The sequence below is a fragment of the Apodemus sylvaticus genome, chromosome 17 (assembly GCF_947179515.1).
Source record: "Apodemus sylvaticus chromosome 17, mApoSyl1.1, whole genome shotgun sequence".
NCBI lineage: Eukaryota > Metazoa > Chordata > Mammalia > Rodentia > Muridae > Apodemus > Apodemus sylvaticus.
Genome location: NC_067488.1, coordinates 4,651,715 through 4,723,331, shown reverse-complemented (window position 1 = coordinate 4,723,331; position 71,617 = coordinate 4,651,715). Strand labels below are relative to the sequence as shown.

Genomic DNA, 71,617 nt, shown 5'->3' with positions numbered 1-71,617 from the left:
GCATACGAAAATGTTCTTTCTGGAGTCCTGTCAGATGTCACTTCAACTCTGTCAATGTCAGCTCCAGATAAAGGTCAAGCACAAAAACAGATTTGAATCCTAAAGTGAAGACCTGACTCCCTTTCTCCCGTGGCTTGCAGCAGGAAACTGTCTTTAAAGTCTTCAGGACCGGGAGCACAGAGGAATGAGGCCACCACTGTGATCCTTGAAATCAGGGCACTAAGTGGAACAGGGCTGGTAAACTGGTAATCCTATCTACTGTGGAGGCTAAGGCAGGGGGATTATTAGAGCCCAAGTGTTCAAGCCTGTCAGACTACAGTCTCATAAAAAATGGCCACTTGTTCATGGTTACCTATAACACCATGATAACAAATACACAAGGGAAACAAGCTAAGAGAAAAGGTTTATTGGGCTCATAGTCTCAGAAGTTTCTGCCCAATGTTCCATAGATCTATGGGAAAAGACAATTATGACCATGGAAGACTGTGTGTTGGAGGAAACTGTTTACCTCCTGAAGTCAGCAGGGAGGCAGAGAGACAGAAGAAGACACTGATGCTTCTTCTCTGCCCCGCCCATGTCCTCAGCCTATTGGATGGTGCCAGTCTCATACAGGACAGGTTCTGAAAACACTTTCTCAGATAGCCCCAGAAATGGGCTTTAGGAATCATCTAGCCCAGTCAAGTTGACATCACAGGTTTTCTTCTGAGAACACTCTCAGGAGAAGATCGAATCTTCTCTACCATCGTGCTAGTCAGAGTTTTAATAGCTGGAATTCTTTTCATTTGAGGACGTTTGCTGTGATGTGGTGGGCTTTTGTCATCTTGTCTCCTTCTGGGATCTCTCAGCACTCTGGAGCTCTCCTGTGTGGAGGGGGAGCACACACCTGGGTGCTAGAGGAGGAAAGTTTGAAACCATCTCTGTGCTGGTAACAATCCCTGGCAACTCACAATGTCTTTTCTCTTCACCCTCCTCACACACATTGGTGGCTGTTATCTGCAATCTCTAATACCTTCTACTCTCTATGAAACAGGCTGGCCAAAACCTCACTGGGTGTTGGTAGTATATAAACCATGAATCCCAAGGACTGAGGATATAGCTCAATGGTAGAACCTTACCTCTCACACTCAGGGTCCTGTGTTCAGTCCCCAGTTTCACAAACAAAACAGGGACTACCTGTCCATTCATCTACAGCATCTTTGAAAGATGAGGCTTCAGAGACCACTGCTGGAGAAGGCTCCTTTCCCTGAGCACATGCTCTAATCATAGGAGAGACTCCCTCAAAATATGTCTACACATAGCAAGGAGGGGTGGGGCATACTTTGCTGAACTTAGTAATTAAAATGCTACTTTGTATTCCAGCAGCGAACACCTTTCACCCCAGCACTGGAGAGGCAGAGGCTGGAGGATCTCTGTGAATTTAAGACCAGCCTGGTCTACAGAGTTCCAGGACAGCCAGCCTACCCAGAGAAACCCTCTTTAAAAACAAACAAACCACAATAAATTAAATAAACACTTATCCCCAGGGTTCATTTTGGGTTATTAACCATAAGCATCTCAAAAAGACAGAGTGTTCTGATAGTTATCCACTTCCCATCCTCTGTGGCAGCAAAGAAATGTGGGAGAATTTTGCTTTCATAGCTTCAAGTATTTGGTTTCTTGAGGCCAATGACTAGAAAATAAAGTCGGCAAACAACAGAAGTCCTGGGTCAGGGTCACATGGAAGGGACCTGTGACATCTGTACATCTGTACAGATGTGACAGCAGCACATCTGTATTAATGTTATTATTAATCTTATATTAGTTAAATTAGTTATATTATTAATCTTATATTAATCTTATATATTAGTAGTTATAACTGCATTACAGTGATTTTATTTCTGCTGAAGTCACAAGTGAGATGCTTTGTGCATTTCAAACCTTACTAACATTCAGGTTACGGTTGTGCATTCAAAACCTTATTATTTATATTTATTTATATTTATTATGTTAAAAATCTACCAACACAAAATTCTTTTTTAATTGGGGAACTATGTCATCAGTATTAGAAAAATGGAGAAAGCCACCCTAAATATCCACACACACCTCATCCACAGTCCTCACCCTCCCAGTGCCCCAGAGTCATCCTGTGTGAGGGCTCGCTGGAAACAGGTGCAGAGGGAAGAGTATAAACAGAGGGTTAGAATCCAGCAAAGTTCCCACAGGACTAAGTTACTTTACAACACTATGTCCCGTCTATTCCTGGAGTGTCTGTGAGAATCAAAGAAAGAAAATTCTGCTTCTACTGGAATATGTCACAGCTGACAGTAAGAGGTCTGGTCTCCGACTCTCCAGACACTGATGGCCCTAAAGCGTACAGGTCACTCCTTCAGACGTGAGTTCAGGTCTTCATGAGGGAAGGGGAGCACTCAGGGGGGAGGACTGCTTGGCATTCAGAGTGGATCCCGGGAGGTCTTGTCATCACATGCTCAAAGTCACCTTTCCCCAGTCAGGCTGTCCCTGGCCATCCTGTTGCATTAGTCATTTGCTGTCCCTTTGCCTCTTCTAGTAGTCAAAGAGGACGTGGATTTGGTGCCACCATCCAGAGACAGACAAGGATCCTTGACCTTTAAGGGGTACGCTGAACAAATTCCAGTTTTCACACAGTGATCTTCAGAAGGAGTTCACATTCCTGGCTTTTAACTCTGTGCTTTTGAGGGATATTTGTGTGTGTGAATGAATACAGTTGGAAACTACTAAAAGTTTTCCTTGCTTCTGCCTGGCCTCTGCTGCTAACTTCAATGTGAGGTGACCTGTTTGGAAAGCACTACCATGAGCCCAAGGGTCTTTCTTGCTCCTTCTGTGGCTTAGATTTTAAAAACTTTAATAAGGATTCTTAAGCGCTTGACCCCCTTTCTACCCCACCCTCCAAAGGTAGGGGAGGAAAGGTGGTGGATAGGACAAGGGGGTGTGGACCAGTTGAGAAGTAATTCTTTGGGGGCATTTCCAATCTTCATTGTCAATGAACCAACCATCCAGTTCAGTCAGGATATCAAACACGAATCAGCAGTGGCAGGCATGATCCAGCAGAAACAGCCAGGCCTCTGCTGAATTAGAACAAGTCAGCGGAGGTGGGGTGGGGCGGAGAGGAGGCTGTGTGTGAGGGGGTGTGGGATGGCCAGAAACAACTGGAATGCTAGGAGAAGCTCTCTGCCATGTCTCTCTCAACGAAGTGAAGATCAGCAAAGACCAAGAAGTGTGGTAAGGCTCGCTATGCAAGCGCCTGTCGCTGTCTGTGGGGTCTTACTTATACTCTCTCCAAACATCACGTGTCCTTCAGCAAAACATCACAGGAGTCTGCTTCACCTGACACAACCAGAAATGTCCACATCACCCTTCTGTCACATAAAAGGTTTAACTGAACAGCTGTGGTGATGCATACCTGTAATCCCAGCATTCCAGAGGCTGGAGCTAGAAGACCCTGTCTCACACAAACAACAGCCTAGTTTGGTGGTATACACCATCTACTCAGGAGGGTGAGGCAGGAGGATTGAAAGGCCATGCTGTCAGGATACACAGTGACTCACAAGCTGCTTGGAGCAGCTTGGCTAGGCCCTGTTCCAGAAGAAAAAGTAGAGAGAGTGGGTGTGGGGGCCAGAGTGCAGCCCAGGGGTACATGTGTGAGATGCTGGGCTTGTCTCCCGTCTGCTCCTGCAGGGCAGCGTCCTCTGATGGGAAAGTCTGTGAAGATGAATAAGAACAGATGTCCTCCTGACTCTCAGAGCTACTACCCACTAGGATTCTCCTACTTGGCTTCAGTTCTGTGTCCTCCTGTTCTGGGACATCCCTATTCCCATAATCCCGTTCCACAGTCCTCTCTGTCTGATGGTCCTCGACTCCATGGTCCTCCTGCAGCTCTTGAAGCCTTGGTTTCCTGTGCTCACCCCAGGTTGCAGGCCGCAGGCCGTTCCCTTTCGGTCCTTCTGAGGTCCTTCCTTGATCCCTCCCACTGCTTCCTCCTGTCCACTTTTCTGACATGAATATTATTTCTGACCTCCTAATTTCCCCCTCTCATCTCTTCCAAAAAAGGGATAAGTCTCACCATTGCTGACCAAGACGATCTATTTTTTGCTCACACAGGCTCACACAGCCTCTCCACTCAAAACTGCCACTGTGCACCAGGTTCTGATAAGGACGTAGAGAGTAGAAAGCCCGCCCTGAAAATAAACACGCACTTCCTCCTGAGAACGGCCATTTAATAGTACAGAGAACTCTTCTTTTAAAAAGCAAACTATTTCTACACAAGTGAGCCCAAAGAAAGTGGTCTGAGGTTGGCCAATGAACGCTGTGGGCTGTTCTGGGGCTGGCGGTGTGGAAGGCGCTGAGTTGAAGAAACTCTCACAGGCTTGGTCATGGAGAAGACAGGAAAGCGAAGACACAGAGTCAAGACACAAACAAGCAAACAAACAAACCCTCAGTGGCTTACCTCCCCCTCTTGCCTCCTTGGCTGGCTATATTTTCCTTTATACCACTTGTTGCTCTCTGATATGCCCTATATTTTATCCTTTGATTTATTACTAGTATGTGTGTTGCTAAGCAGAAGAAATGTCATAGTCTCCACCTCTAAAGATTTCGGAATAGGTGTAGTGGCTCACCTACAACCCCAGCACTAGGGAGACTGAGACAAAGGAGGCGGCCTGGGCTGCTCAGTGAATCCCAAGCCAGTCAAGACCTTGCCTCAACAGAGCACCCAGCCATGGAGACGGCTCAGTATGTAAAGCACTGTGGCCATGTGTAATGACTTCAATTTGATGCCTCAGACCCGCACGGCAGATGGAAAGAACTGACTACCAGAAGCTGTCCTCTGACATCCACACCCGTGCTGTCTGTAATCATGTGTACTCACACACATACACACAATAAATAAAATACACCACACTTTAAAAAAACTGAAACAAAATCTTATCACATTACTTGTCTTGGAGTTGATGTAGGAATGCTGCCTTTCATCTGAAAGGGGAAGGGACGCGCATTCTCCCCGGGCCTCAGAACAGAAAAGGAAGCCTCAGTCTAGACAGAGGTGAGCAGGAAGGCCTTACGGGTTTAGTGTGGGTGTGGGATCTGGGCTTCTTCTCAGACTCTACTGGATGACCTTGAACATGTGATCTTCCTTTTCTGAGCCCTGCTTCTTCAAAAGATCTTAGGGATTGTCTAAAAGTTGACATGAGAAAGCGAGGCAATGACCTGCACAGTTCATCTCCTCAGCCTAGGAGAGCAAAACAGTGCATAGTAGGGCACAAGGACAAACATCAGACCTTGTACTTCTGTCCATCCCAAGTGCTGAGGACAGGGGCCTCCTACAGCTCCACAGCTAAGTATGTGTGTGCACTTAGTTACCAGGTCAGTTTCCCCCAAAGCCTACACAAACCAATCCTGAATTTAACACAAATTAGATGCCAGGAACTACTACCCCTTATTCCCAGCTGCCCCATACCTGGCAGGGACGTAGAAAGTGAGACCACGTCCGCACTCCTCCTCCCGCTGTAGGAGTCCATTTCCTCCCACAGAGTGCAGTGACCTACATGACTAAGTCACTGGCTTGCTCCCCCACCCCCACTCATCACCAGCCCTCCATGACTTCTGAGAAAGCTCTTAGAAACACTTAGACAATTTTACAAGCTACTACAGCCATCTACTTAATGTGTCTCTTTCTTCTTTGCCCCACAAATGTATTTTCAAGGATATGAACCAAGCACCTTTTCTCTAGGAAAGAGGAAAAGAACAAAAAAGACACAGCAGAACAGAAAGAAAAAAGGAGCCAGTCAGTAGAACCCTGGCAGGGTTTGCTGGGCATGGACGGACTTCCTGGGGCCTGTGTGAAGATGGGTGTGAAGACTGGCCAAGGGAGGGAGTGGGCTTCCAAGGTCCCTGTGCCTCCAGGTCTTCCTGTTTGGTCAGCTTGAGCCCTAGGCAACCTTTGAGGTTAGTCCTGGGACTCTAGCTGGGTTTTTTGGGGAGACAAGGGGGGGGGAGGCGTGCTTTTATTTGAGTCATTGATCTGTTACTGCTCTAGGGCGAGGCAGTGAGACCTGGAAGAAAAGAGGGCACGAATGAGAGAGATGGGCTCTCAGGCAAGGGCCGCCTGGCTTCACTCAGAGCCCCACTCTGAAGCTTAGGAGGAGTAAAGGGCACAGTGACAAGAGCAAGCCTCAGGCGCCTCCAAAGCTGCACCTGACAGGCCAGCTGCACGTTACAAAGATGCGGTTCATCTTAGAGGTGTATGAACGAATCACAATGGCCAATTGTAATGAATAATCTGAAGTAAACTCGCTCCTATCTGCTACACCCCTGAGGAGGGTGAAAACACATTCCAAGAACAATTCTGAGTTTGAAGAAACTGGGGTCACAAGTCATGTTCTCTCAGAGTTTTCTCCCCAGCATTCAGAATCTTCCTCACAAGACTGTTTGTTCTCTGACTGTGTTCGGACAAACTGCTGTTACCACAGGTTAGCCTGGAACTGGTGCTGCTCTTCCCGTTAAGAATTACATATGCTGGGCCTGCAAGATGGATCAGCAGGTAAAGGAGCTTGCTATCCAGCCTGAGTTTAGTACCTCCACATGTCTGTGTGCATGCACACACACACACACACACACACACACACACGATAGATATAGGTAGGTAGGTAGATAGATAGATAGATAGATAGATAGATAGATAGATAGACAAATAAAAAGACAGACAGACGGGTAAAATAATTTTTAAAAATAATTGTGTATGTAACTTACTATTGAGTTTGGGAACGTACACCTCTGGATACAGCCACAACCCAGATGAGGCTATGATTTTCCCCCATGCAGTGTTGAGGATCCTACTCAGAACCTCAACCCAGCAGGCAAGGGTCCAACTGCTGAGCTTCAATCCCCAGCCCTATACACCAAACATTTTTAATTTATCAGAAGCTCCTTCTCAAAGCACAGCTAAGCCCTCCTAAGTCACACACATCCCCACCCTGGAAACCACCATTAGTGCATTCGCCGACCCTTGACCTTTGCCTACATGGACCATACAGAAGGTGCTCTTCTTCACGAGGCTCTCCCCTCCCCCCCTCTCTCTCCCTCTCCCCCTCTCTCCCTCCCTCCCTCTCTCTCTCTACCTCCTCTGGCTATGCCTGTGAGAGCCACTCCAGTCACTTCACATAAAGAAGCCTGTTCTCTCGGCCACTATATGGTATCCCACAGTTTGGATGGCTTACCTACTCCAAGTTGTTGACATTTGGGTGGACTCCGGCCTGAGATAGTTATGAACGTGTTAACCTTCTCTGGATAGACGTACCCACGTATGTCTTTTGGTACTGGGGTGGGGGGAATTCCTCATTTATAAATAAGACCTACATTTAGCATTTTCAGGTTACTGATGAACACGTTTCCCAAGTGTTTGCACCTCTCTTTAGAACTTCCTGTCTCCAGGACAGGGCTAAGCTTGTTGTAAAAGCTTGTTCTTCTTGTCAAAGTATTCTTCCGGTCACTCTGCACACAAGCCAAGGCTCCACCCACTACTGGGGATAAGTGGAACCTGAGGGTCTGTCTGTCTGGACCAGTCTGTCGCTGTTTATTCCCAAGGTCGGCTTCTTCAGATCTCATCAGGGTGTCCCTGACCATCTTAATTAGCTTAGCTCTATCTTCTGTCACAGACACCTCACTCCTTCTAGAACTTGCCTTGATTGTGTGTTTAGCTGTTGTTCGGCTGTCCCCCATTACGAAAGGGCCTGATCCTTATATTTTTATAGAATTTACTACTAAATCTTGAACAGTATGTAGATGCCCTGGGGCAGTGTGGTAGCCAGGCTATAGCCAGGCCTCGAGAATCCCCCATGATTCCTCAGCTTCTTCTACCCACCCCATACTCTATAGAGCTGCCCTGTAATCAGTGAATCTCTGCAGAAGTGACAGGGTACGACATTCAAGATGCAGCAATGAAAACAGGCTCAGGTGCTGGAGAGTTGGGAGCATTTGTTGCTCTTACAGGAGACTGGGATTGGATGCCCAGAACCTACACAGGGGCTCATGACTGTCTGTAACCCAGACCCAGGGGCTCTGACGTCCTCTTCTGACCTCCACATGCCCCAAGCAGTACAAACACACATCCAAGCAAAGCACTCATACACATAAGATAAGATAAATCTTTAAAAAAAAAATAGCCAGATTCACCAAGCGGTGGTGGCACACGCCTTTAATCCCAGCACTTGGGAGGCAGAGGCAGGCGAATTTCTGAGTTCAAGACCAGCCTGGTCTACAGAGTGAGTTCCAGGACAGCAAGGACTACACAGAGAAACCCTGTCTCAAAAAAACAAAAAACAAAAACAAAAACAAAAGTCAGGTTCACCTTGCTTTCTTGTGGTTCATCTGCTGTGAGAAAAGCCATGTGGTGCAAACTTCCAAGCTTAGGAAGAAATTTTCATGTGACAAGGAGCTGTGGTCTTCTACCAATAACGGTCTTCACTCCCCTGCTGCTTGGCAGCACCCAGAGCCCAGCCCTACGCCAGGCTTCAGATGGCTGACAGCATCCTTACTAACATTCAACAACTACAGCCTCGTGACTCATAACCAGCTGAACTACGTCCAAATTCCTGCCCCGTAGAAACTATGGAGAAAGTTCATTCTGACTTTGGTCTTGAACTGGCGAGTACTTACATATTTATACACAGTCACATTTTAAAAATATTAACGTTGAAGCTGGGCAAGGTGCAGTGTCCCTTTAATCGCAGCACTCGGGAGGCAGAGGCACAGGCAGAGGCAGGCAGATCTCTGTGAGTTTGAGGACAGCTTGGTCTCCAACGGAGTCCTAGGACAGTCAGGACTACACAGAGAAACACCAAAAACCAAAACCAAAAAAGTAACACTTAGAAAATACTAGTTAAACAAGTAGGTGAGAGAGCGCGTGAATCAACTTAGGAAGAATTTAAATACAGCGTCCTCACTGAAGGCTTAGCCTGCTTGGGCTACAAGGCCTCTGCTCTGCCCCTGAGCTCCTGTTAAGGCAGGGTCAGGTCAGGCAGGTTCTCAGTCATGGCGCTGCTGTTATCCTTGAGAAGGGTGTCGAGCGCCCCACCTTCCACACTCACATCCCCCCTCGTCCCTCTCCATCCCCTGGGTGTCAGGAGCAGCCCCTCCCCCTCAGCAAAGTCGGCCTCTGGCACATTGCTTCTGGACAGTGTCACCTTATCTGAAAGAGCACTAAATTACCTTTGCTTAAGACAGTTAGGTTATATTCAGCGTCTCTTCAGTCTTTAAAAGTATTTCAGGACATATGTCCCAGCCCTACACACACCGTGTGCATCTTACTTTTTGTGGTTTCAGTTATGTGTAGTCAACAGAGAACTGAACATGTGAAGTGGAAAACTCCAGACGCACACAGTTGGGCACTTTGGCATCAGGTGTCATTCTGAGCAGCATGGATCCTGGCCTTGGAGTGCGAGTTGTCTCTGTCCTTACCTGTCACTTAGAAACCTTCTCAGTCATCAGGTGGCCTGTCGTGGTGTCCATTGTGTGTCCGCACCTGTCACCCATCTTGCCTCACACCTTCTGTTGACAGTACATCATCTTACGTCATCACTAGAAGACAAAGGGCGTCTACAGCATCATCATTTAAAAGAGCGGAGCCCAGGTCATGTACCTACTGCCATAGCTCATTGTTAAATTATTATATTGTAGTAGTTGTTTTTGCTAATCTCTTACCACACCTACTTTATTAATTAAGCTTTCTTGTAGGTATATGTGTGTAGGAAAACACAGTATATAAGGGTGTCGGTCATACAGGCGTACATGGGAGGTTTGGTGTCGCACCCTTCTTGGATAAGGGGAGCCCTGCAGCGTGAGAGCAGGTAGGCAGAGCTGTGATCTATGATTGTGCACAACAACGTGTTTTGGAAACAGAGCCTAGGTAGCCTGAGCTGTTTTTGAAATTGCTATGCAACTAAAGGTGACCTTGAATACGGAACAAGTACTTTTAGGACACAGTTTGTCTATTTAATTCTATGGCTAAATATATGATAATAATGCTATTATATAATTTATATTTATATAATAAATGCATCGTGGAGAAGTGGCAAGGTGAATGCTTGTATTTCAGTTTAAAAGAAGTCGCTGCAAAGCAGGTGATTGCCGCTTATTCTACTCCGCCCTGCCCTGATCTTCCTCACGTTAGACACAAGCCTCACGTCTGGCCTCCTGAGGTGGAGGCCCACCGGGGAGAGACTGGGTGGATTAGGGAAGCGCACAGCAAGGCTGCTCTGGGACTAACAGAGAGAGAATCCACTTCCGGTCGTCCGTCTTTTTGGAGCTGTGCAGAAGAAGGCTCAGTGACGCAGAAAAAAAGTGTTAAGGGAAGAATTCCTGTAGGCTCCTTTCAGTATCCTGACAGACTTTTAGAATGCAACGAAAACGTAGCAAACAATGAACTTTCCATAACTAGAAATGTGTCCACTGCTCAGGAAAAACAGCCAAGAGCGTGCAGAAGCCAGCTGAATCTCGCCTAGCAGCTGTGTGTGGTGAAACAGGCCTGTAAACCTCAGTACTTGGGAGGCTGAGGCAGGAGGATCAGGGCTTCCAAACCAGATCTGCTCAAGCTACATAAGGAAAACCGGGCTGGGAAAAATAAAACGAAGCCAGCTGCTGTAAGGATACTTTTTAGAGGCCACCGCTTTTTTTTTTTTTTTTTTTTTTTTTGCCACTTTTATAAGAAAAAAAAGAATTGACATTGTTTTCAAATTTACAGGACATTGTCCTAAAGGAAGTGACACTCCAGGTTCCCACAGAAGGTAAAAGAGTCGATTTCAAGAATGTGCTGGGGAGCAAACCACGCTCGCCGCTCGCTCATCTGCCAACCCCTGTGCTTCCAGAGCTACCGCTGTCTGGACAGCTCAGGGGCGCGGAGAGAATGCAGAAGGCAGCTTCGCATCCCCTGCACTGGAGCAAGGCCCTCAAGTGCAGCTGAGGAGGGTGGTTAATCCCTCACCCGAGAGGCTCAAGCCATGCCAACTTGCTGAAGCTGATGGGGCTGCTTTCGGTAAAGGCGGCAGTGGGTGTGGTAGGCGCATGCTCAGTCTCGGCCAGGCTGCCCTGGCTGACTCGGTTCTCTCAGTTCAAGACCACGTTACAATCTGCCCCATCTCCAGGACTTGTCGAGACGCCTCAAAGCTGGCTCACCTGTTCTCTTTCTCCCTCTCGGGGCAGATACAGACAAGCCTCGCTCGGAGGCTTCTTCAGGGCCTGCCTTGCTCCTCAGTTGCAGGAGCGTGGTTGGCAACCGCCTGCCGCTGTCGGCTTCCTTCAGGTCCTCCTCGACTGCCAGGCCGGAAGCTACGGTCACTGTCTTGGTCAGGTTTTTTCTGCTATAACTTAACTCTACAGGCTGGTAATGTATAAACAATAAAGGTTTGCTCCACTAGTGGTTGACTTGACTTCTGGGAGCTAAGGAGCCACACCCTACGAGAGCCTCCTTGCTGATGAGGTGGGGCCAGGCCACAGGAGGCAACAGAGGCGCACACCAGAAGACATGGAGCTAAACTACAGCACCCCACTCTGGTGATGAACCCAGAATCCAAACCTCATAATCTAATCGTTCCTTAAGGCTCCACCAACCCCATTTAAGACTCAGAATATGAACCTGGACCCGGGCGGGACAGTCAAGTTGTAACAGTCACACTCTTCTTAGGCACATCACGGTGACTGAACAGGACAAAGTACCAAGTCCAGCCATCTGCTCTTACCGCAGGACACAGATAACATCACTTGTATGAGCAGAGCACCTCAGATAGAAACCTGTCAGGTCTGCTGTGGCCTGTGAGGTCAGTCGGCTGAAGGGGTGGCCTTCAGAGGCCCCACCTGCCAATCTGTTCCCTTTGCTTAAGTTTCCTCCCCAGAAAACACTCCCACCCTCTTCTCAGCTCCTGACATTGGGAACCTAACCCCTGCCCCGCCCTTTCCCAAGGGAGCTGTCAGAGACCCTAGGAAAACTGACATCCTTTGGAAGTCTCCTCAGCCAGGCCCAGCAGCTCACACCTGTAACACAGCACCTAGGTGGCTGATGAGTGCAAGCTTAAGGCCTGCTTGGACTGCATGGCAAGTTCCAGGCCACCCTTGGCTGTAAACTCTGTTTCAAATGCCTACAGAAAAGAAGAAAGGAAGGAGGGAAAAGGGAGGGAGGGAGGGAGGGAGGGAGGGATAGAAGGAGGAAGGGAGGGAAGGAAGGGGAAAGTGGAGGAAAGGGGAGGGAGGGAAAGGAGGGAAGGAAGGAAAGAAATGCTATCCTGAACCATGCTTTCTTTCTCTGTGCTGTGTGTCCCCAATGGACGCTGTGCCGTGTGACCCCGATGGACGCTGTGCCGTGTGACCCCGCTGGACGCTGTGCCGTGTGTCCCCGATGGATGCTGTGCTGTGTCCCCGATGGACACTGTGCCGTGTGTCCCCTGCTGACTCTCTCCTAGGAAGGCCAGCTAGCGGGGACAACATACAGTTTTCAGAACAGGAGTCATCAAGAAGAAAGTGAAGGCTCGCAGACCTTAGATCGAAGCCCGCCTTAGGCTTTTCCCCTCCTTTTCTTTTTATATTCTCTTCTTGTCCCATTTCTTCTTACTTTTTACGACAGGGTCAAGGCCAACCCTAGTGTAGGGCCCCCCCTCCGTAGTGCTCAGTGCTGGGGTTGGTTGCAGGTCTGTGACATCACACAAATCCTTTCTTTGTGTTACTGTTGACCTTTGTTTTATTTTTGGACACTCTGTGTAATACTGGGTGACCTGAAGCTATGAAGACCATGCTCTCTATCCTCAAGTTTGTAGCAGAGCTCCTGACCCATTTCCAGGTCCTGGGACTATAGGCATGTGCTGCTGTACCTTTCTGAAAAAAACTTTTTATTGATTCTTTGTGAATTTCAAATAATGTACCCCAATCCCAATCATCTCCCCATCTCTTTGTACCCACCCTCTGTACTTGTAACCTCCCCCACTAAAGGGAAAACAAACAAACAAACAAACAAACGGTCTCCCTGTGGAAGATGCCGTGTGTCCCAGTGTGTCCCAGTGTGTCCCAGTGTGTCCCAGTGTGTCCCAGTGTGTCCCCAGTGTACCCCAGTGTGCCCCAGTGTGTCCCAGTGTGTCCCAGTGTGTCCCAGTGTGTCCCAGTGTGTCCCCAGTGTATCCCAGTGTGTCCCAGTGTGTCCCAGTGTGTCCCAGTGTGTCCCAGTGTGTCCCAGTGTGTCCCCAGTGTATCCCAGTGTGTCCCAGTGTGTCCCAGTGTGTCCCAGTGTGTCCCAGTGTGTCCCAGTGTATCCCAGTGTGTCCCCAGTGTACCCCAGTGTGTCCCAGTGTGTCCCCAGTGTATCCCAGTGTGTCCCAGTGTGTCCCAGTGTATCCCAGTGTGTCCCAGTGTGTCCCAGTGTGTCCCCAGTGTATCCCAGTGTGTCCCAGTGTGTCCCAGTGTGTCCCAGTGTGTCCCAGTGTGTCCCAGTGTATCCCAGTGTGTCCCAGTGTGTCCCCAGTGTATCCCAGTGTGTCCCAGTATATCCCAGTGTGTCCCAGTGTGTCCCAGTGTGTCCCAGTGTGTCCCAGTGTGCCCCAGTGTGACCCGTGGTACACCCATTCGTCCACACTTTTTACTTGCAAGTGTCCATTACAATGAGTCCTTGGTCTGATTGGAGACCTCTAATTTCTGCTACACTATCAATACTGGATGCTCACTGGGCCTCCTCTCTGATATCCCACTGCTGCCCTGGGTCATGGAGACCCTGCAGCTTTGGATCTGCAGGACCGGCCCCTTCGTGTGTTACAGCAACTCATAGATGGAGTAGGTGTTGGTGTGGACCAATTAAAAGCCCTGGATCTCTGGAGTCTAACTTCTTGAGTTCCTTATATATATTGGATATTAGCCCTCTATCTGATGTAGGATTGGTGAAGATCTTTTCCCAATTTGTTGGTTGCCGATTTGTCCTCTTGATGGTGTCCTTTGCCTTACAGAAGCTTTGTAATTTTATGAGGTCCCATTTGTCAATTCTTGATCTTAGAGCATATGCTATTGGTGTTCTGTTCATAAACTTTCTCCCTGTACCGATGTCCTCAAGGGTCTTCCCCAGTTTCTTTTCTATTAGCTTCAGAGTGTCTGGCTTTATGTGGAGGTCCTTGATCCACCAAACAACCCTATTAAAAAATGGGGTACAGAGTTAAACAAAGAATTCTCACCTGAAGAACTTCGGATGGCGGAGAAGCATCTTAAAAAATGCTCAACTTCATTAGTCATTAGGGAAATGCAAATCAAAACAACCCTGAGATTTCACCTTACACCAGTCAGAATGGCTAAGATTAAAAATTCAGGAGACAGCAGGTGTTGGAGAGGGTGTGGAGAAAGAGGAACACTCCTCCACTGCTGGTGGGGTTGCAAATTGGTACAACCACTCTGGAAATCAGTCTGGCGGTTCCTCTGAAAACTGGGCACCTCACTTCCAGAAGATCCTGCTATACCACTCCTGGGCATATACCCAGAGGATTCCCCACCATGTAATAAGGATACATGCTCTACTATGTTCATAGCAGCCCTATTTATAATTGCCAGATGCTGGAAAGAACCCAGGTATCCCTCAACAGAAGAGTGGATGCAAAAAATGTGGTATATCTACACAATGGAGTACTATTCAGCCATTAGAAACAATGAATACATGAAATTCTTAGGCAAATGGATGGAGCTAGAGAGCATCATACTAAGTGAGGTAACCCAGACTCAAAAGGTGAATCATGGTATGCACTCACTAATAAGTGGATATTAACCTAGAAAACTGGAATACCCAAAACATAACCCACACATCAAATGAGGTACAAGAAGAAAGGAGGAGTGGCCCCTTGTTCTGGAAAGACTCAGTGAAGCAGTATTCGGCAAAACCAGAACGGGGAAGTAGGAAGGGGTGGGTGGGAGGACAGGGGAAGAGAAAGGGGCTTATGGGACTTTCGGGGAGTGGGGGGCTAGAAAAGGGAAAATCATTTGAAATGTAAATAAAAATTATATCGAATAAAAAAAAAAAGCTGAGTGTTTAGTTACTATCACCTACCTTGCAATGTTTCTTTGATGTGTTAGAGAAACAGCTGGGCTGGAGAGATGAGTCAGGTGTTAGGAGCACTGACTGCTCTCCCAAAGGTCCTGAGTTCAATTCCCAGCAACCACATGGTGGCTCACACCCATCTGTAATGGAATCTGATGCCCTCTTCTGGTGTGACCAAAGACAAAGACAGTGTACTCATATAAATAAAAACTTTAAAAAGAAAAAAAACTTAAAACAACAACAACAACACAGCTAATGAGACAAAGAACCCAACTAAAATCCAGGGAAACTGAGATTGACCCTGACACTTTAGGTGCCTGGCTGTTTGTGAGTTTGAGGCCAGCATAGTCTGCAGGGTTAGGTTTGGGGCAGCCAGGGAAACAGATGCACCCTGTTTCGGACACAGATGCACCCTGTTTCAAAATGAATAAATAAATAAATAAATAAGGAATGGAAATTGCAATAAACACTCCTAACAATGCCCAACATCATTATTTGTTGGAGAATTATATTATGAAATCACAGTTATGTGACTACTACACACACACATAACAACACATACAAGGTTAGATGCTGGCAAAGATGAAAGATTCTCCGCATTGTTTGTGAGACTGAAAAATGATACCACCACACTGGAGAAGAGTTTGACAGTTACTTAAGGCATAATGTATAGTTGTCACATAATCCTAAAGTCCAGTCCCAGATATGAAATAAAAGATATATCTTTGTAAAAGCAAGTGTGCACATTTGTAGACCCTTCGTAGCAGCGAGAGCTAAAATCGGCAGCACGTCTGTGCAGACGATGCACGGCAGTGTTTCCCTGCGAGGCCAGATTTGGTTCTCCAGCCCATCTCTTCACAAACAACCCCGGGGAACCAAACCTTCAACCCAGGAGCCTTGAGAGACATTTTATATCCAAACCAAACAAGAATATACAAAAAATTTCTCAAATGTCAACAGTTTAAAAGAATTCATTTTACAACAGACATTTCTCCAGATACAGGTCAAGTGGACAAATAACACATAAGAAAATGTTTAACATTGTTAACCAATAGAAAACCCAACTTAAAACCGTGAGGAGCTATTACTACCTAAAAGATGGCTGAAATACAAAAAGAGAGAAAGAGAGAGAGAGAGAGAGAAGGAGGAAGGGAGGGAGGGAGGGAGGGAGGGAAGGAGGGAGGGAGGGAGGGAGGGAGGGAGGGAGGGAGGAAGGAAGGAAGGAAGAAAGAAAGAAAGAAAGAAAAAGAAAGAAAGAAAGAAAGAAAGAAAGAAAGAAAGAAAGAAGAAAGAAAGAAAGAAAGAAAGAAAAAGAGAGAAGAAATAGTGATAGCACCGACTAAAGAACTGGATGGCGCTTTGCTGGTAACAATGGCATCACTTGGGAAACTCGGTGCGCACACCTTCACCACAGGACCCACCAATCACACTCTGGGGCATTTTATTTGTTCTGGCTCACAGTTCTAGGGCAAGCGGTCCATTGCGGTGGCTGGAGCAGCACCATGCACAGCTGCAGGGCCTGCGACTGCAGCCCTTCACATAACGGTGATTTAGGAACAGAGCTTGGGCAGGAACTCCCAGCAATTCCACCCCTGCTAATAAGGCCACAGACCCAAAGTGTCCACAGTCTCCCAAAAGGCTGCCACTAGTGTGGACACAGCACTCAGACACACGAGTCAGTGGGAAACATTCTCTGCACATTCAAATCCTAGCAGAAATTTACCTTAAAGAAAAAAGATCCTATCTAAACTGGTTGGTTTTGTGTCAACTTGACACAAGCTTGAATCATCAGAAAGGGAGGGAGCCTAAGTTGGGGAAATGCCTCCATGTGATCCAGCTATAGGGCATTTTCTTAATTAGTAATCAATGAGAGAAAGGCCCAGCCCATTGCGGGTGGTGCCATTTCTGGGCTGGTCATCCTGGGTCCTGTGGAAAAGCAGGCTGAGCAGGCCACATAGAGCAAATCAACCAGCAGCACCTCCACGGCCTCAGCACCAGAACCCACCTCCAGGTTCCAGCTCTGCTGGAGTTCCTGTTCTGATGTGCTTTGGTGATGAACAGCAGTGTGGGAAGTGTATGCTAAAGAAACCCTTTCCTCCCCAACTTGTTTTTTTTGGTCAGGGTATTTCATCCCAGCACGAAAAACAACACACACATATTCATAGCAGCCTTGTTTTGTAATCTCTTCGAATTGGAAGCAATCCATGACCTTCAATTTGTGAATGGTTACATAAACTGTGATAGAGTCATGCCATGGACTACTGTTCAGAATACAAACTGTGTGTGCAGCGACACAAGTAGGAAGCGTGTCATCCCCCCAAAGGATTCCATTCATAAAACATTCTTCAAATGATAAAATAGAAATGAGGGACAGATTGGTGTCTGGGAAGAGTTAAAAGATAGCAGCTGGGCCTGGAAGCCCAGGATAACTCCCAGCACAAGGGAGGACTTCGGAAAACCCACAGTCCAAGGTCTGTCTACACCGAGAGTTCCAAGTAGGCCTAAGCTACAGGATGAGACCCTGTCTCAAAAACCAAACCAAACCAAACCAAACAAAATGAGACTGGAAAGATGGCTCCGTGGTTAAAAGTACGGTCTGCTCTTCCAGAGGACCTGAGTACAATTCCCATACCCACATGCTGATTCACACATGTGTGCACACTTACATTAACAAGTACATGCAGCACACACACATGCGACTCAGCACATATCCACAGACACAAAGCCAAAGTCTGGAGAGAAAGATCACAGGGTTAAAGCACTTGCCACTAAAGTCTAGCACTTGAGTTTGATCCCTCGAAGCCACACAAAGGCTGAAGGAGAGAATCAGCTTCACAGAACTGACCTCTGACCTCCACATGTATGCGCCCATATACACAACAACCATATATACAGTAATAAGAAGTTTAAATTTTTTGCTGGGTGTAGTAAAAACACCAGCTCCTAATCCTTGCTTGCCTTTTTTTTTTCTAAGCCCAAGTAAGAATTGACTCTGTTTTATAAGCTTCTGCTTATTAACAAAGAGACAAGCCAGGAGCCACAGCCCTGGACTTGTGTGGTGACTCCAGGTTGTAAGAGTCTAGTCCCCTTCACCTTAAGCCTCCACATCCTCACATGCTGACTTGAATCAGGGTAGCATACCAGGCTCTGTACTGTGTCTTCCTTCTGGTCAGCTAAGAGGGGAAAAGACAAATGAGGTCCATCCCTGACTGCTGGGGACGACCTCCCAGACGCTTCCTAAGCTATGTTCTTGTGTTTCTGGCTATCTCTTATGTGGAGGACCCAAGAGGACGGGGCTGAGAAATGTGGTCTTTATTCCAGAGAGCCAGAGACTATCAGCGAGTCTATTAATACAAGAGGGAAGGAAGGGGAGGCTTGGAAGAGCTCGCTGACTCACCCACAGCCTGAACTGGCTGTTGTTTCTATTTCTTCATGAATTTGAATTAGAAATATGACTTTTCTTTTAAAAATCCCACGTTTACTAGTTTACTCATACTTATTCAGTAATCATGAAATGTTTTTGCAAGAAACTGGGGTGGTGCTAAATTATTAAGACAAAGACATGCTGTGGATAGAACAAAATGCTTTATGAATAATTTAAAACCTTACTATTGATCTGCAATCTTGAAAATACACCTTCTGAAAACGTTCAAAGTCAATGATGCATGCAGTGGGATTGACTTTAAGGTTTAAAAATAATAGCTTTTCGGAGCTGGGAGGCAGAGGTGGGAAGGTCTGCTGCAGGGTCAAGGATAGCCCTTCGGTGCCAGAGAGGCCTTCTCAGAATGCGTAAATGTAGGCTTTGATTTCATAGACAACGCTTTATCTGAGTATCTTTCAGAAATATACTGGAAGATGACTTTTGAATTTTAATAGCCCGTTACATTTATCATTTCAGTCCAGCCCCTGAATTGGGCACTCTTTTTTTAAGACAGTGTCCTATTTACTGCACGTATTCACACACAATTGGATTCTTCAGGTCTTACTTCTTTTATAACTGCTGATCTCCTTTTATGCCTAACCAAATTCAGGCTCTTTTCCAAAGAATCAAAAATAAAACTTGTACCTAAAATATTTGTTTTGAGGCAGGGTCTTAGGCTAGGCTGGTCTCGCACTCCCCGTGGAACAGAAGGCAACCTCGAACTTCTATCTGCCTCTCAAATCCCCAAACGAGTTGCCATGCCTAGTTTCACAGACTTTCATAGTAAGAAGTACTTCTCATTTCTGGTTTAAATATTTGAAGTGTATAGATCTATTTGTTGCTATCCACATATAATAGTACTTACCACTGACAAAATGCTTTTGTTTTTAATGCACTTGTTTTATTCATTATTATTCCATTCAACCAACTTTAACCAGGATTTTTATATTTTATTTTCCTCCTAGTATGTGGCTTTGTGGGGATTTGGAGATGGGGGGGTCTGCTGGGGATCAAATCCAGGCTCTGCGTGTTCTAGGTCAAGCACCCCATCACTGAACTTCGTCCCGTCCCTGGAAGTATCACTTTTTCCTTCATCCTCACAACCTCAGCACCTGAAATATCCATTACATATAAACAACTACTCAATAAACATGTAAGAATAAAGAATGAATCTGCCAGGCAGTGGTGGTGCACGCCTTTAATCCCAGCACTTGGGAGGCATAGGTGGGCAGATTTCTGAGTTCAAGGTCAGCCTGGTCTACAGAGTGAGTTCCAGGACAGCCAGGGCTACACAGAAAACCCTGTCTCGTAAAACCAAAAAAAAAAAAAAAAAAAAAAAAAAAGAAGCCTTTGGCATTCAGATACAATTACAATAATTCATGGTAGTGCTGGGAATTAAACTGGCATTCCAAAGTCCCTTGGTCCTGATACTAGTTACCTTCTCTGAGCGGTGTCTCTAAAGAGCAGGAGGACAAAACAGCCACTGTCCCCTCTCACCACCTGCTCTCCACTCCACCCAGGCAGCAGCCATTGGGACTGTCTCTGGGTTTGTTTCTGTCTTGATTCTGTCAGTTTCTCCTCCCTGCCCTGACTTAATGAGTCTTCTTAGTCAACATCTGGCCCTACTCTCTGAGCTCTACAGAGGCCACCTGCCTTTACTTTTGTCTCAAGCATTTTAAAATAAACTGTGCTAGGACAGTGACAACAGAAAGGGGACCTCTTCTTGCAAACAGCTTACGTTGGTCTTTTCACAGTAGAGGAGCCCTTTACCCTCTACTGTGTCTCCTCCTCCACCGGTCACTCAGCAACAAATGAATCGCTCTCTACAGGTTTCTCATAGTTCAAGTATGAAGTTTACCAATATTATTAGCCTGACTTAAAAAAAGATGTTCAGCCAACAAGGGAGACACGAGTTGTGTGAGAGTGAATCATGGAAAGAGAAATGCTCGTGTAAGTTGCCCAGAATAACCATCCCGTGTCCTATATAATAGGTTTTGTTTATACTTCCTATCTGGGTGCTGAAATATTGAAATAGTCCAGAAATTTTGAGGAATTCATGGTTAAGAAAGAATGGGAACTCCTCAAGACATCCCCAAGTTGAGAGAAATTTCTCTGAGGAAGACAAGAAAGAAGACAGTAGCAAGTCTGTTCTCTGGGGAAACTGTCAGGTCCAGGACACCTACCACAAAGTCCCTGACACGCACTTCCTTTCCAGACACCTGTTTTGCTAAAAAGGTAAGAAATAAAACGATTTTTCTTCTGCTGTACAACGTATGTGTGCATGTATGTATGTGCATGTGTGTATGTTGTGTGTATATGTGTGTATGGATGTGTTGCAGGAAATAATAAAAAGGCCAGCAGGCTTCTGGTGCTACTGCCACAGCCTGGCTGACCATGTACCGATGGGCAATGGCTGACCTGTTTTTATCTCCTGGAGACTCTGACTCAGAACTCCATGATCTCTCCACCCAGATCACCAGGTTCCCATTGGTGGGTAGCTACCATGCCAACCCAATGTTTCAAATCCCCCATGGCCTTTGTGTGGTGCACATCAGGCAAACCCACAATTTGCCCCTCTACCTTTCTCTCTTGAACCCAGGCAAGCCACCAAGTGAAGGAAAACACCACACAAACCTAGTTCAGTAAGAATGGTAACTCAACCACTGGATACAACAGCTAAAATCCTAATCTCATAAACCTTATTAAATCTAAATCCTCTGTCCTGACAGATCCACCACTGAAACTGGAAGACACTAGTAGCTACATCTTGTCATCATGCTATCCCCATCCAAAAAGGCCTAACTCTCTCCTGCTTCCTCTCTTCCCCTCTCTAACCCAGAAATCCGGCCTACTTGCCCAGTGATTGGCTCCTTTATTCATTAGGGACTGGTTCACAAGAAGTCACCTGAGTATATAACTCACTGTTTGTCCACAGCCCCTCCCAGGAGAGTGGAATTAGCATCAACATACAAACAGCACCAGGCCCATCCACAACACTTCCCTCTTTCTGTTCTAATATTAAAAAAAAAAAACCTTTCTATCAAATATAAATAGAGCACAACTATCACCATTTTGTAATTTATAAAGTATAAGATAGACCTAACACCCAGTCCATCATTTATGTCATGAAGATAGAGTCATCTATCATAAATTATGATTCTATCTTGACTTGTGTCCTGGCTTTAGATTGTATGCCATCTGAAAACCATCCTCTCAAATCTAGTCTCTCAAAGTAAATAGCCGAGCTTGGCTACAAGACTATAAGTAGTTTTTCAACCCTATCAGAAATCTGGAATGACCAACATATTGAAGATATAGGAAGTTTAACACAGCTTCCAGAACTGAGATAATTGTAGAGACAGCTGCCTACCTGTACAGCCCCAGTAAGTCAGGAAGTTGGAGTATCCACCTGTCTTCAGCCTGCTGGCCCAGAATCATCTGACAGACCTAGAGAAACAGAGAAACAGGAAATTAAAGACTAGCCAGCCTATTATGTCTTGGCAGAACTAAGCTGTCCTAACCTGTAAATTGTGTCCTTTTCTGGACAGTATTTTGTCTTTAGATGAAATGAGACAATTCTTGCCTAGTGATTGTCTTGTCACAACTGGAGCAACTCTACTGATGCTCAATTTCTTCTTCGAATCCAAAACAGGGAATGGTGTCAGGAGCAGACTTATCTCAACAACAAGTGAATAAATAACATTAAATGTCACATTCTGTGGATTTCTGATGTTTCTGAAAACTGACTATCTATGTAAAGTAATCTGGACTGTTGGCCGTTAACTACTGTCAGCTATTTCTAATTAAAATATCTTAAAACACTCTAACAATAAACTCAGAGCCATGAATTTGCTATTTGGCCCTTAATTCATATGTTTAATCATCTCAGATTAGTTTATAATAAAAGTAATAGAAGGACTGAGTCTAAGCCCTGAACTTTTAAATTCCTCTATCAATAGAAGAAATTTATACCAATGATTATGGTATATCAAAATAAATTCTGTACCAAAATAAGAAATTATGATTTCAACTTTAAATTTCTACCAAATGAAGAGTATGGCTGTGCAATCAATTCTGGATTCTCCTCCCTGTTCCCATTCTGAGCACTTCTCCATCCTCTAGAAAGACAATTTATAATAACCACCTGCAGCCCCAAAGCCCAGGGAACTGGATCGATGATTCTTCATAACTTCTTCAAACTGAATATGGGTGTTGAGATATTTTGAAGGGGGGGAAGGTAGGGAAAATAGGGGAGTTTGTTGGCTTTAAGAAGGCCACACCAGTGACTGATTTAGTCTCTGACATCTGTGTCCTGATCTGGCTGAAAGTCTAACACATCCGGGGTTCAAGCGGAGACTCACCAAGGCTAGATATTCTGTAATATACAAATCTCAAAACAAAATGTTAGTATCGTCAAGATAACCTTTTTGTTAGATTCTCTGGAATCTAGCTCTCTAGGGATCTTCCTCTGTCAAATCTGATCCATATTACTCTGGGAAGTGTATAGACATTAATCACCTTTTCTAAAAATGAAAAGACAAAACCTTTCTCCAAAATCAGCATACCCTTGAGCCAGTAACCAGAAAAACCTTTATATTGACCTCTCTCCCATAGGAATAACATAACCACAAAACTCAAAATCATACCCATTTAGAAAGTTAAAACAATCCAAAACAAATGAAGTAAACTAAAATACTGTATGTGCCTATTCTTAGGCCTTTTCTATTTTGCCATGCAGGATAATAACCCAAAATTCCCGTGGAGCCCATATTAGACAGAATTTGAGTATCCTGCAAGACGTATTAGAGCAACATATCTTTATACCATCTTTAAAGCAATTAAGTCAAACTTTCCCTAACATCTGCCTGCAGGAAGCAGGTGGTTTTTCCTTGTTAAGCTCTCTGCCTAGAGCTGCCATGCTGTTTTACCATCTATCTGTTCAGCTCTGTGCCTGGAGCCACAGACATTTGTTTTATTAATATCTGTTCACTGCCCTCTCTACTTGAAGTCAGTGACTAATTTTCCCTATCCTAGTTCCGAACCGCAGGCAAAATTCCCCATGTGATTTGGACAACATCTGTATATAAATCTATCCTAAAAGCAAATAATCCCAATATTATAAGTTTACGTGTATGTGTGTATATGTGCATGTGTGTATGTATGTATGTGTATGTGTGTATATATGTGTGTGTGTATGTGAATGCGTATATGCATGTGTGTATGTGTGCATGTGTGTACATATGTGTGTATGTGTATATGTATGTGTGTATGTATGTATGTGTATATATGTGTGTACATATGTGTGAATGTGTGTATGTATGTATGTATGTATTCATGTACATGTGTGTATGTGTATACATATATATGTGTGCATATATATGTGTATATGTATGCATGTACGTGAGTGAATATGTGTATGTATGTGTATGTATTCATGTAGTATATGTGTATGTGTGTGTATATATATGTGTGTATGTGTGTGTGAATATGTATATGTATGTGTGTATGTATTCATGTATGTATATGTGTATGTATGTGTGTGTGTGTATATATGTGTGTGCTTGTGTGTATGTATGTGTGTATGTATGCCTTATACATTTAAACCTTTAATGAACTCCAAACACTCCCTCACTGATCCTTGGATACTTAGGGCTGAACTGTAGACTGCGGAGTAACTCAGTCTTCTTCTCTCCAGCATGGTCTTTTGAATGTTGACTTGATGGCTTCTGAACTACAAATAACTGTGTTTTTGAAGCTAGGGCTCCTGCCTACTGTTGCCTACTTCAAGGGTCCAACAGTCAAGGTGATACTTGTATTTCCTCCCCTTGTCCCCTCTCCCGTTCCTCTTTTTCCTTTCTTTGGTATTTTTTACATGGATTAGCAGCCCACCATAGAAATGATTCCTGCATTAAGACAAATCTCTATTACAAACCGGTATCTTCCTTTCAGACCCAAAGGGAACAGAGAAAACCTGACCCTATGAACTGTGGCTGTAGCTCAGCTGGGAAGGCATTTGCCTATTACATACAAAGTCAAGGGTTCTGTGCCCATTCGGAATAAACCAGGATGGTGGCCCATGACAATAATCCTAGTACAGAGATGAAGGCATGGGGATTCAGAATTCTGGGTCATTCTATGTTACACAGTGACTTTCCAGCCAGTTCTCTCTCTCTCTCTCTCTCTCTCTCTCTCTCTCTCTCTCTCTCTGTGTGTGTGTGTGTGTGTGTGTGTGTGTCTGTCTGTCTCTGTCTCTCTGTTTCTCTGTCTCTCCTTTTCCTTTTTTGTTTTTCCTTGGGAGGGGGATGTCCTCAAGCCTCTAGGCTTGGGATTAAAGTTGTTTCCTAACATGCCTATTGGAATGTTAATGCCTTAAAACACACACACACACACACACACACACACGCACGCACGCACGCACGCACGCACGAACAATACACACATACATACACACACACACACATGCACACATATATATAAAGAAACAGAGACACAGAGACAGAGAGATAGAGAATTTAAAATTTTATTGACTGAATCAGCACTTGCAAATCTCAGGCAAAGTCACCACAGAAACACCAGTGCTGGATGACAGCTGATTGCGAATTGTGACGAGTAGATTACCCAGGAGAAGATAATGCTAAGAGAGAGCCCCGGCAGCTAAAGCATTCAAGTTCACTCTTTCCATTTATCAGAGCTGGTTAAAGAACCACAGATCGCCACTGATTCTTGGCAACATTGATCCCCTTCATTGAAAACAAGTGGGCAATTTGGAGAGGCAAAGATCTTGAAACGGAGGCCACCTAGTAGGTGATGAATGCAGGCAGCTGCGGGATCCCAGGACTGAGTAAAGGAGTCTGGGCTTAGCCCCTCCTCTATCTGTAGGTCAGTTGGTCTCCAGATGGGCAAGACATCTCACCATCTGGACTAAGTTCCCTCACTGACATAGAAAAGGTAAACAGGAACTGAATAACTGTCAGAAGACTCCAAGGAAGAGCATGCTTCCCTCACAATGGGATAAGAAGACAATTGTAGGCTAGGGGTTTAGCTCAGCAACAGAGTGTCTACCTAACAAGGGCAAGGTTCTGGGTTTAGTTCCCACATGGGGTTGGGGGTTAGACAGATGAGGTGTTTTAGAAAACATCTGTGTTCTCAATAGGATGCAAGAGATATACCCTACTAATCAAGTAACCCCAAAATTAAGAACCTAAGGAAACAACTGGTGTGGTGGCCTATACATGTACTTCTAGTTCCCAGAAGGTGGAGGTAGGAGGATTAAGAGTTCAAGGCCAACCTAGGCTACAAATGGATATGCTAATTAATGAATAAATGAAAATGTGTATTAATTCATTCTGCTGCTGCTACTCAGAGTTTAGTGAAGGGGAGTTAAGTCAGTGCATACCCTTGAAGGATATTGTGACTCTGAGCTGTTTTCCTCCTTGTTTCCCAGTTGAGTGTAAACAGGCCTCCTATGCCAGCCCAAAGCAACAAGGCCAACTCTTGATGGGCTGAAACCTTTGAAACCGTGAATCAAAATCAGTGATTTCTTCCTTTTTTCGAGTAATTTGCCATAGTTATGTAAAATGAACATGCCTGGTGTGTGTGTGTGTGTGTGTGTGTGTGTGTGTGTGTGTATGCATGGGTGGAGATATACAGGGATATCTTTGTGAGTGGCTCTGCTATGTAGGAGTTTCCTACTGGAGTGAAACATTGCATCCTTCCTTAAACAGAAGGTGGACAATTCAAAATATCTCAGGAACTCCCTGAAACTGACCAGATTTACCATCCCCCTCTCTCCCTAAGAGTAAACAGCACACTGCAAGGAAGACAGACAAGCCAAGCTGCCTGCCAGAGGCTGAGGCAGGCCTGAGAGGAGCGGTGAGACTGTCTCGGAGAGCTTTAGATTAGCTTTGTTCCCTGGAAAGGACGCTTTCCCACCCATCGAGCTGTGCAGGGGTCTTCAGGTCCCCATGCTTGGGGGGCGGGCTTTGGAGCTGCAGCTGTCTTTGAGTCATTTCTGTACTATAAGTCTGCCCTCACACATACTTTGTAAGGAATCCCAGCAGAACTCAGATTCACCAAGTTGGACTTCGGTGGCCCTCATTCTTGAGTCTGTTGTAAGCCCCCTCCCTACCTCAGTGAGTTATGTGCTGGGTCTCTCTAGAAATCCTGTCACAACACTCTCCACATAGCTTTGTTAGTAATATTTTTTATTTATTTTTTTAAATTTTCATACATTTGACTCCCTCTAGTGCTTCCCCTCTTTATCCCAACTTCATATCTGGTTTTGTTGTTATTGTTAATCCCACTGAGTGAGACTAAAACCAGGACCACAATTTTTGTGCCAAGTTTGAAGCAAGGTAGGAAAATGGACACTGGCCAGGTCCACACCTGGGATTCCCAGAACATAGCCATAAATTACATTAGTTGGGTGTTTATTTTTTAAATGTTTATTTATGTACATGAGTACCCCATTGCTCTCTTCAGAAACCACAGAAGAGGGCATCGGATCTCATTACAAATGGTTGTGAGCCACCATGTGGTTTCTGGGATTTGAACTCAGGACCTCTGGAAGAGCAGTCAGTGCTCTTAACTGCTGAGCCATCTCTCCAGCCCCTAGTTGGGTGTTTATAAAGACAAAACCCTCAAGGCTACATATTTGCTGCCTTTGTCCAATCAGAGGCAAGCACATATCCTGATCTACTTCTTGACTACACACCTCTTGCCTGCCCACGTGGGATCGAGCACATCTTGTGCTTATTTATAGAACTGAAAACATGGAGCTTGTATCTTACATGTACCTGCGCCTCCAGCATTCCAGAAGTGATCTGTCTTTGGGCAAGTGGGGCTTGCAAGTTTATCTGTCCTTAGGCAAGGGGCCTCAGAGGTTAGAGGCATTTTTTTGTTTTACAAATCTCTTAAGCACAGTAATTAAAACTTAAAACATAACTTTAGCCTTCTCTTCATTAATAACCTCCTGACTCTAAGTGCTGCTCATATGGCTGTAAACCAGGGCATGGGAAACCCATCAATGGCAGTATCAGAGGAGAATGACTCTCCTCTCTTAGCACCCATCAGCTACCAACAGTTCTTCTCTCAAGGGAGAGGCTTCAGAAAGCCCTCCTCATCCAAGCCGGAACCTTGGCTAGCTTGATGGTTCCTAAGTCATGCGCAAGCGACCACAGCTGCTATGGACAGTTTGATGGATGCAATGGCCCCATCTTGTCCAGAAGACGGCGTTTCACAGCTCCCCTGGCTATCCACCAGCTCTTACAGTCCTTCCACATCCTCATCCTCAGGAGTCCCTAGCCTGGGATGGGAGGGAGGTTGGTGTAGGTGGTTCATCCATAGGAGACACACTTATTCTCAGCACGTTGACCAACTGTGAGCATGCATGCATCTCTAGCCACTGCAAAGAGAAACTAAGTAACTTTGTCTAACCAAAGTCGAGAGCGACACAACTTGACAGCCCCTGGAAGTGAGATCCCAGGGTGCTAAGCAGCCAACCTCCGCCTGGCTTATGGAGACAGGGTCTCTTGCTGAACCTGGGTGAGCAGCACACTCAAGGAAGTCTCCTATCTGGATCTCGCCAGTCTGTTGGCCCAGCTAAGGGGACCTGAACTCAATGGAGTCATCTCTCCAACTCCTAACATACCTGTTTATAACAACTACCATCATAATTTCTAACCAGTGAACACTGAGTAGGTCCTTCATGAACCTGAAAAGAGCTACGAGTCAGTTTGGCTTTCTTGGTTTTTTTGTTTTAAACACGGATGTTGGGGATTTACTCATGGATGTGCATGTCCTAGAAATGTTCTGTTCACTAAGCTGTCTCTCCGGCCTCTCTGCCTTGTTGATGTTTTAAATCAATGTATAGAGAAAAAAATCATTACTCAAAGTTTCAAAGAACATAGGGCTAGCAACTGACATGTAGAATCGAATCAAAAGGTACAGAATGAATGAAACACTCAAAAGGGCAAGACCAAGGGAGTGCGCAAAAGAATGGAAGCGGTATCAAGTAAACAGCAAAGCAAAGAAAGTGTGAGCATCAGAACAGCCTGCAGTGGGGACAGTGAGAACATCAGAACAGACTGCAGTGGGGACAGTGTGAGCATCAGAACAGCCTGCACTGGGGACAGTGAGAACATCAGAACAGCCTGTGTGGGGACAGTGTGAGCATCAGAACAGCCTGCACTGGGGACAGTGAGAACATCAGAACAGCCTGCAGTGGGGACAGTGAGAGCATCAGAACAGCCTGCAGTGTGGAACAGTGAGAACATCAGAACAGCCTGCAGTGGGGACAGTGTGAGCATCAGAACAGCCTGCACTGGGGACAGTGAGAACATCAGAACAGACTGCAGTGGGGACAGTGTGAGCATCAGAACAGCCTGCACTGGGGACAGTGAGAACATCAGAACAGCCTGTGTGGGGACAGTGTGAGCATCAGAACAGCCTGCACTGGGGACAGTGAGAACATCAGAACAGCCTGCAGTGGGGACAGTGAGAGCATCAGAACAGCCTGCAGTGTGGAACAGTGAGAACATCAGAACAGCCTGCAGTGGGGACAGTGTGAGCATCAGAACAGCCTGCACTGGGGAACAGTGAGAACATCAGAACAGCCTGTGTGGGGACAGTGTGAGCATCAGAACAGCCTGCACTGGGGACAGTGAGAACATCAGAACAGCCTGCAGTGGGGACAGTGAGAGCATCAGAACAGCCTGCAGTGTGGAACAGTGAGAGCATCAGAACAGCCTGCACTGGGGACAGTGAGAGCATCAGAACAGCCTGCAGTGGGGACAGTGAGAACATCAGAACATCCTGCAGTGGGGAACAGTGAGAACATCAGAACAGCCTGCACTGGGGAACAGTGTGAGCATCAGAACAGCCTGCAGTGGGGAACAGTGAGAGCATCAGAACAGCCTGCACTGGGGAACAGTATGAGCATCGGAACAGCCTGCAGTGGGGACAGTGAGAACATCAGAACAGCCTGCAGTGGGGACAGTGAGAGCATCAGAACAGCCTGCAGTGGGGACAGTGAGATCATCAGAACAGCCTGCAGTGGGGACAGTGAGAACATCAGAACAGCCTGCACTGGGGAACAGTGTGAGCATCAGATCAGCCTGCACTGGGAACAGTGAGAGCATCAGAACAGCCTGCAGTGGGGAACAGTGAGAACATCAGAACAGCCTGCAGTGGGGAACAGTGTGAGCATCAGAACAGCCTGCAGTGGGGAACAGTGAGAGCATCAGAACAGCCTGCAGTGGGGAACAGTGAGAACATCAGAACAGCCTGTACTGGGGAACAGTGAGAACATCAGAACAGCCTGCAGTGGGGAACAGTGTGAGCATCAGAACAGCCTGCAGTGGGGAACAGTGAGAGCATCAGAACAGCCTGCACTGGGGACAGTGAGAGCATCAGAACAGCCTGCAGTGGGGACAGTGAGAACATCAGAACAGCCTGCACTGGGGAACAGTGAGAACATCAGAACAGCCTGCAGTGGGGAACAGTGTGAGCATCAGAACAGCCTGCACTGGGGAACAGTGAGAACATCAGAACAGCCTGCACTGGGGAACAGTGAGAACATCAGAACAGCCTGCAGTGGGGAACAGTGTGAGCATCAGAACAGCCTGCAGTGGGGAACAGTGAGAGCATCAGAACAGCCTGCACTGGGGAACAGTATGAGCATCAGAACAGCCTGCACTGGGGAACAGTATGAGCATCGGAACAGCCTGCAGTGGGGACAGTGAGAGCATCAGAACAGCCTGCACTGGGGGACAGTGAGAACATCCGAACAGCCTGCAGTGGGGACAGTGAGAACATCAGAACAGCCTGCACTGGGGGACAGTGTGAGCATCAGAACAGCCTGCACTGGGGAACAGTGTGAGCATCAGATCAGCCTGCACTGGGAACAGTGAGAGCATCAGAACAGCCTGCACTGGGGACAGTGAGAACATCAGAACAGCCTGCACTGGGGAACAGTGAGAACATCAGAACAGCCTGCAGTGGGGAACAGTGTGAGCATCAGAACAGCCTGCACTGGGGAACAGTGAGAACATCAGAACAGCCTGCACTGGGGAACAGTGAGAACATCAGAACAGCCTGCAGTGGGGAACAGTGAGAGCATCAGAACAGCCTGCACTGGGGAACAGTATGAGCATCGGAACAGCCTGCAGTGGGGACAGTGAGAGCATCAGAACAGCCTGCAGTGAGGACAGTGTGAGCATCAGAACAGCCTGCAGTGGGGACAGTGAGAGCATCAGAACAGCCTGCACTGGGGGACAGTGAGAACATCCGAACAGCCTGCAGTGGGGACAGTGAGAACATCAGAACAGCCTGCACTGGGGGACAGTGTGAGCATCAGATCAGCCCTCACTGGGAACAGTGAGAGCATCAGAACAGCCTGCAGTGGGGACAGTGAGATCATCAGAACAGCCTGCAGTGGGGACAGTGAGAACATCAGAACAGCCTGCAGTGGGGAACAGTGTGAGCATCAGAACATCCTGCAGTGGGGAACAGTGGGAGCATCAGAACATCCTGCAGTGGGGAACAGTGAGAGCATCAGAACAGCCTGCAGTGGGGAACAGTGGGAGCATCAGAACAGCCTGCAGTGGGGACAGTGAGAACATCAGAACAGCCTGCAGTGGGGACAGTGAGAACATCAGAACAGCCTGCACTGGGGGACAGTGTGAGCATCAGAACAGCCTGCAGTGGGGAACAGTGTGAGCATCAGAACAGCCTGCAGTGGGGAACAGTGAGAACATCAGAACAGCCTGCAGTGGGGAACAGTGTGAGCATCAGAACAGCCTGCACTGGGGAACAGTGAGAACATCAGAACAGCCTGCACTGGGGAACAGTGAGAACATCAGAACAGCCTGCAGTGGGGAACAGTGAGAGCATCAGAACAGCCTGCACTGGGGAACAGTATGAGCATCGGAACAGCCTGCAGTGGGGACAGTGAGAGCATCAGAACAGCCTGCACTGGGGGACAGTGTGAGCATCAGATCAGCCTGCACTGGGAACAGTGAGAGCATCAGAACAGCCTGCAGTGGGGACAGTGAGATCATCAGAACAGCCTGCAGTGGGGACAGTGGGAGCATCAGAACAGCCTGCAGTGGGGACAGTGAGAACATCAGAACAGCCTGCAGTGGGGACAGTGAGAGCATCAGAACAGCCTGCAGTGGGGAACAGTGTGAGCATCAGAACATCCTGCAGTGGGGAACAGTGGGAGCATCAGAACAGCCTGCAGTGGGGAACAGTGGGAGCATCAGAACATCCTGCAGTGGGGAACAGTGAGAGCATCAGAACAGCCTGCACTGGGGACAGTGAGAGCATCAGAACAGCCTGCACTGGGGACAGTGAGAACATCAGAACAGCCTGCACTGGGGAACAATGGAACATCAGAACAGCCTGCAGTGGGGAAATATCCCTGTTCTGAAGTCACTGGATAGCTGTTCTCATCAAAATAAGGTATGTTGCCCTACTCCCCCCTTTGAGACAGAGTCTCTTTATGTATCCCTGATTGACCTAGAACTCAGTATATAGACCAGGCTGGCCTCAGACTCACAGAGAACTGCCTGCCTCTGCCTCCTGAGTGCTGGGATACAGGGCTTTGACCACTATGACTAGTTATTTCCTTTTCCTTCCACTGTTTTTGTCTTTTAACCTATTGACTCTGTGAGTTTCACATCATGCACCCCAATCTGGCTTGTCTCCCTGTCCCCTCACGCTGGCTCTTCGCTCTGGTAACCTCCTCCTCAAAATAACCACCCCACACACACCCCCCAAACAGAAGCAAAGCTTAGAAAAGATCTCACAGTAAAAGCTAGAGTGTCACAGTGCATCCCTCTATTTAAACATCACCACTTTCAAATGTTCATTGTAATGAGTCACTGGCCTGGTTTGAGGTCTCTGGGCACCATCAATACTGTCCCCATTGGGACTTCTCCAGTTATCCTGGTGTTGCCCTGTATCCTGGAGAACCTTCAGTTTTGGATCAGCAGAACTAGCCCTTCCCTGCATCCTAATCAACCACGGATGATATAGATTTTGGGGAGGGCTAACTCAGAGCCCTCCATGTGGGACTGAGTGGCAGCTGAGCTGATGAGTTCTCCCTTATCTGCACCTCCAGGGCGAGTCTCCCTGCACTGCTCAGGCTAGGCCTCCCATGCTGCTATTGGCAGGAGGCAGGGTCAGCTCCCCTGCCCTCAGGTCAGCTCACCGGGACCCACCTCTCCAGAGCCAGCGGTACCCCGCTAACTCTCACCTTCATGATTGGCTCCTCTGTGCCCTTTCAATCAGGGCTGGTGCTACTGTGCTGCCCAGGCAAGCTGCAGGGCTAGCTCTCCTCAGAGACACAGTAGGTGAGGGGCAGGGCTAGCTCCTTTCTGCTCATGATTCTGTGGGCAGCTTTCCCTACCCTCCCACACTCAGACCTTCAGAGCCGGCTCGCCAGGGCCAGCTCCACTGTGCTGCCTGGGCAAGGAGCAGGCCCCATCTCCTGAGTGCTGCCCCAGGTAAGAAGCGTGGCAGCTCTCCCGAGCGACCCAGCGACTGAGGGGTGGGGCAGGCTCTGCAAGGCCCTCCGACATCCATGTGATCTGAACCCTGCTGCTGAGTAGCCACAGACCCAAACATGGCCCACAGCTTGAGCTGGGACCTGACCATGGCCCATGACCATGGGTGGCGGGGCTGGTCACTCGCCACAGGCTTCTCCTGTCCACCCTGGAGTCTCCAGTTCCTTCTCTCCACAGTGCTCAAGCTGCTCCCTCCTCTTTCTCTCCCATCTGTGTGACAATAGTCATGCATTGTGGTGGCTCCCACTACAGGCTGGGCACCTGACTGACGAGCCCCTGCGAGATATCTTTTGTGTGCACAGTGTGGTGTGGTGGCAAGCAGGTGCCTACGGCCTGTGCTAGAGGTCTGTGGGTGGCATGCTGGATTGTGGGTTACTGCAGGCCTGTAGACGGGCTCTGTGTGTCTATGGCCTTCCTTTGCCAATGAAGGGCAGTTTGTGGGTCTTTTCTCATTTGCACTGGGTGGCATGAAGAAAATTCAGGTCTGTCTTCCTCCTCCTGCTCTGCCAGGCATCAAGCTAGGATGAACTAGGACCACCACCACCGAGGACTCAGGCATGGGGAGGGGTCTGTAATTCAGGATCTCATGGAGCTAGGCATGACCTTGAGCTTGTGACTCTCTTCTCCACCCAATTTGTCTTCCCAAGCACTGTTCTGTAGTACTGGGGATCAGATCCAGGGCTTCGGGCCTGGTAAGCAAACACTCCAGCCGAGCTCAACTACAGGATCTTCCATATTATGAACTTAGCCTCCTCAGTAGTAGCCTTGGTTACTATTTGGTTGGCAGATCTGGGGTTCAACCATGATCCTAGTAGGGAAGACTTAAGGTTCAGGCCCACAAACAGAGGGCATCACTTTGTGCCCCATGGGTCAGTGGGCCACACCTAGCTCCAAGAGGCTGGGCAGTGGGATCTAGACTACGGCAGCTGGAGAAGAGGACACAGTGATCAGTTGTCTGTGTCTACGTCTACTTCCAGGTTCTCAGGTATGGATCACTAGAATCTCCAGCACAACATGGGCCACTCTTTACTCTCTCAATCATGGTGTTTAGAGGACTGGGAATTAGCATGTCCAATTTAGTAACCTAGAGAACAGACCTCTAGATGACAAAGCAACATCGCCCCTCTTCTGACTGCAAAGCCCTGCCCCATGGTTCTTCCACGCAGTTAAACATTGCAGAGCTGAGATTATAGCCTGCCGGAATGTTTATGACGGAAAGGCTCACCCTTGGCATGTGTTTCCAGTTGGAATGACAGACTGATGCTAGTTTACTTATCTCCTTACTTTACTGTGTAACATGGGACAGGAATAGATTGACATACTGAGCACAGCTGTGTAGAAATGTCTGGTGTTGGGCTAACACATGTTCATCTCTGAACTTTAGACCTACCACCTTTAACAGGTTCACTTCACCTTCACTAGTTTTTGAACACCAGAGACATTGTTCCCAAAATGTAAGTATAGTAAACTACACGGAGTAAGCACATGCACTCCTCAGCCACAGACGGCATTTTTATTCCTGATACATTACTGTGCCTATCAATGTACAGAGGAGACAATCAACCGCATGAAGTAAGACCTGAGTAGACAGTAAGTCAAGCAGACTGATCAGTTACTGCTGACTCGCCAGGAATCCCCCAGACTTCAGGCCCATAGGCTCTGTTTTCTGGCTTTGCTGCATGATACTTATTCTTCAAAATACTTTTTCAGTTGGGCCTTCCATGGCAAATCTAATTCTGGCCCCCGTGCAGCCTTATTATGCCTTTATTGGGCAAGCATGCTGGAATTTGTAAAAGCTAAAGGCACCTATTGGTTTATTAAAACACAAGCAAAGAAGCCTTGCACAAGGCAAAGCCCAAACTAGCTATTTCCCCCAAACAAGTCTGCAATATATGCAGAGAAATCTCTTAACTTTCCCTGAGGTATATATTCCATATAGACGTGTATTATAGACACTGACAGCCATTTTCATTTTACAAGATTTAACCTAGTATCTTCTGTCAAATTTCTAGTGTCTACTATAAAAACTGGAGACATAAAAGCTTTTGAAATAGTCATTTTAAGTGAGTCACTCCCTGAAAGAATTTACATTAGAGCCAAAGTAAGTTGACTTCAGTATCTTGGAAATAAAACCTGCATTAATTTGCTCATCTGCTTAGCATGTTATGAATCTGTTGCTGTGGAAACGGGTGTGTGTGTGTGGGGGGGGGTGATTGGAGAGGGGAGCAACACTGAACTGGTCACAGGCAAATCTCTACCTAGCTGTCATTTCAGGCAAATTATAATTTGTAGAACAAACTTGTGGTTCAGACAATATATCCAACATACTGATAAGACAGTGGTAGGGAAAGAATAGCTTGTCATTACGCCTTCCAGAGAGCTCTGGGTTGAATTCCTGAGGTTCTTTTGTCAGTTGTGCTTAGTGTAGGCCCCCAGAAGGGGCTCGGTGAAATGTTGTAGCTCAGAGGCGCACATTTAAAGGGAGCAAGAGCAGATACTTCATACAGAGACCGCATCTCCTTTCAACTTCCGTCTCCTGGGTGGAGACCTTGCGGGTTCAGCACCTGCAATTTCCGCCCTTTTCCTTCCCCCCTCTTCCGGGCGTACAAGCCCCGCTCCTCCTCCAGCTAGGGCCCTCGGGACGACTCCGCACCCAAACCTTGCTTCCAGCACCTAAAAGGGTCACTGTCTTACAATGCGTTCACTAAGAACAATGTGTCTCCCAACGAAAGCTCTACAGAGGGTAAAGTGCAGCCCACGAAGAACAGTTCGGTGTGTTCTGGTTCTAGCCTGTTTCCCCGCCTCGCCCCACGTCAGGCTTCTGCCATCACGTCCAACCCGCTAGCCCAACCCTTTCCCCGCTCCTCCCAGCGACCACCCATTGTCCCCGCGGCTGTCACGGTGCTGACACCGAGCCCGCGACTGGAAAGCCATTCAGCCCCGCGCTTTTCCAAGCCTTAAAAGGTCTAAGGTCGCTTCCTGCAGCCAGCAGGTAAAGCGGGCGGCGGGAGGGAGCAGCAGCCCGGGCCGCCCCGCCTCGGCGGTGGCAGAGCCGTTGCCCTACTCCCGGGTTCCGATCACAATGCCTTGGCAGTAGAGCTGTCGTCACCCTACCCCGCAGCCAGCCCGTCGCCATTACCGGCGCAGATAGAGGGAGGCAAGGCGGGAGGGGGGGGTGGGGAAATGCGAAGGTCCCGGATGTGCCCGCCAGTAGAGGTGGGGGCGGGGAAAGGCTTCCTTCCGCGGGCCGCAGGGGCGGGGAGGGAGGGCAGCTCGCGGGGGCGGTGGGGAGCGAGTCGAGCACGCGGATGAAGGCAGGGTCGGGAGCCGAGCGGAGCGCGGGTACGCGCTCTCCTCCGCTCGCCCTCGGGCGCGGGTGGGCCGGCCGGGCGCGCGCAGGGGAGCGGCGGTTGCGCTGGGCCGGAGAACTGTGGGCACCAATCAACGGTTGCCATAGCAGCGTTTGACGTCATCGTGCGTGTGGTGCCCCTGCTGCCGGGGCTAGTGATTGGAGGAAACCCCGTGTCTGCGGAGCGGCTGTAGCCTGTGAGCAGCCAGATCAGGGACAGAGTCTCAGCCTCGCCGCCACCGCCACCGCCGCCGCCGCCCAGAGACTGCCGAGCCGGGTCCGTGTGCCGCTACCCACTCCGGACACAGGTGAGGAGCTGCCCCGAGTCGGCCTCCGCTCCCTTCAGCCCGCCGCCGCGCTGCGGCCCGAGAGGGGTCTCCTCGGGAGGACCCGGGCGGCGGCTCGGCTCTGCCGGGCCCGGCCGGGCGCCCACTGCCGCCCCCGGCCGCTTGCTTCTGGCCTGCCGGGCTGCTCGTCGCCCCGTTCTGGTCCCCAGGGTGGGGGTGGCGGGTGAGGCGCCCACGCGCGAGACCCGGGGGCTCCCGCTCCCGAGGGTGACCGCGATCCGCCCCCGCCGGCACCCTGCTTCCGCCCGCGACTGTGACTCGGCCGTGGCGCAGGTGAGGCCGCCCCCACCCGCGGCGCCCCGGCCGCCCCTCCCCCACGGCGGGGGGCAGCCAGGTAGCACGCGGGGCTCTGGGGTGGGGCCCGCACTGCCGGAAAAGGGCTCTCGGGGCGCGCGGTGGGGGAGGGGCGCGGCCAGAGCTAGGCATGGGGGCACCGGGGCACGGGGTCCCCTGCGTCCCGGGCCGGTGGGACGTGCGCATCTTTCCAGAAGCCGCGGCCCCAAGGCGGGAGCTGCGCCTGTCTGGGTGGGGCCCTGCCCCTCCCCCTACGGCAGCTGTCGGGGCCTGGGGCTCCGTTTGGACACCGGAGTAGGGGACCTTGGGCGGGAGCGGGGTGTGTCCGGCGCGGATCAGCCCGCGGTTCCGCTTCTGCGGGCACGGATGGCATCGGGCCCCCGGGGAGGGTGATCCGCGCTCTCCCCCACCATCCGACTGGGGCGGGTGCGCGGACTGCTCCTCCCTCTGCCCGGGTGGGGGGGATTCACAGTCGGAGTAGGTTGGGCTCCTTGACACAGTTCCGCCATGACAAAGAGAGTCGGGGACTAGCGCGGAGGCACCAGCCTGGGCGGAGCCAAGGAGGGGAGGTGGCTGCGGATGGCGCGGACGCAAGGACGAGCGCTTTAAAGTCACCGCTGCTGGGTTTCGGTTCGCCCCACCCTCCGGCCTCAGGCAGCTAAGGGTTAAGTGGGTGCGGCGAGTATTCCCGCAGTCTGAAGGCGAGGCCCGGGAGCGCTAGTTTTCCTGTGAGAAACCTAATCCACTTCCCCTTACGCGGGAGGTTGGCGGGGAGCGTTTGGACTGACTTGGACTTACATCATTTTTTTGAAAGCAGCATTTACCAGAGACCGTTTCTGATGCTAGATTTCGAGACCCTGGGGCAAGTATGGGTTCACATTTTTTAAATAGTTAATGCACTGAAGGTACTGTGTCTCGAATTTAAGCTAATCCAATCCCTGTTTCTGTTCTGGACACTACTTATTTGGCTACCAAAAAGAAGTCGTCCTTTCTGGAAAGGTAAAGGAAAGAATTTCCATGGTGGGCAGCAGTGACTCTTATACCTACACTTAGTTCATTCAGGTTGTGACTTTTTCATTAAAATAAATTTTGTGGGATCACTATATGATTTAGAATCTTGTTCTTGACATCATTGGAGAAATGAGAAGTAAATTGGAATCTAGGGAACTTTTAAATTGAACGAAAGAAAACTGGGAAAATATAAGAACAGTTTGAGAGTAGCTGTGACTGCTAGACATCATGGTGTGGCTCCAGCCGTCAGCAGACATTCCATGAGTTGGAGACGCCTTAGTGCTCACTCAGTAGGAAGTGAGGCTGGGTGTGTGCAGGCAAGAAAGAGTTCATGTAACCCTGTATAGACACAGATTTGTCTTGGGTTTACTGATCCCTAGTGGTATGTGTTCAAGATAGCTTAAGCAGCAATTAGCCAGTATTCAGATAATTTTCCTTCCATGATCAGCTGGCAAATGCAGTAGTAGATCAGGGTGGGGGGGTGCTAAATAAAAACGTAGTCGCTCTTGATAAGAGTGTATACATATAAAGGTTAGAATAGATGAACTAATTACACTGACATGACTCACGATTCTGGAAGTATGCTCTTTGTAGGCATCGTAGGTCCCAGTCCATAACACCACTGCCGCCGGGCTCAGGCTCGCCCAGGTGGGCTTCACTTAGTGGGGTTGGGATCTAGTGATCCTTTGGCCAAGGAGAATAGGGTGGGGTTGTTGTTTTGTGCCCCTGCTCTGCAGTGTAAAGTTTTTTTTTTTTTTTTTTAAGTAACCCATATGTCCATGTATGCTTTGCTCTTACAGGAAGTCAGGATCTTCTGAGCAGGTGGAACGTGTTGCACACTAACCCACTGTGAATGTGCAGACTGCTAGTTGTCTGGTTGGTTGAGGGTGGGGCTGCAGTTTAATTCCTCAGGCTAGGTTTGAGATGCCGCTGTGGCTGTGCCTTCGTTACCACAGGTACAGTGAGGGCGCCTTTTTCCCAGGATTGTTCTGAATGTCTTCTTCCCTCTGCAGACTCTCCAGTTATGGATAAAAATGAGCTGGTGCAGAAGGCCAAGCTGGCCGAGCAGGCAGAACGCTACGATGACATGGCGGCCTGCATGAAGTCTGTCACTGAGCAAGGAGCGGAGCTGTCGAACGAGGAGAGGAACCTTCTCTCTGTTGCCTATAAAAACGTCGTAGGAGCCCGTAGGTCATCTTGGAGGGTTGTCTCAAGTATTGAGCAGAAGACGGAAGGTGCTGAGAAAAAGCAGCAGATGGCTCGGGAATACAGGGAGAAGATCGAGACTGAGCTGCGGGACATCTGCAACGACGTGCTGGTGAGCTCACCTGCCTTAGCGTGCGGGGTGGGCGGGGGCTTCACAGTTTAAAAATTGGCCATTATATATGTTAGAACTTGTCATTTAAAAGGTGCTATAGAACAATTGTAGACCATTTCTGTAAGATGTTTGTCAAGCATTTCACGTTAAACAGAAACCAGAAAAACAATTTCACTGATGATTTGTGTTCATGTAGTACTAGAGCTGATGTTCATAATGTAATTCATATATATTATAGTTCGTATACGTAACAATTATTGTATATGAATACAGGAATTTTGCATCACTTGTTCTATGTAAGGAATGTGGTCTAGAGCAAGTCTACTGTGGAGAAAACTGGTTTGCAATTGCTTATGTGGATTTATCTGAGTCAACTTTGGATGTTAACAATGAAATAAACTCAAGCTTGACTTTCCAGGTTTTAGAAGAACCTAAGTATTTGGCACCTACTGTGTTGAAATACTGTCCTTCTAGGAGCGTAAGATATTAAATAGTACATTTGTGTGGATTTCCTATTTTTTAAAAAATACAGGGGTTTTGTTTTATTAAGAAAATTTTGAGGGTAAAGTCTGTAGACAACCAATCAGTTAACTTTTCTGAGGCAGTCTGTCTTAAAACCTAGACTAGGCTTAAAACTCGTTGGCTCTGCTCTCTCGGGCTCCCAGATGCTTGGGTGGGTATCCACCATAGTGATGCTTCAGGTAGGTTTCTTTCTGCTTTAGTTGCTTAATCTATTTATCACTAGGTTTTATTTAGCCTAATAGGTTTTGTGGGTTTTTTTTTTTCCTCTTAAGTTCTGGTTTATATTTTGGTTTCAAAGGGTATAGTTAGCAGATTGTAGTTCCTCCTAAGACAAACAGTTGAGGGCTAAGGGGCATGCTAACGTGCTTGCTCTTCTGATTTTGCTGCAGCTGCAGGTAGGTGCTTGCATGTTTTCCACGGGCAGGACATAGAGAAGTTCTCAAATTCTTGTGGCTTTTCCTAAGGAAAGACCAGGCAGTTTGTGCTGTCTCCTTGGTTTCCTTATGAAGAAAACTGCAGTTGTCTGTTAATAGCCTCTTTTGAGGGTATGAAGGGGTTCTTGTCACTTCCTGCCTGCATTGAGTGTAACCATTAGGATAGTTCCAGCTTTTCACTAGGTCTAAATGAGGTGTTCCCCTTGAAGGCTTTCCCACATATGTAAGTGACAGAATTGTAAACAGGCTTTTGCCTCTTGTCTTGGTCTTTTCCAAAGTAGAGCTCTGGTTTATTACGTGCTAATGCTCAGATACGATTGAATGGTTCCTTGAGAGAGGGCAGCACTGCTGCTGGTGTGCCAAGGCTTTGTTTTGCTTTGCAGCTTGAGAAGGCTCAGTAAATAAAGTCTTTTTCAAAGAGGCAGCAGTGACTTAGAAATAGTTTTCATAAAATTCTTTCTCCCCTTTCTAGTGAAATAGAAGAGTAAAATGTAGCCAGGACTTAATTAGGTGGGGAAAGTGCACCGCTGTGCTTTATGAAATCATGAGTGTGGTTTTTTTCTCTGATGTTGGCTGGTTGCACCAATGATAAGTACAAACAACCTAATTGTTCTATTAATCAATCACCTTCGTTGTATTACCTGAGAAAAACTACTCTTGAACACCCCATCTAGCTATATGCCTCTACCAAGTGTTCAATGTGTATCATTTAAGAAGTAGACTGAAAGGAATTGTTACCATGTAGATGGTCATTTGTGTGTTAATCAAAACGTGGTTTTTTTCTTACATGAAAGGACATATTCCAACCTTTTCTTTCTCCTGTTGTTAGTTGGAAGTTGCAGTATTGAATCTTGATGTAGGCCAAACTCTCTTCATAATTGAGAGGTCCCAGTCATTAGAGATAATACTAATTGTTCACAAACCCAAAGTGGGGTAGTTCATGCGAGTCATAATACAATAGATTATCAATATACTAAAAATCTAGTTCAGACTTTAAATGTATTGTGATACGGAAAGCTGGGGGGGGGGTGTTGTTTAATTACAGTGAAAGAAAACTTAAGTTCAACTTCAAAGAAATAATGTGTATCTTGTCTATGGAGCTCTTGAGGGGAGGATTCAGGTGAAGCCCCTTGTGAGGTGTAGTTGTTGGGCACAGATTTTATTTCTAGCCCTCAGAATTACTGTTTATTAACTAGTGCAGGAACAAGATAAGAAACCAGGCATTTAGTGTGTGTGTATCAGTATGCGTCTTAGACTTTAACAATTGCTATATAGTCTTTATTTTAGCTGTAAATGACTGAGTGTCTCCTATTCAGAATAAAGACTTCCCAGAAGAATGTGGTGATTGGAATCCATGTCACTGCTTTCTAGATGTGGCATTATCATGTGTGGCTTTCTTCGACATTGAAAGCACTAAGATGACCAAGTAGATAGAGTGCTGTTGAGGAAGAGTAGCAGGTAACTTGGAAGTGTCTTTGTGGTGATTGGTAAGGTTTCTCATCTTAAGGGATGGTTCCCAGTTAGGAATTTACTATAATTGAGAAGTCTGAGGCAGGAATGAAGGGGTGGAGGAAAATGCTGAGGGAGAGGCCATGGTACTTGTTTGGAGTCTAGAAGAGAAACAACCAGCACCACACATCACCTGGGAGCAATACCTAAGGTTACCTATAAGACTGAGAGGGCGGGTGTGTGCACACAGGACTTGTGAGTGGGGCAAGGTGAATTTAGGTGAGAATCAGAATGAAAACGGACCATAGACTGAGGAGACGGTGATCAATTCTGAGCCGTTGGCTCAGCCTTTGAGCCTGTTCCAGAAAAGACATTATATTCCTTGAATTTAAATTCAATCAGTAAGAAGTCAGACCATACTGGGGATGAACTATCTTACATAGGGTTTTTTTATAACCTAAGCACATTGATTTATTATTGTTGCATGTGGTTGTTATAGTTGGCTTTAAAGATTATCTTAAACAGATATGTGTCCAATTGCCTGCTGTGCATAAGATCTTTGCTTTTACTGTACAGATGAATTCTGAAATAATTTTCTTGCATATTCCATATTTGTAATGTGTATCGTCAATGAGGTGAGAGTCTAAAATGAGAAGTTAAATGTGTGATAGGCTATGTATGATTTGGCAGCAGTAAGGTTATAAGAAAATGCTAAAAGCCTGTGATTGCTTTTAGCAACTAGGGACATTGGAGTGGTTAGAAAATCTAGCTTCCCTCAAACATTTTATCCAAGTTTTGGGCATTGGTGTGATGATGAAATCAGCTTAAACATTCTTCTCAATTCAGAGAAGTTTAATTTGATATATGAAGCTTTCTGTAAGGACTGTTCTCAGCCATTGTTAGAATGTTAGTCAACAGAAAGCCTTTGTATATTTAAAAACACACAAACACCACACTCACACAACCAAAAACCCCCTTTCAGTAATTTCCCCAACAGCTGGGACAAGGAGGAGAAATGCGCATGGACCAGGTCTTGAACCTTATGGGATTAAGGATTTTAAAAGTCACAGAAAACCTTCACAAAGAAATGACACAAACTTTATGCAGAGTAGGGAAAACATAATAGTGGCTGTCTTAGAGAATGGTCAGGATCTGGTGGCTCACACCTTTCAACCTAAGCATTGGAGAGGCAGAGGCAGGCTGGGTTTAAGCCCAGCCAAGGCTACATAGTGAAATCTTGTCTCAAAACAAAGCACACCATCCCCAGCTGCCTCCTCCCCCCCCAGAAAAAGAGAGAAGGGTGAAACTATATTAGTTCTTTTCCTCATTGTAACTTTGAGAAGAGAAGATTTATTTGGGGGCCACCATTTTGAGTAGTCATTTGTGGTGGCAGTAGATCAAAGCCGCTGTTCCCACTGTCTATAGTCAGCAGTGGGGATGAATGTTAATGTTCCACTTACTGTCATCCTCATGATGACATGATGGTGCTGCTGGCATTCAGGTGAGTCTTCCCCTTTGCAGTTAAACAAACCCAGAATGCCCAGAGGTGTGTTCTGTTGCTGTGATGAAACACCCTGGCCAAAGCAACTTAGGAAAGGTTTGCATACCCTGGATGCAGGAGCTGCTACAGAGACCCTGGAGGGGAGCTGCTGGCTCAGTGCTTGCTCAGCCTGCGTTCTTAAAGAGCAGTGTTCTCACCCGCGGTTCGTTAATGCAGTTCTTCATGATAGGGTGACCCCCAACCATAAAATTATTTTTGTTGCAACTTGGTAAGTGCAATTTTGCTTCTATTATGAATCATAATGTAAGCATCAGTTTTCTGATGGTCTTTGTAACCCTGTGAAGGGAGGGGTCACAGCCCACAGATGAACACTGCTCACAGTCCATTGTCCACCGTGGTCCAGGCCCTTCCCTGTGAATTGATAAGAAAATGCACCCCAGCTGGATGTCAGTGGAGGCAGTTCTCACTCAAGGCTCCTCCGTCCAGATAACTTGAGTTGTGACAGTTTTGACATAAAATTAGCCAGAACAATTGACCAACCCCTTGTCATCTTGACCCACAAAAATCACTGTTACCCCATACCTTTTTTTTTCCCCCATGATCACATATGGATATCAGTGTTTTGTTAATAAACATTTCAAAGTTCCATAGACTTTTAAAAATTCAAACACTCAAAAGCTCAATCTCTTAAAATCCAAAGCCCTTGTAAAATCCCAAATTCCCAAAAAATTCAAAGTCTTAACTGTGAGCTCCTATAAAATCAAAAATAAATTGAATGCTTTCTTAAACAGAATCCAAAGGTCTAAAGTATAAATAAGTCAGTGCCCACTATCTAGGCTTCACTATCTTCTGGGCTCCTCCCGAGATGCTTCTCCAGCTCCACCCTCTGCAGCGCACAGCTGGTCTTCTAGGCTCAGGCTGGCTCCCCGCAAAGTTCCTGCTGCCCTTGTGATTATCCCACAGTACTGACATCTCCAAAACGCTGCCATCTGCTGCTGAGACTGGCCTGCACTTTCACCAATGGCTTCTCCTGGGCTCTCGTCAGTCCTGGGCCTTCACTCTGAGGCTTCACCAGTGGCTTCTTGCCAAGACTTAGCTGCCCTCAGTGACCCTTTCATAAGCTTTCAACACTATCTAGGTGACTCTTACACTACCAAGCTTCTCTGCCAGCTTGTCCATGGTCCAACCTTGGCTGCCCTGGGAACACAGCTCTGTGTGCTCACTCTAGGATACAGTCTCAGGAAAGTTTACTTCATTGATGTTGCTCTCTTAATCACTGGTAATCTCTCAGCTCTAGCTAACTAGCATCTATTGCTAGTAAAACAAAACGTTTTCACTTAAATGGTGCCTGGTCTCAAAGCTGTGACTAACAAGTCACAGCTGAGAGTCTTCATCCCCAGCTTATCCAAACCATGGAACCTTACTTCATAATTGATGTGCAGTGCTTCACTCTCTGGGCCTTCATAAGCTGGGCCTCCGTGCTCTACATTTTTCTCAACACACTTTTCTTCTAAGCCCCCACAGAACAGCTTCCCATGCTTTGAACACCCAGCATATCTTGGCTTTTCTCTTCCAAAGTCCTTCCACAGTTCTCCCAAGAACAACTTGGTCGGAACTGTCACGACACCCCACGATCCCTATACCAGCTTCTGTTATAGTTACGGAACAGAACAATTAAGGAAGGAAAGATATTTATTTGACTTAGACTCCTATCTACATTGAAGGAAGTCAGAGCAGGAACCTGGTAGCAGGAGTTGATAAAAGCCAAGGATGAGAGCTGGCTTGCTCAGTGTGCTTCCCACTGTGGGGCTGGGCTCTCCCCCATCAGTCACTAACTAAGAAAATGCCCTGCTTGCCTGCAGCCTGATCTTATAGAGACATCTTTATTGAGGGTCCCTCATCTCAGGAAATCAGTGTGTCAATTTGACATCATTTTTTTCTCCATCAGCTCATTAATAATTTAGAGGGCTGGTAGATGACTCAGTGGTTAAGAGCACTGGCTGCTCTTCCAAAGGACCCTGGATCAATTCCAGGACCCACATGGCAGCTCAAAATTGTAATTCCAGTTCCCCTGATCTGACACTATACAAAGGCATGAGTGCAGACACCAATTTGCATAAATAATGTAAATATTTATGGAAATTTATATTTTTTGCAGAATTGGATTTGACTTCTGGGGCATCTTTAAGTTGTGAAAAACTTTTCTTCATGACTGAGAGCTGTGTGTAGAAAACAATCATGATTTTTTTTATATAATCTTGACAGTACCAAGTACTATGTACTTTTTTTTGGCTCTAGGAAAAGGGTGATCTTTGGTATATTTATCCTGAAGTGTGAGGTTTTCAGAGTCAAAATTAAGGATGTTCTAATGTCAGCTCAGTTGGATCAGTATTCATCCATAATCCATTGACCTTCTAGTAAGTTGCTTACATTTGTTTAGGATGCTTGGGACTCCCTACTGTGTCTTCTTCATCTTGGTCCGTCACCTTCAGTACCAAAACAGTTTCAAATGAAGGGAAAATGGAGCTCATGTTTGTAGGGCTCTTAGAATAGCTGTCCCTGCTCATGGCCAGGGTCTGTTCTCTAGAAAAATAGCTGCTCCTGATCCTCTTGTGCAAGCTACTAGTACCTTCAGTGCTGCCAGCCACTAGGTCCCCCTGTTTTCATTCTTTTACATAGATGTGTACACGCATTCCCAGGTGGTACCTAGTTACACCTTATTAAGGATACATTTACTCTAATTGTTCAAAACGTTATTACATCTTTGAGAGTGGAGTCAGGACAGGTGGGATAATTTCCTACTTCTTCTGAAGTCACCAGCTCAGACTTGCCCTCTAGCACCTTTATCACCTGAGCCATCTAGGTGACCCTCATAGAAGTTTTTTATTTTTTTAAGACAAGGGCTGCTTGTATCCCTGGCTGACCTCAGAATTTGTAGGTATCTAGGCATGTGATACACTACACCCAGCTCTGTCTTAATAGACAAAAACAAATTATAATATCTGCTTTTTTTTAAAAGGACTTTTTACAAAAAGTATTTTGTATTTATGATGTCCTGCCTATGCCACATTTGTCTGGTACCAAAAGAAACCAGATGAGGGTATTGGATTCCCAGGGACTCCAGTTGTGAGCTACAATGGAGGCCCTGGGGGACTAGAAGCCAGGTCCTCTGTAAAAACAACCAGTGCTCTGAGCCATCTCTCTGTAGCTATGAGAAGATTGTTTTTAGTGCTATGGCTGGCTGGTCATCAACTTGGGCTTGATCTTTTCTCCGTACTGTTAAATAACGTTTCTTACAGTAATCTTCATAAAAGTTTTCATTCTGAATATTTGCCCGTCTTTGCCAAAATCTCACAAAGCTTTTAGCTCAAGTTGGTACTGTCCTGATGGAAGCTTTTGTAGCTCTTGTCTTTATGGACCAGGGACTTCTGATTCCTTACTCTTAGATTCCCTGCCACAAAGACCTACAAATACCCAGAGATAGACTTTGGGGAAATGGTCAGAACCTTTGGGGCGAAGGAGGGACAGGATGTTTTTAAAATACAACTGCTTTTTAAGCTGGGGAGGTTGCTCAGCAGTTAAGAGCTACTCACTGGCTAATCTTCAAGAGGACTCAAGTTTCATTACTGTCATCTGTGTGGTAGCTCAGAACTGTCTGTAATTCCAGTCCTAGGGGATCTGACACCTTTTCCTGGTATCTGCTGGCACAAAGTGTACATGTGTATAGACATACATGCAGGCAGAATATCTGTATACAAAATAAATTTAAAGCTAATAAAAATCGTTGCTCAGTTTAAAGTGACATGCTTGCATCCCAAATCAACCCAGAGGCCAATTGTTTTGGCAGAAAAAGCAACTTTAGTTACATTTAATGTTCACAGACTTAACGAGAACTGTGCTCTTTCTGGGACTGGCTTTCCATCCTGTTGTCCTTAGCTCTTACCTGGGGGCATTATCATCCATCAGACTGTTTATTTAATCATACCACAAAGATGATATGCCCCAAGAGGACATTTCTGTGTTAATTTCTGTATGGGTTTTTATGGTAAGGAGTGAAAGGACAGGTTGTGGAGACTTAACGGCCCTATAGTTAATATTTATCAAATGTCTGCACATTATTTTGTAAGCCTTGCGTCATGGAAAAGTAGATATAAAAAGCCTCTACTTTAGTGTCTCAACCAAAGAGGAAATGACTTGTACACATGTAGATATAAGGCAGGGGCGCTGCTTCAAGGCTGTTAACGATCTGATGGGGGGGGCTCACAGGGAGTTTACAGAATACAGAATGTGCAGGTTACAGACAGTGTTAAAGTGTTGGGCTGTGTGTGGCTCGTTTGATGAAGGGCTTGCACCTGGGATCCATCCTCAGGTATAAAGGGCATAGTAGTGTGTGGCTGTCATCCCAGCATGCACCTGTCGGGAGATTGCTGAAGGAAGGGCCACAAGTTAACACCCTGCGTCATGGAGCTAGTTTCAAGGCTAGAGCCTGGGCCAAAGAGACTATTCAACAACAATCAAACAAAGGCTGTTAGGTGCCTGATTCCTGTAATCCCAGTACCCCAAACAGGAAATAACAAATTTGAAGTCAGTTTGAGTTATATGTGATAAAACCTTGGCTTTGAAAATGAAACTGTAAAAAGAAACTGAAGACAAACATTTAAAATGCTGGAGTGGTGACTCAATTGATAAAACATGTCCGATGTGAGCAGGAAGACCCAACTTCAGATCCCCAGCTCCTGCTGGACTATAGCTCTCTCCTGGGGAGGCAGAATCAGAGAGATTCCTGGAGTTCACTGGCCGTGCCACCCAACTGAACCACGGTCCAGGTCTATAGACAGACCCTGTTCCAGAAAAAAGAAGAGGTGGAAGACACCTAAAGCTGACTTCTGTCTGTGCACCACAGCTTTATGATGGCAGTGCTTGGTAATGGGACCTTATTTTGTGAGGCCCAAAAGGGACCTGGATGGGGGGGGGGTCAGAATAATTTATCAAAAACTGCTTGGTGAGTTGGTGTCTGATTGTTACCTGTATTGAATAGCAGTTACTGTTTGAGTGTGGCTTTGCCTTATGGTTGACTGGCCTTAAATAGAAATCCTGCCGAAGTGCAAAGTTACCACAGGGCTGTTTAACAGTAATTCCGCCCAGTTCTGTTCCCCCACCCCCCACCCCCGGGTTTACCCAGGGGCAAGGAGTTCCTGAACAGATGATAATGGTAACTCTTTCCATTCAGAAGTCATCCCTGTGGTTGTTGGGAGAAGCCCTACCACCCACTGGTCAAAAACATAAACAATGCATTCCGTCAAGCATTATAGTTTGTAAAGATGCTTTGCTTATTAACTTTTTGGCATAAACTCCTTTTTATGGTATTTTAGGTACAGCCCAAGGGATGGCTCCTTTCTCCGCTCTCTTGTAGGTTTGAGACGTGAAGTGGAGGCCTGCTGTGTGCTTATGTTGGGAGAGTTGGAGTCAGCCGCCCTCTTCACTCCTGCCTCTCTCAGCTCTCCATGAGACCTCACACAGCACTGTTGGTAGAGGAAGCACTGTTAGTGTGTTGTGTGAACACTACTGAATGCACTGAGGTCACAATTGGGAAGCGAGCACCCCTTCTGCCACAAGGGGGAGTAAAAGACTAAACTCAAAAGCAGTGGGCCTGTTAAATTGATGGCTTAGCTTTATAGTTCAGATTTTATGAGAACTAGAAATGATAAATTCTCTAGGTAAAGTACCAGGGAAAGTTTACATGGGAAGAATTGCACAAGACTAGAAGTGTGAGCCGTGTTCTAGTAAAGTACATTTCCCCTTTGGGGTATTTCAGTCTTGAGTGCCGTGGCGATAACAGAAGCAGAGCAGCAGCTTGGGGGGCTTCCACTCTGAGCTGCACTTGTTGAGGCCACATGAAAGTTCAGCTGCATTTTCAAATTTTAGTTCATTAGTTTTAGGGGTCATTATAGTGTGTGGTGTATGTGTAAGTATGTCTATATGATTAAAGTCTCTTATGGTTCACACAGGATTTCAAATCCTGCTCCCCCTGCTTCTACCTCCCAAGTGTTGGCACTTCCATGGCCAGCTTTTTGTGTTTTGAAATAGGGTATAATCCATACCAAAGCTCGGGCTGTCCTCAGGCTTAAAGCAGGCTTCTCCCAAGTGCTAGCGCTCTAGGCACAAGCACCAACCCTGGCTTAGTTCTTGTTAATCTGTGAACCTTCGTGGCAATTGATGCAGTACTTGCAGTGAGTGTAGAACGTGAGAACTGTGCTCCCAAATCTCATATTTACAAATGCATCACTGCTTCGGTGCTATCTCTGAAATCTGAAATACAGAGTATAAACTGATGTGGGAAGAGAATGAAGCAGGCTGTTAAACAGTCTTCTAGAAGCTCTTGATACTTCAAGGGTTTCTCTTTAAGTGTGTGTGTGCGTGCGCCTAAATCACAGAACACTTTGCAGAACTCGGTTTTCCTTCTATGGAGGTCTGAAGCTTTGAAATCATGTCACCAGTCTTGGCAAGAGACCTTAGCCAGTGAGCCATCTTTCGCCCTTCCCCCCCCTTCTTTATTATGAGACAAATATGTGTATGTTTACCACGTGCATGCTTGGTGCCCTTAGAGGCCAAGGAAGGTATTGGATTCCCCAGAGACTGGAGGTACAGATGGTTGGGAGCTGCCTGTGAGAGCCTTGGATATCTGGAAGCACAGCCAGCGTTCTTAACCAATGAGCATCTATCTCTCCAACCTCAAGTTGTATGATTTAACTAGGAGTCTAATAAAATTGTTCACTTAAGGTTTTACCTAAATATAGCGTTGAACCACTGTACTTAATTAGATGGTTCCAGAATTTTATCCCGTTGCACACTCGACTCACTGTCCTTTAGTTGGGCAACTTTTCCATTAGCTTTTCTTGCTTTTCCTGGCACATCGTTCTTTGATTTGGTTTGCATTTGTAATTCTTTGTTGCATGACTCATGCTGTCTCTGGAGCAGAGGTGTAATGTCACATTACAGTGGGCAAGTCGTGCTTGGGAAGCCTGCTTTATCCTGTCACTGCACCAACACTGCAGCCTGTTAATCACTATAAAGGGCTTTTGAAAAGAAAAAAAAACAAACCTGACTGGTGGCTATTGTCTCAAAATCACAGCCCAGGGAGGCCTGAGAGTTGGACATGAAGCGTGCATGCCCAGGTCTCATCGGGGCAAAACCTTAGAAGTACCCACTGTTGTTTGTTTTGTTTTTCTTTAAGGGTAAACTATAAATTTGTTAAAAGTTGTATGATCTAAGTGTCTTTGCTTTAAAATGGTGGGGGGACAGGGGAGAAAATATGCTCTCAAACGTCCAGGAAATCCAAGGAGACATGCTAGATTGGGGAACACCTAGCATATTGGGAACAATTTTCCTGGCATAAAAATTAATGTTGTAGTAAAACAAGATGGGTAAAGAGTTCCACTTGTGCTACTTTGATGGCCGTTTCTCACTGGTCTTTGTTGACTGTTGCTCTAGAGAGTGATTTCCATTGGCTCGTGCAGGTGGGTAGACACAGCCGCCCGCCGTGTGGCTGCTGCTTAGGAATGCTTGTGCTGGCTTTGGCACTTAAGGTGTCAGACACAGAATGTTATTTTTTCGTAGGAAAATACTCATCTGATAGTCTAAGCCTCGATTTATATTGTATCTTAATTGTTCAAAAATTAAATAGTGAGCTTTGTTTATATTTGAGAAATTGGTCTTTAAGATACTAAGGTCATAAAAATTGTTCTACTGAAGATTGTAAAATTCTTGTTTTTAAAGTAGGCTGTTGAAAGTATGTGTTCATTGTAATTCAATCAGAAGTTAATAGTTGAATGTCTTAGAAGCAGGCAGCACGATGGGTTTTGGGTTTTGTTTAGCTTATAAGATTAAAAACCATGAGAGCCTACGACCATACATAACTCTAGCAGGGTTGAGGCATGCTCTCTTGAGCCATGAGTTCCAGTTTACATCTGGATAGCATCGAGGTTGTAGCTTAAAAATAAAATTGACTTTGTGAAAGTTAAAAGGTGTAAACTTGTCTGAATAATTGTACCTATGCTAAGAAAACAAAGAACAACATCAGCCTGCCATTTTCTCTGTCTTCCAGTCTGTTGTGTGCTTCCTTCTTGTTGTGTTTAGTATTCTGTAGTGTAACACTAGTCCCTAGCTGCCAGAGAGAGGGTATGTCCTTGTTCTTAAACTAAAACCTTTTGGAAGTAGGCACAATGTAGGTGAAACTTATAAAAATGAGGTTTAGGACGAATGTGTTAGTATTGAAAAGTATTTTAGCACAGATTATTTCCTGTTTTGAAGTGGGTGGGCAGTATAAACAATTGCTGTATTTTAAGGTAAGCAGTGTACAGCATGTGTTTTAGAAAGTTACATCAACAGTGATATACAGGCACTTTGTCCACAACAGTACAACCAATCAGAATTACTGTCTGCTATCTTACTGTTTTCTGTGTCGGGTGTTCTGGTCTGTATGCATGTGGCTGCATCTTGTGCATGCCTAGTGTCCTTGACAAGGCACAAGAGTGACCAGATTCCCCTGATTGATCTTGGGTCCTCTGAAGAGCCACCAAGCGGAGCTGCTGCCGTCCTCACTGCTGCTCTGACATAAGCACTTACTGTCCAAGAAAACAATAGCTGGACCCTTATCAGGAAGAAGACATGGCAGGATTCCCTGAATCCCTTACTATTGTGCACTCACAGTTTAAAAAAAAAAAAAAGATTGTCTAGTCCTTGGAACTAGGAAGTTAGTTGTGACAGCCCTTGCATTGATAGCTTCTTTTGTGAGAAGATGGAGAATGCAGCTGTTACTCTGACCACATAAGTGATTGCAGGCCCCAATACATGCTAGTACCTATTGTAAGTTGAAAGTTACCTTTTCAAATGTTTTTGGCTGCTGTTGGTTTGAATGAAAAACTCTGTAGGGCCTGTGATTATCCCCAGAAAATGTGGGTGTAGTTCTATGCATCAAACTAGATGCTTTGTTCATGGAGGTCGTCCTTTTATTTCAGAGAGCTTAGACAGATACACTGTCAATGGCTGCTTGATAGGCACACTGAGTTCATGAAGTGAGCCACTTCAGTGTTGAGGCTGAGGGATTCCTGTTGGTCTGTTACTGCAATTCCCAATAAGATGGGGGGTTAATTTTGTTTTGGTTGGTTGGTTTTGGTTTTTCAGAAGGGTCTCTCTGTAGCTCTGACACATGCTTTAACTAGACTGACCTGGAACTCATGAACCCGCTCCTCTGCTTCCAGAGTGCTGGGATGAAAGATGTGTGCCATCACAGCCTGCTCCCAATATGTTTTTTAGGGATACGGAAGTTACTAATAAAAAGTAGGTTGCTAATTTCCATTAACATTTATCAACACTGCCTAAAGGAGTTTCTGTCATCACTTTAAGTTTTTCCATCGCACCCTCCACACACTGGCTTTCTGTGATTCTGTGGCTTTCCTGGGCCAGCACAGGGTCACTGAGATACGTTCTAACCCTTTGGGTGGTGACTTGTGTTGCCTTTAAGTGTTGAGATTACAAAGGTGTCCATGCCAGCTGCCAAACTTGTACATTATGAGGGATAGAGTCACTCACTCTTAAGTTAACTGTATCTTTCTGACCTGTCTGTGTGCATAGAATAAGCAGCAGGATTAAAGTTTGTTCACTTCTGTCCCCCATCACTGGGTTATAGATATTCAAGAATCTCGTCTTTTTAGAGAGTAGAAACCAGAATCTGGGTACACTTCTTAATAAGAATTGGCTTATCTGGGTTTCAGCCCAGATAAACATGGACATCACTTTGATTTTAAAGCAGTGATATCCGAGGAAGTGGGTATGGTGAAGGACTCTTTTTTTTCTTTCCGATGCAGTTATATTATTTGCTTGAAATTAGTTGGTTTTATTTGGTATGTGACTATTCCAGTAAGCTCTAAGTTGTTAATAGTTTTAAGCAAAGCTACAGAATGAAATTTTATCATCTGTGATGATCTGTAAGTAAGAAAAGGAAATTATTATGAGAGATTAGAGGTCTTTTTCCATCTGCCTTTTCCCTGCCTTGAGTTACTTGTTGATTTAATTTTTGAGGTGGTGTTCATTTTCAGTCCAGGCTGGTCTCATCCACGGCAATCCTCCTGCACCAGCACTCTGGACTGCTGGGTTATTAGAAAAATTAGGGCTTTGTTTTGAAATCTTTATAACTCAGTCTATAGTTGAGAATACTTAACTTTGGTTTATAAGTATTCTAACTATTTCTGTTTTCTTCTGAAGTCTCTTTTGGAAAAGTTCTTGATCCCCAATGCTTCTCAACCAGAAAGCAAAGTCTTCTATTTGAAAATGAAGGGTGACTACTACCGTTACTTGGCCGAGGTTGCTGCTGGTGATGACAAAAAAGGTAAGCTGGTTTTGCTTGGTTGAGCTTATGTGAAGCAGTTCTGGTGTGAGTGCCCACTGTCTGAAGTATGCATTCTTCTTTCTATTACCTGGAGTACTGAGGTGCTTGCTATGTGTAGAGCTCTTTCTTTCTGTCTTGTGTCTTTTGCCTATGTTGGTATTTTAAACTTGAAACTTTCTAAAAAGCTATTTGTATAAGATGTTTCCTCGCATCTGCATAGGTGCTCATTGCTTCAGAGTTATCATGTCAGCCCAGCTCTACTCTGAGCTGCTCTTCTCTTGACAACAGTAGCAAGAGGCTAGAGTGACCCAGGACAGAATGGCAGGGCACGTGTGGTCTTAAATGAAAAGTTTGGCTTAGATAACGCTGTAGCATAGCCTTTGAAAGTGCATTTTAGTTACTATGTTGTGTTATGTAGGAATTGTGGACCAGTCACAGCAAGCATACCAAGAAGCATTTGAGATCAGCAAAAAGGAGATGCAGCCGACACACCCCATCAGACTGGGTCTGGCCCTCAACTTCTCCGTGTTCTACTATGAGATCCTGAACTCCCCAGAGAAAGCCTGCTCTCTGGCAAAGACAGTATGTATTTTACCTGTTGCTTGGGAATTGGGAAGTCTTTGTTATTTGAATTCTGAGGTGTATTTTGTTTTGCATTTGCAGGCTTTTGATGAAGCCATTGCTGAACTTGATACATTAAGTGAAGAGTCCTACAAAGACAGCACGCTAATAATGCAGTTACTGAGAGACAACTTGACAGTGAGTACCTAAGGCAGTCTGCTGGTTTGTGGCTGGGTGCAGTGTCTGAATGCAGTATCCTATCTACTGTTTAAAAATCACACAAAAAAGAAAACTGCTTTATTGAAACCATTGCCAATATTTATGAGATATCATTTTATACTTAAAATTGTCATAAGTTACTCCTTTTCAATTCACATCTTGAGTAGTCTCGTTTTCATCCCAGAGTCAGTTGTGTACTTCAGCACAAGTAAACCAGAATCCAGGTTTCCTGTGGTAAAGGAAGAATCATGAGTTAGTTACAGGCTAGCCGGGACTACATAGTGACAAACCTGCCTGGGCTACATAACACGATTCTGTCTCCAAAACAACAACAACAACAAAAACAGTAAACCGAGGCTATCTGTGTTTGGCTTGCCTGTGAGGTTGGTTTTCTTGTCCTTTAGTGTTCTGTTCATGTTTGGCTGTGACAAGTTACACAGCAAGGGCTGGGGAAGCCCAGGTGCGAGTGCGGTCCGTGCTCCTCTCTCCTGGTCTGTCCCGGGAAGTTGGAGCTGATGCTCTGTTCTGCTGCAGCTTTGAGCATGGGCCCAACCATTGTCTCAGGTATAACAGCACTTCTTGAGAGAGGATTCATTTAAATGGTCCTTACTTATTATTTAAATTGAGGTTCCAATAAAGCCCATGCCTTCTGTTGGCTCCTTGGTTTTCCCTTCTTCAGATAAGTATTAAATTTGAAGTTTTGAGGCTTAGGTGAAAAAGTTACCCAGCGTTTTCTGTGTGTCAGAGAAAAGGTAGAAATGAGTGTCTCTGGTCTATGGACTACTGTTTCTGTGTGTGTTCAATTTGTCTAAGAGACTTTTCCATTCTTTTACACTTTTTACTTCCAGTTAAAGTCTGTAGCTAAACTGTAACTGGGGTTGTCTATAAACTTAAGAGACCTAAATGAAAAAGAAAGTCTAATATGGAATGGACTCCCTGTGCGTGCTGGAGGTAGAACTCAGGACACACAGCCAGCATCTTACCATTGAGCTGAATCCTCGGAATAAATAAAAGAATCCCAAATAAAAGAAAGATGTCAAATAAGGAAGCGTTTGATTCCTGAGCTAATTGTAAGACTATTTGGAGGGAAATGTGCCTCGTTGGAAAGTGAGGCCCTGGATGTAGTCCTTAGTACTGCTAAAAATTTGTTTTCTCGCTGTTACTTCAGTTGGTGGGAGGCTCGGGCAGGAGAAACACAAATTCTAGGCAAAGCAAAAAGAAAAGCTAACACTAAGTCTTCCATGTTGTCTGGACTTGATTTGAAGTGATGAGGTGGTATTTAAAGTGGACCTTAGGTGTGTCCCTACTCTCTGGGCTCCCGATTTAATGCTCTCATTCATTGGAATTGGGAGGTGAGTACAGGAAATGGTGTCCAAGCCGAGTGAGAGGGAGCAGCTCTGCCCTGAGCCTTGTTCGCAGGCTGCTGTTAACAGCTTGACACCTAGCTGACACACACCCAGTGCGCCACTCAGGAACCTGCTAGCCTGTATCCAGTGCACAGTAACACTTATGAAAAATTAATAATGAGAATTATAACTCTGCCACACTATGAAACACCTTCTTTTTTTTTCTTTTTTCTTTTCTTTTCTTTTGAAGAATTGTTTTGCTTTCTTGCAAATAGGGGGAAATGTTGTCCTAGTTTGAAATGTCAGGGAAGCCCAGTGTGCTGTTAGCTCAGGGGATGGAGCTGCCGCTCTCCTCTCAGGCTGGGGCTTCGTCCCAAGAGGCCAGCTTACCCAGCTCCGTGATCACGGCCTTTCTGGAAAACACTCCACAAACCATTGGCTTTCGAGCTTTGGTTTTACATATTCGAGCGTTGGAGTGAGAAGGCTCGCTGGGTCTGCTCTCCTGTGGGTCAGCTCTCCTGTGGGTCAGCTCTCCTGTGGGCCAGCTCTCCTGTGGGCCAGCTCTCCTGTGGGTCAGGCAAGCACTTTATGGCTTAGTGACTGAGCCATCCTGCCATCTTGTCTAAGTCTGAAATTTGCTCTTCCTGACTCTGAGTTACCTAAGTCTGTTTTGTTTAAAGACAGATGTGCTGTGTATTTGCCATGCCCCAGGTCAGGCTGTTTTCAGGGATGTCTTTTTAAGCTTTCCAATAAAGTGTATAGTCACATGCCAGACATGTGTACTGGCGGGGCCTTTGCTTTGTTGTTTCTCAGTCTGAAGTATGCTGAAAACCAATCTTTCCCTTTCTTTACCAGTTGTGGACATCGGACACCCAAGGAGACGAAGCAGAAGCAGGAGAAGGAGGGGAAAATTAACCGGCCTTCCAACCTTTGTCTGCCTCATTCTAAAATTGACACAGTAGACCATTTGTCATCCATGCTGTCCCACAGATAGTTTTTTTGTTTACGATTTATGACAGGTTTATGTTACTTCTATTTGAATTTCTATATTTCCCATGTGGTTTTTATGTTTTAGTATTAGGGGAGTAGAGCCAGTTAACTTTAGGGAGTTACTCGTTTTCATCTTGAGGTGGCCAATATGGGATGTGGAATTTTTCGTGAGTTGCACATGTTGGGCATAGTACTTTTGGTACATTGTGGCTTCAGAAGGGCCCGTGTTAAAACTGCTTCCGTGTCTAAGCAAGCAAAGAAAACTGCCTCCATATTGGTGTGTGCTGGCGGGGAATAAGCAGGGTAATGGCTCCAGTCATGAGTGGAGTCTTTGTGGGCACTGTAAGGCTTGGAGCGCTTGTGAGGCTGTGACACAAACATCCTGTGGATGCACGCCAGGAACGTGTGTCTCTGCGTGCACACCCTTGACCACAGCTCCAGAGTCAGCTCTAGACAAAGTTGTGACCCAATTTACTCTGATAAGGGCAGAAACGGTTCACATTCCATTATTTGTAAAGTTACCTGCTGTTCGCTTTCATTCTGTTTGCTACACATTTTATTTGTATTTAAATGTTTTAGGCAATTTAAGAACAAATGTAAAAGTGAAGATGCAGTAAAAACGAGTTGCTTGGTGTTCCCGGCTCCATGCGTATCGAGCACAGCGGTAAACAGAATCCCATGTATTTAACTTTTTTTTTTTTAAGTTTTTGTTTTGTTTTTGCTTTTGTGATTTTTTTTTTTCTTTTTGATACTTGCCTAACATGCATGTGCTGTAAAAATAGTTAACAGGGAAATAACTTGAGATGACGGCTAGCTTTGTTTTAATGTCTTATGAAATTTTCATGAACAATCCAAGCATAATTGTTAAGAACACATGTATTAAAGTTCATGTAAGTGGAATAAAAGTTTTATGAATGGACTTTTCAACTACTTTTCTCTACAGCTTTTCATGTAAATTAGTCTTTGGTTTTGAGATTCTCTAAAGGAAATTGTCTCCTTAGTCCCTCCTGGCAGCTAATGGGCTTTTACCAATTTTGAATGCAAAGTTTATTATAACAAAAAACGCTAATGTAGCTTCTGTTCTCAGCCATGCCCCACATTCTTCCTCCTCAGCAATTGACGTGGACTTGGATGGGGGGGGTTGATTGGCAACAGGTAATGTGTTTCATTTAAGATTTTGGTCTACGGCGTTTTCTAACTTAGGAAGCAACAATGTTCTTGGCCCGTGTGCCATCGGGCAGCATTAACTGTGCTTCCAAGTTGCTGTTGGTTTTAAGAGTTTCCTGATGCTCTTAAGCCTGCCTGGGATTCCAGTCCTCTATTGCCATGTCTGGCACAGGCTCACTTCCCTTTTACTGTCAGTCACCAACCATTCCAACTTGGTGGCCACATGTTTGGGAAAAGGCCGCATGATCTTTCTGCCTCCACTCAGTGTCTAAGATACCCGCTTCCTCTGCTTGCACCCCACAACCTCCCCTCGACCTCTGCTCCAGCCCAGCTCTCCTCGGTTGAGCTTGTGTTTATCTCCCTGGAAATCCTGCCCTGAATGGTCTGTCACCGGCTCCCTTTAAAATCCTTCCTCTCCTCTCCTCTCTCCTCTCCTCAAGATGGGGCTAAGTCACACCCAAAGCTCACACCCTACCGAGTATTTCCTCAGTACTTTACAGAAAACACCAAACAAAAATGCCATTTTACAAGAGGTGTATTTTTTTCTTTTAGAATGTAAGCTCCTCAAGAGCAGGGACAATGTTTTCTGTATGTTCTATTGTGCCTCGTACACTGTAAATGCTCAATAAATATTGATGGTGGCAGGCAGTGAGTCTCAGTGCTGAGGAGAGCCCGAGCGTGGTCTCTGGCCTGCTTCCTGATGATCTGATTGCATTCGGAAACCCAGTCCTTGGGGACAAATGATTACAAACTGCATTCAGATAAGTGTGGCACGATGGGCTGGGGGTGTTGCTGGAGAAATGACATCACAGTGGCGCCATCACCCATCTTCCTTTACAACTCAATACCTTGATTTTGCCTCAGCTCCCAGGCCGAGGAGAATTAAGCAGTGGCCAGCAGGATGTCATGTCATTTGAGTGATTTACAAAATGCTCCCTGAAACCTGTCTCCTTTGCCTAATTGGCTTATTCATATGCATTAGACATCGCTAAATTAGTTTGATTCTGAAATTGTGATACTTACCTGCTATTAGTTATTGATGTTTTTTATGAATAGCCCCCAATAGATGGAGAAAGATTTGCAACCTCAAATTTTCCATCCCTTGGAATTTGAATAATAAATTTGTTTTTAACTTATTTCCCTAATTGTCCCAAATCAAGGCTTCACGTCTGTTTTGTTAATACAAATACAACATAAAGCCAGGAAATTGTTGGATCCAGCAGTGTTTTGTGTGTGTGCAATGCTACAGATATGTCTCTGAGAAGACCAGAGCTGTGCTGTGCAGTTGAGCAGTAAGTCTGTGCTGAGGGAAGAGGAGTTTTGACCTCAGCCTTTCGCAATTGACATGGGTTGGTACTTTCTCAAGCTGCCAAGAGAGGGGGTATGGGTAAGCACTGAGGGGAAATGGGCTAGGCCTGGACTTGTTGCACAAAGCAGTTACTGATCCCACCATGATCTAAACCATCCTTGGCAATTTGCAAGACATCTTAAAGCTTGCTATCCTAGACCCCAAGTTCAATGTGAAGTCAAGTGATTGTAAACCCAAGTCTCACAGGTTCTGAATACTGACCCAAGAATCCTGTGGCTGGGGCATCCCTTGAGTGCTCTTAAATACTGTGGGTTCAAAAGGTGCTAGAACACCACCAGGAAAGCACTACTGGGGGGAGGGGCAGCTTCAGGAAGTTACCAGATGCAAACTGGGCTGGAGGCTGACAGTAGTGCCTCTGGGCCCAGTCCAGGGCCAGGATTCTGGCTCTATCCACTCCTGACAGGAGACCAGCTGCAGTGTGGTGAGCAGTATCAGACTTATGTTTAGTTAATACTTTTGTTTTAGTTAATACAGGAGCCTGGACGGGAAGATGGGAGGAATTTGTATTACCAGGATGGCTCAGTTAATGAAGGTGCTAGCACCAAGCCTGGTGACCCACTTTTTAGCAGTGGAATATACACGGTGGAACGGAGGGAACTTTGTACTCATAGGTGTATGGTGGCTGGTGTGTGTGCACAAGTGCACATGCAAAGTAATGTTAAAATTTAGGGAAGCTGTATTCCGATGTGGGCCTGTTGTGGGGTGTAGAGAGGAGACCCCAGCTCATGTTCAGCAGCCTAAATGTTGCTGCTGGTCTAATGCTTTAGATTGAGGACCTGCCCTAGACAGCTGCCACTTGCATTCTCAGTAATTTTAGTGTTCAGGTAAGAGCCCAGGAATAGGCATTTTAGGCAAAACCTGTGGGTGTTGATAAGTCAAAGTAGCTATAAAATCTGCACTAGTGGAGGGAATGTGTGAGCTACATACATTCCCTCCAGTGGAGGAGAAATGAGGGTGCTATATTGAATCAAAGGAAAGCTAGCTTGTAAGCCAGTAATACTAAAGATTATCTGTAGGGTTTTGACATCAGTGGGCCCAAATGACTTCTGAAACAGCTGTTACTGTGCTGGAGGCATGGCAGTTACAGAGGCGTGGGAGACGGGAGGGTCAGGTACAAAACCATTGAAGGGAAGGGCAGACCAAGTAGGATAGAGTCCAGCTGAAGAAGGAAGACCTGCAGCCCCAGGAACCGGACCACTGGTCTTCTCCACAATCTACTCCCACAGACATAGTTAAAAATAGTAAAGTCTCTTCAAAATGCAGCTTTAGGGGTTGATTTGTTCCTGGGCTGTTTTTTGTTTTTTTCCTAAACACTAAAGCATGACTTTAAAGCAAGCATTAACCAAAACAAGCTTTTACTAGGAAGGAAAGTATTTTATGCCTGATCACAGTAGACAGTAACTTTGCTTTTTCTAAAGGATTCTTACTCTTGAAAAAGTATTAGGGGGCTGGAGAGATGGCTCAGTGGTTAAGAGCACTGGCTGCTCTTTCGAATGTCCTGAGTTCAAATCCCAGCAACCACATGGTGGCTCACAACCATCTGTTATGAGATCTGATGCCCTCTTCTGGTATGTCTGAAGACAGGTACAGTGTACTTACATAAATGAATCTTTTTTTAAAAAATGCATTGTTTTTTTACTGTTATCATTATTGAGGTGTGTGTGAGAGAGGGAAGGAGAGTGCGACAACTTTGGGGAGTTGGTTGTCATGGACTGACTCTGGGATTGGATTCTTTGAGGCAAGCCATTTTACCCAGGAGCCACTGTTCCCAGCCTCTTCTATTAGAAAGGAGACTGGGAGAGGAAGCAGGAGGGAAGGGTGAGCGAAAGGACAGGTGGGTCAAGAGAGGTGTGTGGCCTAGGGCGGGGAGGACTGGGGGTCCTGTGCAGTGGTGAGAGAAGAAATAGGCCCTTTGTTCTGAATACAGTAGGTTTCACGCTGGCTGGATTTGGAATTACTAATAAAAGCAGGACAGGAAGCTGAGAGCTGGGGGTGGGGGACAGTATTGAGGTCAAATGCTTTGTATAATCGAAAGTTACGAAAATTTCAGAATACATAAAAACTTAACAGAAAACATCATAGCCAGGTGAGGTGGCACAGACTCAGGAGGCAGAGGCAGGAAAGTTGCTACACGTTCAAGGCCAGCCTAGGCTACATAGTGAAAACCTAGCTAAAAAAAAAATTAGTGCCAGCAAGATGGCTCAGCAGGTAAAGGTGCTTTCTCAGCCTTTAAAACCTGAGTCTGTCCCAGGACCCATATGATCAGAGGAGAAACAGACCACGTGGACTGGTGTGCTGAGTTACAGGCACATGCCACCACACCCCGTTTCCGTCCTCGCAGGGGAGCGAGCCCAGGCTGGTTCGTGAGAGCAGGGGAGGCCTCTGCAACCAGAGCTACCTCTCCATGAACGATCATCTCTGAAGAACTTACTGCATGACATTAAATATGTGTCATGGCTGACACCTAGAGCTCGCACAGACGCGCTTCCTAGCTGTGCTTCAGCTGCTGAGAGGATCCTAATAGCAGCGTGGGAAGCAGACCTCCTACACTGATGTGCAAGAGCTGAGGCCAACGGCAGATGTGGAGTGGGAAAGCCAGGCAGGTAAGGCCTGTGCTGTTGCTCTTAAGTCTGTTCATAAAGCATCTAGCTTAAATAAAAAGATTGGCTTACCACAAAGGTCTTGGGGCTGAGGCGGTCATCTTTCTGGAACTTCAGAATCATCAAAGCAAAAACTGAAAATATTCACTAGTGTCCAGAGCAGGTAGGTCTTTTTAATAAAGATGAAACAGGAAACAGCATAGACTTCACCCCCTCACATTTGACATGGCTGCATCAGGAGAAGGTGTGGCTCCTAAAACATGGCCACAACAGGCTTCTAAGATCCAGGTTACACAATGCCTACAGGATGCCTGGTGTCTTCAGATCAGTATCGCAATGGGCCAGGGCACAGAATGGAAAAGACATCTGTACAAACCAGAGGCCTGGGTGTGGAGTCTGCAGGTGATGGGCAAGAGGAGGCAGGTAAGGTCCAATCTAGGGTATGACTGGCATCCACACTGCTCTGCGGACGAACGTGGCAGAGCACCTCTAGCTTACCCTGCAGTGGTCTCTGCCCATCCAAAGCCCTAGCTGATGAGTACCAAGATGGTCATGATGTCTCTTCAAAATCTGTGTAGGGAGCACGTTACATTTCCACCCTTGATAGCACAGAGAAACCATCAAGGCAGCTCAGATGCTGAGCCTTCAGACAGCTCAGGAGGATTGCTGGAGCACTGCTGATCTTCCATGTATGTTAGAAGGCCAAACAAGCTTCATCTGGTGGCAGCAACCAGCAGCAGCAACCGTGAGGCAGGCACACTGGGGCAAGCAGCACTCGTTTTCCTTGGGCCTCCTTATATGAGGGCCAAAGCAGGGAGGCACTGCTCACTCAGGAAGGATTTAACACACACATACACACACCCGCGCCCCAGTTAATCCTGCAAATGCCTGTGATTCCAGATCCAATCAAGACAATTTCAGATTAACCATCCTATCAATGTCATAACATGTTATGTTAATATATACTCATTATTTAAAACAGAATTTTCCATAGTAAAGCTGTAAAGGCAGCACATCACAGTTTTGAGCATAAGTCAGGAGTTGAGAGCCCACATAGCTAGTGCCTATGGTACTGGATACTGATTCTGGGCGACTCCACCACCAGTCTAATCCACTGGGAGGACATAGTATCTACCCTAAGTACCTTATTTTCGTCCTTGGTTGATTTCTTACAGAGCTTTCCATGCGCTAAGTGGGAAGGAAACCACTCACTGAATTGATCCAAATGTGGGCCAGGGAGCCAGAGCCTCTGAGGCCTAACCCACGAGAGTGCTTCATAGAACTGAGTAGACTTTATGAGCATGGCTGGTCACATGATGAGCAGTGGCTGGTCACATGATGAGTAGTGGCTGGTCACATGACCTCTTGCTAAGCATCCTCCCATTCCCCTCTGCACACCATTCATGTCTATACTGCTGCAGACAGCCTTGGGGGACGGGGAGAGAGGTGCTTAGTCATCAGTATGCAAGGTAGAGCGGTCACTCTCTCCAAGCGACAGAACCATTGTCAGCGAGAACACATGTCAGAAACCTCCTGTGTTTTCTAGAAGTCCCTGCAGCCTGTGATGGGGGCTCAGACTGCTCCCTCCTTCACCTGACTTGAGAAAAGCCAAGAAGCACATCAGTTTCCTCACCCCATCAGATACAGTGGGGTCCAAGATCCAAGCAGCAGCCACAGAGATACCTAGGCTGACCCCTGCACAGGTAGCAGCACTTCTCCCGGAGTCCCAGACCTGTCCACTAAGAAGAAAGGCTGGGAAGAGCTTAGAAGTTTTCCAAGTGGGCCTGGCTGGCATCTGGACATTGCTGCTCACTATGGCCTGGGCTCTGTGTGGCTGGACCCATGGCGCTACAGATACTGCCCCACCCCCTGGATGTGGGCCTTTATGCAACCTCTTGGGGTGCTTCAGGCTGCCCATTGCCCCCGCCACCTACCTCCCTCCCCCTCTCTCTCCCTCCCTCTCTCCCTCCCTCCCTCTCTCCCTCCCTCTCCTTCCTTCCCTCTCTCCCTCCCTCTTTCTCCCTCCCTCTCTCTCCCTCTCTTTCCCTCCCTTCCTCCCTCTTTCCCTCCTTCTCTTTCCCTCCCTTCCTCCCCCTCTTTTCCCCTCCCTCCCTCCCTTTCTCTCTCTCTTCCCCTCCCTCCCTTTCTCTCTCTTTCCCTCCCTCCCTCTCACTCTTTCCCTCCCTCTCTCTCCCCCCCCCTCTCAGGGTGGGACAGAGGAGGCTGTTGGGTGAGTGTCCTCCATCATTACATCTATGGCCTGTCTGAGCCTGGAGGTGGCTAGCTACCAGGAAGCCACAGCCATCCTCCTAAGCCTATACAGAGCTAGGCGTTTTCCATGGGCTAGGATCCAAACCCCAAGCTGGAGAGCTCGAGCAGCGGGCTCTCAGCCAGCCAGCCAGCCCTTCAGACCCTCCTTTCTGTTTTCTTGCCTGTCTCTTCATCAGATTGGAAAAACCAAACACCAGAGTAGAAAACACTCCCCTGTAACCTGCCAGGCCCAAAACCTTTGGAGAATAGAGTCCCATTGGCCAGAGTGTTCTACTTATTAGCCAGAGGGGACTAGAGATGTGACAGCTGGTGAGGACACCAGGTCTCTCTCCAGATGTTTAATGGAGATGTCCCTCATCTCACAGTGGAATCATGCATTTAACCACACTGTGGTGAAACAGGTTGTTATGGTCCTAGAGATGTCAGAGAATCCTTGAAGGCATTCTGCCCCATTGCCGAAAGCCTTCACAGGCACAAGGGGATAACCAGCAAAACCACAAGGTCTTAGAAGACAATCTAGGAACCAGGACACTGCTGCTGACTCGGAGTTCTGTGCCAGTGCCAGCAGCGTCTCCCTGGCTGCTCCACAAGGTCCGTAACTCAGAACCAAGCTCCCCAGTCCCCAGGGTGCCCCCTGGAAGGGCTTTAGATGAACTGAACCATCTAGAAATGATGGTTCAAGCCTCGAGCCTGCAGGCTGCGCAGTGTGCCCCAGGTCCCCAGCTTCGTGAGCTGGGGTGGGCTTTGAGTTATCTTTGAGCCATTTCTGTGTCTAAGTAACCCTTCTCCTGTGCCCCCCTAAGTAACCTCAATAAAACTCAGTTCACCAAGTGGTACTTTGTGGTCTGTCATGGGCTCCCTGACTGGGGCGAATAGACCTGTGTAATTGTGTCTCTCCCGGAAGGCTTTAACAAATTCAGAACCTTTCTTAAAGCTCCCACATGGGAAAGTATCCCTAAGTTAGCATGATGATGATGATGATGATGATGATTTAGTTTACTACTACTGCTTTTGTTTGGGGGTGGAGGGTTAAACTCACAGTGCATATGTGCAAATCCCAGGTTGAACTACACCCAAGCCCCCAAATGACAATATACTTTTCTCACTTTTTAAAGAAAAATTATGCGCTGGGCGGTGGTGGCGCACACCTGTAATCCCAGCACTTGGGAGGCAGAGGCAGGTAGATTTCTGAGTTCGAGGCCAGCCTGGTCTATAGAGTGAGTTCCAGGACAGCCAGGGCTACACAGAGAAACCCTGTCTCGAAAAAGCCGCCCCCCCCAAAAAAAAAAAGAAAGAAAAAAGAAAAAAAGAAAAATTATGTGTTCTTCTTTGTGGGGGGAAGGGGCATGTGCTGCCCTATCCTGCTGGCCCAATACACTTGGTTTTATGCTTCATAAAAATCTACTGAATCTTTTTTAAATCGATTTGCATAATATAAAATTAGTCATTTTAAGGTGAAGGCAGTTGCACTTAATGTGTTTGAAATCTAAGCAAACACCACCTCCATAAAGCTCCAAATTGTGCTGAAAGGGAACCCTTTAAATGGCTCCCTGTTACCCACCACCAGCCCGGAGCCCCGCCAACCTTCATTCTCAGTAGACGTACCGGTAGATGGCATAGTTTTAGGTTTGCTTTTTAGAAATGTTGTGTTACGGTGGTTGGAGAAGGCTCGGCTGCTAACACTGCTCACTGCTCTCTCAGAGGACCGAGGTTCAGTCCCCAGAACCTATGGAGGCTCACCACATCCCGTACCTCCAGGGAGCCAGTGCTGTCTTCTAATGTCTGCAGGCACCAGACACAATGCGGTGCACACACGTGCATGCAGGCAAAATGCATACAGACATAAAATAGTAAGAAATAAATATTTTAAAATTATGTTAGCAAACATTGTAAGAATTACTGTCATGGGCATTAGAAACGTGCAGTTCAGTGGTGTCTTCACAGCTGTGAACAAGGTTCAAGACCATCTTTACCACTAAGCAACACGTCTCTCTCCATGGCTTGATGGCCACTGGACCTCCCATGCCTGTGAATCTGACTGTTTCAGACTCCTCGTGTTAGTAGACCTGATGTAAGCACAGTCGTGCAGGGTGTGGCCGGCCAGGACCGTCTGTACAGCACATATCAACACTCCTTTTTGCTGCTGAGTAATATTCCATTGTGTGACGTACCTCAGTTCCTCTGCTCACTGGTTTACATTGGGTTGACTACTATGAGCAGTGTTATGGATTTGTATGTACACACACAAACAGTGTGTAGTTTCATTTCTCTAAGAGTAGAATTAACCATATATGTTAGCCCTGTGTGTAACTTCTCAATAAGGATGATAATTTTGACTTTTGCTTTGATTTTGTAAAAGAGTCTTGCTATGCTGGCTGCCTTTCAAAATCCTCCTACCTCAGACCCCTAACTGCTGGGATCACAGACTACCTTGCCAGGCCATGTTTAGCCTATCTCAGGATGTTCCTTTAGTCATCATATATTTCCTAAACCATAGTTCATCCAACAGTCTAAGAGGGCAGGCCCAGGGCTTAGGAATGAATGAACAGACAGATTGCTTCTTACAGTTCTTGGGGAGACCCCGCCCTGGTGAGAGCCTCAGAAATGTGAACACTGGGTCCTCCCAGTAGCTGTCTGAGTGGGAAGGCAGCACTGGCGTCAGGGTCCAGGGTCAGACGTGCTAACTTGCTTTTGAAGTGCATTTTCAAGGACAGCTCTGAGTCAAGTAGGAGTGCCTGCACTAAAGACAGTTACTAAGGTGCCCTGGGATGGCTGGCTGTTGTTCTTCAGGGGTGATCTGGCCATCAGGGGACGTCAGGGTGACATCAGACCCAGAGCAGATGCAGTGTGTCAAGGCTTCCTGCTCAGCCCAGATGCAGAGAGTGGCACCCTTAGCCATCTCAGTCACTATAACAGAATATCATAGATGGTGTGGCCTAAAAAAACCAACAATTCTCAAGGAATAAGCTGACAGATCCAGACCGTGGTCAGCTTTCCTGGCTTACAGAAAGATGCCTTGCCCCACTGTGTCCTCACGCAGGGTTGGGAGACTTTCATTTTCAGTTTTTTTTCCTTATAAGGACATTAATCCTGCCATGGGGCCCCACCCTCATGACTTCATTTAGTCCTAATGACAAATGTTCCATCTCCGAGTGTCATGGCACAAGCATTAGTGCACATTGGCAGTTGATGTCCCCGCTCTGTAGCCAGAAGCATGCCTAGAGAAGGGGCACGCTGCCCAAGCCATGCCACCGAAAACTGACCAAACAGGAATTGGGTCTGAACTCCAACAGGCCTGTGCTCATGATCGCTTAACCACTGCTGGGAAGGATTACAAACGTTGGGCTCAGGACAGGCACAGAAAATGGTTTTCTATGCCCAAGCAGGGAACTGAGGGCTAAAAGTAACCTTGAAGGTCACCCAAGTCTAGATCAAAGAAAGCAGAAGTCCGGAGCAGCCAGGACTGCTCCGCTGGCCAGGGCAGGGCTGGGAAGAAAAGCTTGACTCCCTGACTCCTGCCTGGGGCATTTACTCACCCAGGCCAGGCCCGGCCAGCTCAGCCGCGACGACGAGTCTCCCCTCCGCTCCATTTTAATGATTCACCGTCTGTGTGCCAGCAGTGTGTGTCACTGCCCACGACCAGCTCACACCCCCGGCTCTTCCCACTTGGAGACACCAAAAACGACAATCCAGCTGATTTTATAGGACTGTTTTTTTAACATCGTTTTAATATTAGGAACGAGTCTGCTTAGTTGTTAAAATGGGTAAATTGGGATGGAGCTGAGTGCCCACAGCATCCTAGATCACTCTTGGACCAGTTCAGGAAACTCTCTAAGCTAGGAAGCTTTGGTGTGGGGGAGGGGAAGATGATGGCGGGTTCCCTCCTTGGTGCCTGCTGCCCTTAAGTGTGGAAGTCAGATGACTCAGGTGAGAATTCAAACAAAACCAATCCTTGACTCCATGTTTTCTTCCCTGAACCTCAGATTTCTAATTTGTAAATTAGGAATGGTGTTATTTACCTCAGAATTGAGCTGTGGTGAAGACTAAGCAATTAAAAGGAACTGTAGCTTGTGGACAGGCACCGCAGCCTGTGCTCTCCAGGGTCTGCTGACTTGTAGCTTAACCAGTTCATTTCCAGGGGACAGCTGACCAAAGTTAAACCACACAAGGAGCAAGGGCCTTGACCTTGGTGATGGAAGTCCTTTGACACAAAGATGATGTTGGGTTTGGCCTACCGTGTCAGGCACTGAGGCTAACAGGTGTGGCAGAAACTCTGCCTGTTGCCCAGGGAGACTGACAGAGGTGATGCCTGCCTTGTACCTGCCCTGCCTGGCCACCGAGGGTCCTGGCCCAGCTGTCTTTGTCCTTTCCGCTCCCTTTTAGATACCTTGGTGGGGCAGGAAAACAGAACCTCTGTCAGAACCTCTCACCCAGGAGCCATGTTGGAGCTGGAGCCTGGCCGTATCACTTGAACAACAAACAGTTTGGCTGAGGGAATGTACTGACTGCAGTTATCCTTAGCTGTAAAATGCAGAGGGTCACAGCTTCTATCTCAAGGAGAAGGTAGAATCTGACCACCGCGATATAGCAAATCAACCCCAAGATGTATTGACTGAGAACACACCACTCACTGTGTCTCAGAGTTGTGTGTCTAGGAATATTTGTGAGGCGCTTGGGAGAACTGGTCCCGCCCTCACCTGGGCAGTGTAGATTTTGTTGCCCTGCCTTAAGCCCCAGGAATAAGCTATGCTACCAGCCCCTGCCCAGGGTCTCTAGAGAGTGGTTATCAGTTTGGTCTCCTCCCCCACTCCATCTCCCACTCCTACTGCCCCCCCATTTGTCTGTCTGTCTGTCTGTCTGTCTGTCTTGTGCTTGCAAGCTTATAAGGAAACAAGAAAGTCCTCGCTACATGTGGTCCCTTGATCTTGGACTTTACACCCTCTGGACACATGAGTGAAGTAATTTTCTACCTTGTGTGACTTATCCAGCCTGAGGTTTTCTGTTCCAGTAGCAGAAGACAGGACAAAAGGTCCACATGACAGGTGCGACAATAGGAGGCTGAGGGAGGGGTTCACCTAGTAGCCAGGTGAAGTATACTGCCTGAGCTCCTGCTTTCTGCACCATCTTACTGTTTCTAGGTCTGTGTCCCTTACCGGCTCCTCGTCATTTATGTGTGAGAGGGGATGTGTGGTCCAAGTCACAAACCTTACCTCGCCCCCAACCTCCCCTTCCAAAGCACCTTGAAGAATCACGCGCCTCTCAGCCAACCCCAGCTCCTTCCACCCTGGACTTCACGACACCAGCATGCGTCTCAGGGAACACCAGCACACTCTGCCTCTGTTCCCTTTATCTAGACCAGTGGTTCTAAACCTTACTAATGCTGTGACCCTTTAATACACTTCCTCATGCTGTGGTGACCCCATCATAAAATTATTTTGTTGCTATCTCATAACTAATTTTCCTACTGTAATGAATCATAATGTAAGTGTCTGTGTTTCCTGATGGTCTTGGAAACCCCTGTGAAAGATTCATTCAACCCCAAAAGCCACAGGGTAAGAACTGCTGATCTAAAAAGCCTCTCTGGTTTTCTGCTAAATGTTTAGCCTTAAGACCTAGTTCTAAGGTGCAAACTTCCTGCTGTCCCCTTGTAGGTGGAATTCGTGCCTTAGGGTCCCCACAGTGCTGGTGAGGCTCCCCACAGTGCTGATGAGGTCTCCTTTACAACCTTCCCAACCGACAAGGCCTCCCTTCTCATGTTTTCAGCTCTAGGCTTCACAGCTGCCCAGAGTCCCCCAACACCTGCTCTTTGCAGGATGCTGTGCTCCCAACTCCCACCCTCCTCACTCCCTCATCAACCCCACCCCACCACAGGTTCCCCTGGGCCAGCCCAGGGAGTTATCCAGAGAAGCAGAGGTCTTGTAGCCTCTAGCAGATTGAATAATTCTGCAAGGCATAATCTTGGGTAGTTCTGCAGAGGTTCAGCAGAGGGAGAAGTGGGACCAAAGATTTCCAGCTACAATGTCAGCTACACATATTTTATCCTTTCTCTGATAAGATAAATCAGAAGAGTCCTTTTTATTCTATTTTGTCTGCACTCAGAAACTAGGCTATCAACCATTTGCTATCCATTGTAAGTGTAAGGTACTTTGCTTCTGCAGCTGATTACCTGTTTGAGGCAAGAAGCTGCAGTCTCCAACTTAGCACCTCATAATACAGAGGGAGGCTGGGCAAAGTGGCCTTTGTTTTCTATGTCTCAGGAAGGGAAGAGAAGTGAGAGCAGGCCATGCATGCCCTTTGTTCTCAGCACTTGTATGACTTTCAGAGTGTGTGTTCACATGGTAAAAAGTTCACTACAAGTTTACACATAAATTCAGGTCATAAATTAAATAAGAGGTTCATAACAAAGAATGTCTACATACATATCTGCTAGGAACAATTATCTGGCTAAATATTCATCATTTGTTGCTAGTCTTCAGGTTCATGAAAAGTTAAAGACCATAACTAAGCTGTCCTTAAAGTTTTACATAGATAAACCCAGTCAATATCTTATCTCCTGTGTTTGCACCTGTGGTCCTGTGGTGTATATCTTCTTTATGAGCTTTGGTTAATGGTATTTATAACCCCCTTAAAAGGTGCCCTAAGTTTTAAAAGTCTGTTGTTATCTCAGAAACAATTCAACAGATCCATTATAAGAGAGACTCAAACGTCTTTGTCTGTGCTGTCATTCTGAGCAATGATGACCCTAACATGCTAGTTGTTTATGCAGACAATGCTCTTTGTTTTCACATGCTATCTGAGGCTGGGGTCTTCCTTTAGTGAATTTCAGATCCTTACAAAGCCACCTCTGCAAAGGTCTGCCTCGCCTGTGTTTCCATCCCTCCTGCAATCGTCTGTCTTGCTGTTTCCTCATCCTGTGGAGGATGAGGAGACACAGGGGGAGGGCACCTGACAGAGTGTGACCCCTGTGACAATACTCAGTTCTCCTGGATTTCTCCCATAAACACTCCTGAGGCCACAGCCTTCATATTCTGCTGGCGACTCCAGTCCTAGGGGCGTCGCCAAGTGACTTCTACAAGTGACTTCTCATGTTTATAAGCTTTTGTTGTGCAAACCTTGTTTCTTAACTTTAAACTATTGGCTAAATAAAATTGGCTAGGTAGGTGAAGCTGACCTACATAATGCTTATCCTGGGCCAATCAGGGCTATGTAGTGAGACTCCGTTTCAAAAAAAAATCCAAATAAATAAATAAATGTAAAAGAAAATGAGAGCCCATGGAAACTCTCTGTCTCTGTCTCTGTCTCTGTCTCTCTCTCTGTCTCTCTCTCTGTCTCTCTCTCTTTCTCTCTCTCTGTCTCTCTGTCTCTCTCTCTCTCTCTCACACACACACACACACACACACACACACACACACACAGGAGAAGACTGATTCCTCAGG

At 46.4% G+C, this 71,617-nt stretch overlaps 1 protein-coding gene across 1 annotated transcript; it reads left to right on the top strand.

Moving 5' to 3' along the window:
• The first annotated feature begins 35,942 nt into the window (after positions 1-35,942).
• Ywhaz (tyrosine 3-monooxygenase/tryptophan 5-monooxygenase activation protein zeta) lies at positions 35,943-58,589 on the top strand. The gene is made up of 7 exons (XM_052160272.1): positions 35,943-36,038; positions 36,507-36,703; positions 39,061-39,365; positions 53,535-53,658; positions 54,077-54,240; positions 54,322-54,417; positions 56,640-58,589. Exons 3-7 carry the CDS (start codon positions 39,072-39,074, stop codon positions 56,697-56,699), a joined length of 738 nt encoding a protein of 245 aa, XP_052016232.1. The 5' UTR covers positions 35,943-36,038; positions 36,507-36,703; positions 39,061-39,071; the 3' UTR covers positions 56,700-58,589.
• The last annotated feature ends 13,028 nt before the right edge of the window (positions 58,590-71,617 follow it).

Excerpts from the sequence above, each read along its gene's own strand:
- Ywhaz (XM_052160272.1), top strand. The coding sequence starts at position 39,072 with ATGGATAAAAATGAGCTGGTGCAGAAGGCCAAGCTGGCCGAGCAGGCA. Across the intron at positions 39,366-53,534 it reads ACATCTGCAACGACGTGCTG|TCTCTTTTGGAAAAGTTCTT; the intron begins GTGAGCTCACCT and ends TTTCTTCTGAAG. Across the intron at positions 54,418-56,639 it reads TACTGAGAGACAACTTGACA|TTGTGGACATCGGACACCCA; the intron begins GTGAGTACCTAA and ends TTTCTTTACCAG.